At 41.3% G+C, this 70081-nt stretch overlaps 6 protein-coding genes and 1 long non-coding RNA gene across 20 annotated transcripts in view; 2 read left to right on the top strand and 5 right to left on the bottom strand.

The window, feature by feature from the left end:
- antxr1a (ANTXR cell adhesion molecule 1a) overlaps positions 1 to 10308 on the top strand; it is a 20301-nt gene extending 9993 nt beyond the window's left edge. The window contains exons 13-18 of one of the 2 annotated variants that reach the window (XM_019860736.1): positions 13 to 108; positions 794 to 835; positions 1794 to 1889; positions 1961 to 2128; positions 2865 to 2945; positions 9094 to 10308. In XM_019860736.1, the coding sequence (XP_019716295.1) occupies positions 13 to 108; positions 794 to 835; positions 1794 to 1889; positions 1961 to 2128; positions 2865 to 2945; positions 9094 to 9504 (894 nt within the window). In that variant the 3' untranslated portion in view covers positions 9505 to 10308. Of the gene's footprint in view, positions 1 to 12; positions 109 to 793; positions 836 to 1793; positions 1890 to 1960; positions 2129 to 2326; positions 2845 to 2864; positions 2946 to 9093 lie in introns of those variants that run through there. The other variant, XM_019860744.1, reaches the window with a different exon arrangement.
- Positions 20 to 7839, bottom strand: LOC109510548 (uncharacterized). The gene is made up of 3 exons (XR_002167146.1): positions 7533 to 7839; positions 185 to 277; positions 20 to 118 (listed from the first exon to the last, which is right to left on the bottom strand). It is a non-coding gene; the product is annotated as an uncharacterized LOC109510548 (long non-coding RNA).
- A 2811-nt stretch (positions 10309 to 13119) lies between the features above and the next one.
- gfpt1 (glutamine--fructose-6-phosphate transaminase 1) lies at positions 13120 to 29104 on the bottom strand. The gene is made up of 19 exons (XM_019860724.1): positions 29014 to 29104; positions 26404 to 26511; positions 25472 to 25579; positions 25235 to 25360; positions 24571 to 24629; positions 24349 to 24483; positions 24213 to 24274; positions 23431 to 23510; positions 23241 to 23346; positions 22956 to 23119; positions 21920 to 22015; positions 20727 to 20824; positions 20488 to 20608; positions 20114 to 20271; positions 18195 to 18309; positions 16658 to 16785; positions 16204 to 16371; positions 15555 to 15716; positions 13120 to 14554 (listed from the first exon to the last, which is right to left on the bottom strand). The coding sequence occupies exons 1-19, from the start codon at positions 29018 to 29020 to the stop codon at positions 14510 to 14512; spliced, it is 2046 nt and encodes a 681-aa protein (XP_019716283.1). The 5' UTR covers positions 29021 to 29104; the 3' UTR covers positions 13120 to 14509.
- A 300-nt stretch (positions 29105 to 29404) lies between these two features.
- nfu1 (NFU1 iron-sulfur cluster scaffold homolog (S. cerevisiae)) lies at positions 29405 to 33151 on the bottom strand. Its single transcript, XM_019860856.1, has 9 exons — positions 33053 to 33151; positions 32372 to 32416; positions 31816 to 31898; positions 31594 to 31729; positions 30856 to 30922; positions 30666 to 30783; positions 30514 to 30577; positions 30246 to 30420; positions 29405 to 29892 (listed from the first exon to the last, which is right to left on the bottom strand). Exons 1-9 carry the CDS (start codon positions 33109 to 33111, stop codon positions 29860 to 29862), a joined length of 780 nt encoding a protein of 259 aa, XP_019716415.1. The 5' UTR covers positions 33112 to 33151; the 3' UTR covers positions 29405 to 29859.
- Positions 33152 to 33180: 29 nt separating this feature from the next.
- On the top strand, positions 33181 to 35540 carry cunh9orf78 (chromosome unknown C9orf78 homolog). The gene is made up of 9 exons (XM_019860845.1): positions 33181 to 33357; positions 33511 to 33570; positions 33677 to 33728; positions 33853 to 33923; positions 34013 to 34090; positions 34235 to 34432; positions 34509 to 34645; positions 34725 to 34835; positions 34908 to 35540. Exons 1-9 carry the CDS (start codon positions 33281 to 33283, stop codon positions 35003 to 35005), a joined length of 882 nt encoding a protein of 293 aa, XP_019716404.1. The 5' UTR covers positions 33181 to 33280; the 3' UTR covers positions 35006 to 35540.
- Position 35541: 1 nt separating this feature from the next.
- Positions 35542 to 39511, bottom strand: med22 (mediator complex subunit 22). Of its 2 annotated transcripts, XM_019860881.1 has the most exons (4): positions 39053 to 39511; positions 38273 to 38353; positions 37832 to 38040; positions 35542 to 36102 (listed from the first exon to the last, which is right to left on the bottom strand). In XM_019860881.1, exons 1-4 carry the CDS (start codon positions 39173 to 39175, stop codon positions 35907 to 35909), a joined length of 609 nt encoding a protein of 202 aa, XP_019716440.1. In that variant the 5' UTR covers positions 39176 to 39511; the 3' UTR covers positions 35542 to 35906. The 2 variants fall into 2 exon arrangements, with proteins under 2 accessions (XP_019716440.1, XP_019716450.1); XM_019860891.1 differs by lacking the exon at positions 35542 to 36102 and having other exon boundaries at positions 36477 to 38040; positions 39053 to 39508.
- A 1329-nt stretch (positions 39512 to 40840) lies between these two features.
- aak1a (AP2 associated kinase 1a) lies at positions 40841 to 59279 on the bottom strand. 12 transcript variants are annotated; one of them, XM_019860612.1, is made up of 18 exons: positions 58447 to 59278; positions 55863 to 55981; positions 55269 to 55377; positions 54817 to 54959; positions 54607 to 54728; positions 54439 to 54520; positions 54213 to 54345; positions 53783 to 53886; positions 53442 to 53521; positions 53185 to 53357; positions 52859 to 53046; positions 52308 to 52496; positions 51696 to 51880; positions 51268 to 51461; positions 51098 to 51160; positions 48305 to 48472; positions 46631 to 46720; positions 40841 to 42804 (listed from the first exon to the last, which is right to left on the bottom strand). In XM_019860612.1, the coding sequence occupies exons 1-18, from the start codon at positions 58604 to 58606 to the stop codon at positions 42038 to 42040; spliced, it is 3069 nt and encodes a 1022-aa protein (XP_019716171.1). In that variant the 5' UTR covers positions 58607 to 59278; the 3' UTR covers positions 40841 to 42037. The 12 variants fall into 12 exon arrangements, with proteins under 12 accessions (XP_019716171.1, XP_019716164.1, XP_019716180.1 ...); XM_019860605.1 differs by having other exon boundaries at positions 52859 to 53049; positions 53188 to 53357; XM_019860621.1 differs by having other exon boundaries at positions 51274 to 51461; positions 52859 to 53049; positions 53188 to 53357.
- Between the last annotated feature and the right edge of the window lie 10802 nt (positions 59280 to 70081).

Genomic DNA, 70081 nt, shown 5'->3' with positions numbered 1-70081 from the left:
TATATGTCACAGTCTGATGGGACCATTTTGGCCATTACTCTGCTCATCCTGATGCTGCTGCTCATCTTGGCTCTCCTATGGTGGTTCTGGCCCCTCTGCTGCACTGTGGTGAGTCCACCTTCTCATATAAATTAAAATATAAGTCATCCCCTTTCGGACTGAAATCTTTTTACAACACGGCTACCTTTACGCTCTCTGTTCTTGTCTATTTCATGGCATTTCAAGTCCATGCGTGTCTGTTTGGGAAAATGATGCCGGGTTACCATGGAGAGTCATTCTTGCGCCAGGATTTGGAGAAGGATGGAGGAAAATCACAAATAAGAAAAATCAGGGTCACGCATTTAATTTGCTGTCTTTATTTAGTTTAGAATCAACCTGACAGCTCATCTGTAGATGGTAAAAATGACACAGAACCACACACGAGAGGCGCGTGCGGCCTGTGCCAGACAGACTAAACTGTACGTGCAATATGTGATCACATATGCTGGTAACGCTCCAGCCTTGCGGCAATCTCAAACAATGCACATCTGAAACTATGAGGAAAAGCATGACTATATTACACAGAGAGGATATTGCTCCACAAATAAATACTGAAATAAATGTCGCATTTTTGGGAGCTCAATTTTGCCCCCAAAAAATGTGGACGGCAGATTTCTAGGTCAGCGCATTGCTCATCTAAGTGGACGAAGCATTTCCTCAGCCATGGGCGGAGACAACCGTGTTTTCGACATGCTTTCGTGACTTTATCTGATGTGGACTGATCTTCTCTCTCCGCGTGTTTATTCCTTCTCAGATCATCCATGAGCCGCCGCCACCTATTGCGGAGGAGAGTTCGGTAGGAGCGCCACTCTTTCAGACTCGAATGATTCCCTGCCAGTGTTTAGTTTATTCTGACATCTTAAACCTCAATGACCAAGTGCTCTCATTCTCTCTTGCCTTGGAATGAGTCTTGAACAATCTCTCAAATGTGTTACGAGTTGACGCCCTCCAATATTAACAACGAAATTCAGACTTTTGCTATTTTCCATCTTTACCCATCCCAGTTTTGTGGCTGTTTTTAATTTATAGCCTCAAGTCAATCTTCCCCGCATTCTGTTTGGAAGTATAGCCGGCCAGTAATTCACTAGTATCCCATTGCGTTTGTTTACAGTAATTATACTGTTGAATCCTGAAACTGATCGCCTTTGCGTGCTTGTCAGGAGTTTGTCGACTTGACAAGATGAAAGATTATTAGTCAGATGGACAATATATTACAAGGATGAAACGTCATGACAATTTCCTTTTGGGCTTCTGTGTTATTTCCTTGGATGTGTCAACCACTACTGACAGACAGAGAAAACCGAAGAATGGAAGTAAGAGTGGAGAATGAAGAAATTCTTAAAAAACTATGTGTGGGTACGATGTAAGAGGATATTTGCAGGTTGTGTTCTGGTCGCTAGCCACAACATTAGGTACACCTGTACAATAGAATATCTGTTTCCAAGATTATGCCCTTAAAAAATTAATCTGGCATCATTTTTATTGACGTGTTGGAGATGTAGAAATGTAATTGTGGTTATTGTTTGCAGAGGTGTAGATTGTTATATTTGGACCCTTTTATGTCCAGTTTATCCAAAAAGGTCATCCAAATATTTTACTCAACACTTGGTTTGATGCATTGCATATCTACACGCCATCCAACTGTAACCATAGCAACAAAGACATTTTGATAGGCATCATTTCAGTACATGGAGCCAGTGAAGTGACTTATTCAAATCCCCGCATCATTGAGCTTCGTTGTCACAACCCAACAGGATGATGAAGACGATGATACGCCAAAGAAGAAATGGCCCACTGTAGATGCTTCCTACTATGGAGGACGGGGAGTCGGGGGAATCAAAAGGATGGAGGTGAGAACAGAGTGTCGAGTTACTCCACCTTCGGACTTGAAATCCACCTACAGCAAAGTGGTCTTTGTTAGGTTCGCTGGGGTGAGAAAGGCTCCACAGAAGAAGGAGCAAAGCTGGAGAAGGCCAAAAATGCCAAAGTGAAGATGCCTGAGCAGGAGTTTGTGCAGTCCCCCACGCGTGTTCTCAACAACGGCATGCAGAAACCGCTCGGACCGCACAAGTGGTACTCTCCCATACAGGTACATGAATGAATGCTCTGATAATTGCTGAGATAGAGAAACTTCAACCGGATTCAGAAGTTCTTGTACATTTCAGGCCAGGCAGATAAATGTCTGTTTCTGCATTATACATAAACGTATGCAATCTGATCTAATGAAATGTGACAAAAAATCTGAATATGATAAATTGCTGCCAGACCAAAGGCCAGTTGTGATCAGAGCCAGATGGACTCATATTTGCCAGTTCCCACTTATAAACGCCCTTGAAAGCAACCGTTTGCATGTTGGTGCGTCGATAATGCACACCTATTACAAAAGATCAATGTTAATCAGCTGCGGGCCATGTAAGTAGAAACATTGCTGAGATCTGTTTATGAATGTGACACGAAATATTTTGAAGTAACACGGCTGCTTTGACGCAGCTCGTCCAGCGCTGGCTTAGAGGAGTGACACTTCATTCCCATTGAAAGGAGATTGTTAATGGAAACCAGGCTCCTGTTGGACTGACCTCCAGGGAACAGGGCTGTGCGACTAGCATTTTTGTGAAGGGGGGGGGAAAAAATAACAACCTCAGCTGTATTGCCTCCCTTTATCATCAGTATAGCTGCTTTGTTTGAAACTACGAAGAGAAGATTCATAGATGGATGAAGACGGGGTCTTGATATATTCTATGTCGGGAAGAAGGGCAGAAACCAGGATATTGCACTGCAACATCTGTGTCATTAAGATTAGCATTTTAACTGCTTTGTTTCTATAGAACAAGCTGGATGCATTGTGGGCCCTTTTAAGGAAAGCCTACAACCGCGTGTCTGTTATGAGACCTCATCCAGGTGATAAGGTAAGATTACCACAAAGTGACAGATCACGTCAATCAGTGTGTGTGTGTGAGATTGCATGAAATTTGCTCAACAAGGAGACTCCTTTTGTACCGCTAATTGCAGAGAAAGTGCTGAAGCTGCGAGCGCTGTAGATCGCAGTGTTTCCCCAAATATTATTGAGCCATGTCACCCATTTTGCCTGAGAAAAATCTTACGGCACACCACCAAACCAAAATGTTGCCAAAATTACGCATACTGAATTGACGACAATCTTGTTTCAGTTTACTCACAAAATGACTTACTCAGTGTGAAATCTTGGCCTGTTTATTTGGACACAAAGTTAATATTCATATTTTTTTCTTTCTAGAAAACCCTAAAAACAGGCCCAAATACTGAATATATTATATTTAACACTAATTAATAATGCTAATTTTGTATGAGCTGTTCAACTGAGGATGTCGGCAATATTAGCACAGGTGGCCAGCATGCGGAGATGTTTCAGGGATATATATGACATCGGACATTATTTTAGCAAGATAAACAATGTGATCATTTACTGCATAGCAAACAGTTTTCTGGACCCCAAGGAACCACTGACCCCAATTTGAGAACCGTTGCGTAAAAAGAGCCCCACGGGTGAAGTGACTGTAAATTGGGAGTTAACCTTCGTCTGGCGTCTGGCTGGCTGCAGTGCGAATTCATGCAGGGAAGAGATGTCTGTTGAAGTCATCGCAGGAAAAAGCCAAATGTGATTTCCCGATGGCCAGCTGCGTAATCAAGGCGATAACGGTTCACTCGACTGTTGGCAGTCAACGTGCAGTGTCGAGGGATATGGGATTGGCACAACACAACAACATGAGCAACATTAAATTATGAAATCACATTTAACAACCTCTGTTGAGGTGAAATTGTGCCCCCCAGAAAAGTGAAATGAATGTACGGCTCGCCATACTAGCATTTGTTTTTGCTGACTACCACACCATTTGTACTCTCACATTGTTTTTTTTGTATTCTTTCAAAAATTTGTGCAGATTCCACTTGCCAAGACTTCATGTTTATGGTTGACAGTAACATGCAAGGTTATCTGCCCCGCACAACAGTTCATTGAGAAGCAATATTTGGCATTGTCCAGTGATGACTTGACCAGAAATCTTTTCACTACATCAATTGGTGCTGCAGCCAGAATTGAGATGGATGTAAATTCCTTACAGAGTTTCATTAAAAAAAAAAAAAAAAAATGCTTTCTCAAAATTTAGAGTAGATGGAAATCGGTTGTGTGTCGTTTCTTTTTTGCAAGATCTTGCTAATGGCAATCAAAATAGTACTTCCATTGGATAAGCTAGTAAGGTAATGTAATCGTTATATTCAGAGCGATAATTTTCACATTTGAGATCCAACTGTTGCTGTGCAGTTGTGTACCATTCAGTCAGGCTGTGCTATACCTGTACAAAGGTCTTTACATACACATACGAACGCTATGCATACCAGCCGCTTGTTTATTTTCACAAAACTGTGTCAGGTGGCACACAGCTGTGTTTATACTCAAGTCTGACCGGGAGTATGGAACAATGTGAGTCATTGCTTCGTCACAAGTGTTTCTCATTTAACACACAAAGACAGCAGAGGGAATGGCACGGCCAGCTTTCAGGGGTACATTTTTTTCTTTGTTGTTCATTGTAGTTACGGGCTGCATGGGTATACGCTTATATCCAAGTAGGAGTATGTCAAACAATTTTCTGAAAACGCATGCAGAGACATGGCCAAACTAAGTGCAAAACCTATTTGCAGATATAGGCATTCCATCCCCGGGACGGAACGGTCCATCCGTCAGTCTTGGATGGACGCCGATTTTTGGGAGGGAGGACGAGAAGTTTTTTTTTTTTTAAAGGACAAATTAATTTAATTGTCCCTAACTGGGTTAAGTATGTGGTGTCAGGAGGCAAAATAAGGCTAGAGTGTAGCCAAACACTGGATTTTCTTAACAGGCTATTGCATCTGAATAGAATTCTTATAGCAACGCTACCACCTATTGTAAGGTCAGAGAACATAAAGTGCCTACAGACACCCGTTTCACTAACAAGGGTGGAAATGGACTGGGACGGAAGCGCTTTCAATGGATGACGATTATTATATGAATAAGGATGGAGGGATGATGACAGAAAGGTACCCAGGTCGCAGACGGGGGACTGACTGACAAAATCGGCTAAAGTGCTCATCTCTGCCTATTTGAAAATATTACATGAAAACAACATCCTTGAAATGATCACATCCATGTGTGCAGATGTCGTTGAGCAAAGTCAACGTACGATGGCAATTCCTAGAAGAGGCCAAATTATGCAACCAACTCCAACATTCCACTTATCATAAAATCATTTGATTAATCTGTTATGTCGAAGATCTGTTGGTAACATTTTGTCCAAGTGCTTATGTGGAAGATTGTTGACTACTACATTGGGCAATCCTGTCATAATTTGATTTTGAACACTTTATTCAGAGAGCTTGAAAATTTGAGTGCCTGTAAGACATATGGGGCAGTACAGTGTGTTTCAAAGTAAGATCTTACACACACACACACACACACACACACACACACACACACACACACACACACACTCCTCAAATCCACTGACTGAGGTCATCAAGAAAAAAAAAATGCAAACAGGTGTTGAACATTAACTTATAGAGGTGTCAAGTTTTTTTCCCCAGCAAAGTTCCACTTTAATTGTATTTGTCATTTTTTTCCAAGTATAGATATTAAAAAAAACACCCACACCCACACAAGCCCTTGGATTTGATGTAAAAAAAAACACTCACACCCACACAAGCCCTTGGATTTGATTACTTCTATAAATTTGGAGTAAGTTGTTACTCTTTGCAGGATTTAGGGACCAAGACTTGCCGTGACGAGTGAACATTTGTAAGAAAAGACTCCACCCTCAAAATTGCTTCACTGCCTGTGTTAATAGTATAAACTTTAAATGTATGTTAAATGGTATACGGCAAACAACTCTTTGGGGGTCCATATCCATCGATAGCGCAGCTCCGATCAACCGTGAAAACTGGCTGTTTTTCATGCTAACGCAAGCCTCAATGCGCTAGCTTGTGGATTTGGTTCATCTTTCTGCGCTACGCTGGGCATTCCGGCATACCGAGGGTGCTTCCTTTGACATGTGCCAGAGTTTGGTGGCTAAGAGTAGACTAACCTTGACGCCTTCTGGAACCACATCTAACTATTAGATGATCTCTGCACTGAACCTGCCGCATGACACAAGCAAATCAATTAGCTGCGAATCAAAGTGGCTGTGTTCACGCCCGCAATGGCACAAAATGCCCTTTTTCGAATACGCCACTTTACAACCATTTGCACGGGTCTGTCCCCCAAAAAACAAAACAATCTGTTGATGCTTTCTAAAATAAGGTCTTGCTAAGTATGCTACTGTCTCATATGACATGTATGAAGTGTTTCAAATTGATCATTTCTGTTTGAAATATTTGTGGAATACCAAATTGTACAACCTCAGGAACTTTTGGTTGAATGAAACCAACAGCCAACTTCATGAGCTTAAGTGAGTCTCTCCTGTAAAGCGTTCTTCGGGGGCACTGAAAAAAAATAAAAAGAATAAAGCCTCCTTGAGGACTTGCAGTAAACAGGCTGCTCTGGTTGCAATTAGGATCCTCTCTTTTATAACTTGGCCTAAATGAATGCCGCGGTGGGACTAACAAGATCCATCCATGACAAATGCAATGTCAGGTTCCTGTAACACGACGTCTCCTACCGGGCCTGAAAAGATCAACTGTGTGTGTGTTTTTTGTATCGAGTTGTGTACATTTCATACTTTGTCTCTTCTCATGGGGAGAAGAAATTGCCCATTTGTTTCCAACTTCGCGTGCCACATTTTTTTTAGTTTGTTAGCACACTTAAAGACAGATTTGCCGTTGTTGTGTAAACAACACGAGTACCCAGAGAACACAGACCTCCACCAAGGCTTAAACATTCACATGGACGGAAAAAGTGGAGTTAGAATACTGGCTCGGATCGCCTTTAAACTTGATGCACTTTTCAACTATTGACCCTCCATACACATTCCATTTGAATTGAGATATGATTGTCACTGTCTCATCAATGTACGGAATGGTAATTTAGTGGAAATATCATTGGAAACGGTTCTTCCTATCAAATGAATCCTGGCTAAATCAAGAAGTGTTGGCAGGAAATTGTACACACTCAAGGAGACAAATAAACCAAGGTACTGTAATTGAAAGCAGGTTTCTGCTTCTCGTCAACACACCATTAAATGCAACACACACAAGATATATGTTGCCCTGAAGAGGAAAACCCATTCTATTCAGCCAACATGTAAGAAAAAAAAACAACAACAAAAAAAAAAAACACTTTAGAAACCAAAAGCAAACTCCTTATACGTATATCTTCACTAACGCTATCGGGTGTGATTTCACCCAGCCAAGACTTCACAGTATGATTAACCCTTTCATGCACCCTGTCACCTGATAACATAATAAGCCATCCACTGTCCCTGAAAGGGTTAAAATAAAAAGTGCACACGTAAAAATGAATTACAAACGAGGACGAGGACAATTTGTCCTACCTTTTGACTTCCAATGTGTCACGAATGGTGCGGTGGAGGACCCCAAAAGGCAGGCCGGGGGGAGGAGGGAGCAGGGTGAACTTGATAAACTGTATTAAAACACTGATAAAACTAAATTCAGAACAAACTCCTGAAAACAACAAGGATCCAAAGTAACAAACCAAAACCCATGGCAGACGCAAAAACAAAGTGAAAGCAATACAAAAAAAAATAAAAAATCCATAGCAGGGAAGGCACAAACACGAACAAAAGCAGTGACAGCAACAACAGAAAGGAACAACAGAAAGGAACAACAGAAACAATAACCCGATACTATAATAATAATACATTTTATTTGTAAGCGCCTTTCAAAACACCCAATGACTTTACAATCAGGAACAAGAACAATAAAACACAAGCGGTGGGGCCGGGAGTCCTTTTGACAGAAAACTGACTAATGACATGATGACGAACAGGTGTGCCGCTGTAGGAGGAGCCCGACAGAGCCACCTGTTGGTCCCAAACAAATCAACCGTGACACAATGACTTTTGATGATATCGTGAACGGATGAAGCCAAGCTAAAATCACTGTTACTTTCTCATAGCATCCGAATTAGTGATTTTAAATATGATATTTAAATGATATGCTAGCGCTTTATAAGCATTCACTTAAATGGAGGGAAAGATTTATATGCTGAGTTGATTTACAGTAAAAGATGAAAAGGTTTTTACTAGTGTTGTCAAGCAATTATTATTTTGTAAAAAAAAAAGAATCCATTTTCTGTGATTAATCGCTATTACAGTATTTGCATTTTTCGATCAAATGGTTAAACAAAAAGCTAATGTACATGACCTAGCTCATTTTCTCTGGATTTCTGCAGAAAATCGGCCTTTTCCATAAAACTTAGCAGTTTTCTAATGCTGATTGCCAACGAACGGAGAAAGATAGAAACAAACTTTTTTTTTCTGCTGAAAGAAGAGAGTCTCACCTTTCTTTTGACAGGTTGCATGTATATATAGCCATAGAACAGAAAATTCCGTGGGCCTTGCAAATCAGTCAAAATTCAGTAAAATATGAGGGATTGAGCGGGTTGCTCCAGTGAAAAGGGGTGGTATTCAATGAGTTAAAGTATTTGCATTTTTCGATCAAATGGTTAAACAAAAAGCTAATGTACATGACCTCGTTGGCCTTTCCTGCAGGGTGGTTTCTCGTGAGCATTTTGAAAGCGAAGCAGTCAATCGTGTTTGAATTGGACTACAGTCCTGCATTTTCCAGCGATATGAGAATCATTGAGCCTGCTCCAAGCTGAGCTTTGGACACGTGCGCAAACTCTTGCACTGATGCACTCCAAAACAATGACAGTCCCTTCCTTTTTGATCTTCACAAACATTAATAATATGCTGTGAAAACGAGTGCTCCAAGTAGTCAGTAGTCAAATAGAAGTACATATTCAACTCATTTACTCAAATAAAAAAAAAAAAAGAATTGAACTTTTCTGTTTTTATAGGCCTGTTGAATAGACACTAAAAGTCACTGAGCTGCACCGTAAAAAGTAACATCTGGTCCGCTTTGTCATTTCAGGGCCGATGCATGAACCTCATTCGAACAAAGTCGGCCACTCCTCGCTACCCCCACTATAACCCGCCGCCCATCTACACCCCTCCCAGCAGGAGTCCACCTGCACCACAGGGCACTCTCCCGCCAACCCCCTGCGGCCCACCGTCGTCGCCCCTGTTCTCCACTACCCTGCCCTTCGTGCCTTCGACGCCCTCCGACGCATCCCCCTCCCCTCCATCCACTCCTCCTTATTACACCCCGCCTCCCAAACGGGCCCTCCCTCCCACCTCCTTGCACACGCTCGCCGCGCCCGAGCTGCCGCTCACCCCGCCGCCGCCCCTCTCGCCCTCCGGCACCTTGCCCCCGCTACCTCAAGGCCCCGCCCCGGGACGAGCCCCGCCGCCGGCCCGCCCGCCGCCACGCCCCGGCCTGTAGCTGGGAAAGTGAGAATCCCAGCAAGAATTCGTGACCATGTTTGATTGTGTCTGCAGGAGAGCAAAGCCCAGCAGGCTGTGGCCCACCTGCCTTGTGCAGAGGACAACGAGGAGCTGCTTTCCGCTATTTGTCTACACTGACTTTTGGACACAACTAGCCCAACGGATGCTTGAATCACTGACATTGAATCATATTCATTCTCCCGCAGAGAGATTTAAGTGTCCACTCCCTGTCCAGCTGAGAGATGATAGACTCGCACATGGGAGCACGATCCTATAACGATAAAATGACTCCAACTGCATCATGGAGAATCCGACACAGCCTTGCGTTTTGATATCAATGAAACCTGAGCAGTTTCATCGATCCATTTTCAATAGCGTTTGTACTTCTTGGGGTCAAGGGTGAGTTGGAGTCTATGCCAGTAGACTTTGGCGGAGTGGCGGTCTTAGGTGGGCATTGGACTGCCTCGTATGCTGGACTGTTTGGCTCGTTTCATTGGAAGAAATAGAAAAGAAGAGAATTTGTATTTTTCTAAGGGGAGACAATCGCTGGGCACGAATAACCATTCACACTCACATTATGACACCTCTGCAAATATTAGAGTCAGTTGAAAAATTGTATGTCATAATCTTTGTACAGTTCTTATTCCTTGGTAAACCAGATTCCGTATTGTCGTTTACGCACTTGAAAATGGGCGCGTCCGACTAGAGCATGTCTGCGATTGGAGAACTTGTTTTATACTACTCGTACCGGTAACTTGTTTGTATGAAGCTGTTGTTTTAATAAAAGTGTTAAAACAATCACTCCTATTGTGCTAATAGATGAACTCCAGCATTGATAAATGACATCATGTTTACCAATGATGTGTGCGTCACGTGACTGTAAAACGGCTGTTCTGATGTAAACAGCTCACACTGTTATAGATCAGGGGGTTCTCAAACTTTGAGCCTAATAGTCCCTTTCGAAGACTACATTTCAGATTTTTTAAAAAATTTACAATAATGGTGCCAGAATGTTACAGTGGGTTGTCAATATAAATGTCCTGTAAGAATGAAAAATGACATGATGGACGGGTGTTTCTTTCAAAAGCAAAGTACAGTAAACCTTTTCATACGTTAAATTAATTTTGCATTTCTGGATGTTTTTTTTTTTCTTTTCTCGTAATTTTTGCAATGTCCATTCTTGATCCCAATCTTTTATTTTTTTATTTTTACCCTCTATGTTTTTACTTTCATATGGCTTCCATTCTAGTGAACTATTAATGGCTGTGACAAAACTCACTATTGATTACTGAGCTAGTTGCGTGCACAGTGACTCGGATCACTAGGTTCACACACTGTCACTCGGCAGGGCAGCAGTGGAGACTGTGAAGTGGGGGAGGAAAAAAAAAATCTAACTTCCATTATGGCTAAGCAGCTCCAGATGTTCACACGCTGCATTATGCACACATGTGCGTGAGCCATCACGGAAAATAACGGAGTCCGACTAATCTTCTGGAAATATGGACGGGTCTTAGGAAAGGCGAAATGGTGCTAATGACTCCTGGCGGGGTTTTGGGGGGGGGGGAGTGCGATGAAGAGCTAAGGCCACCTCTCACATGAAGAAAGTCACATGAGGCTTTGTGGGTGACTCCACGAGCGGCTGCAATGAATCGCTGCAGACATGTTTGTGGCAGGTCACCGAGTCCAAATATTTCATTACATTTCTTTTTTGTCTTTTATTTTGACTTAAGTGAAGAAGTTGAATCGGTGCTTACATTTAAGTACAATGCTATGCCCTCTTTAAACGACTGGGTCAAAAGCCGGTCCAAAAAGTACCATGCCAGTGGTGGGTTATTTATTTGAGGATTTTGACCCAACCTGTCGGATCAAGATTTTGATCCAAAGAGGGGTAGTAACTACCCATACTGATGAGTTAAAGCTGCCAAGAAATGTGTTACACCACGTTATCAGTATAGCTGTGATTAACCCCTTAATTCAATGCGCTCACGTTTTAAACCAAAACCTAATTTTCTAATCTAACTATATTTTGTTGTTGTTGTTGATTTTTTGTGTGTGTTAAAAAGAATATAACTTTTAATACCAACATTTACAAAGAAGCAGAGGCAACTTTCCCCCGTCGGGGTTGCCACAGTAAGTCAAAATTTGCATATGTTTGGCACAGTTTTTACACTGGATGCCCTTTCTGAAGCATCCCACCCATTTCCTAAAGGTGGGACATCCACCCTGACTGGGATTTGAACCCTGAGCCCCCTGTCCAAAGACAGCAGTGTCAGCCATCACCAATGTTTTCTCAGACTGTTACATTAAATTTCCTTCAATTCCAGTAGACAAAATTGTCCAAAATGGTGGTCCAAAATGGTGACCTTAACCCTTTCATGCACCGTGTAACCTGATAACGCCATAAACTGTCCACTGTAGTAACCGCTGTCCCTGAAAGGGTTAAACACATTAGCCCACCCAAATCCAAGTTTCAATTGCTCATAATCCACAGATACCCAGTGAGTGGATTAGGAAAAGTACCCAGCATTTTATTTATTTTTTTGGGTGTGGAGTAGTCTACTATTTCTGCTACCTGTAAGGAAGATGAACAACATGTAGGTTTTGGGCCAGAGTTGATCTAACGCGTCTGAGGTGTCGATGCTGTTTGAAATGTGGCGCTTGTGAAGACTACATCATATCAACCTCATCAGACCCCTTTCACTGACCTCATCGGTGACCTCTTTTGGGCCGCCTGAAAACATCTGCGGCCCTTATGAGTTTTCACCCCTTAAAACGGAGTTCCTCTTTGATGCTGACATATACGGCCTTCTGTAATGCACCGATACTCAATCAATGTTTCCCCGTACTGTATTTTTGGAGAAAAAAAAAACCACCCCCTTTTCAAAAAGATGTACTTTGTTTAACACTCACTGGAGTCTTGGCAGGCTCATAGTATACATGAGCTCATTGGGGATTAGGTCATCATTTGGCTCTATTGGTGTATTCAGCACCGAGATGAGTGACTTTGGCCTATTGTCCATGCTTATCCCCAAGTCCAGAAAGTTGTTACAGTCCACACAATATCCAACAAATAATAACAATCAATTGGCAACACAGTGAAGCTTGTTTAGCCCTCAGTGGTGGGGCAAACGCTTGTGCTGAAGGACATGTGATTTTTTTTTTCCATAAATGAGTTTAAATAAAAGTTTTGCGTATGTTATATAACTTATTTTATTAGTCTAATAATTTCTTTGTATTTTTCATGTTAATTCTAGCAAATGTAACTAATGATGTTCAATTAAAAAAAAAAACAAGAACATAATTGGTGTGGTATTAGTTCAAGCTAACTGTTTGTCTATTGTTGTGACTTAGATGAAGATCAGAAAACATTTTATGACCAGTTTATGCAGAAATCCAGGTCATTCCAAAGGCATCACATACGTTTTCTTGGAACCGCATATATGACTTTACGTATTTATCACAATTCGGGACAATTCTTTTTTTTTTTTGCAAAGGTAACGACAGTGGCACATACTGAAAATGTTTCATGTATTTAAAATGGCAATTTGTTACCTTCCTTTACTAGGCAAGAATTTAACTTGTTATTCACTACTCAAAGATGTGAACAAGCTTATCCATCCAAAAAGTCTTTATTGGAATAAATCTGTGAAGTATCCATTGCCGGTATTTCTTCTAAACACATGACCTCACAAAGACAACAAATGGACTTTTTTTTTTTTTTTTAATAACATCAGCTGGGAATCCCAGCCTGGGATGCGCAATAGTGTCCCACTAATATTGGCAACGTCGGTTACTTGAAAGAATAATTTTGCTCAGTAATAAGATGGGCTTCAAACCTGGCATACAATGTTCAGATTACATGCACAAATTAAGATTAAGGCTTGATTGCTGAAGCGAGATGAATGTCGAAAGCAAACGGAAGTAAAAATGGTAACAATAGCAGCTCCTGTTCCTTCACTAACGGGTATGAATTACAGCATTCTCTCTCCTTGTCAGCGTCTAATACCTCTACAGTGTGACATGATGCCATAGCAGTGACAGTGTGTGTGAGCCATCTAAGGCCTTGAAGCATCTTACATATGGCTACAAAAAAAAACAAAAAAACAAAAACAAAAAGAAATTCATCCTATCATATGCATATCAAATACACATTTTGGTTTCTAACTTCCCAAAGCGTGTTTGGTTTTACAGGACTTTTTTTTTCCCCCTCGACAAAAGACTAACGTTTACATTTCAAATCATAGGGTAAAAATACAAAACTCTTGATTTCTCATAAGAAAATGAAAAAAATATATATAAAATCACTCGCTACAAATGGTCCCAATATTGCATTAGCAGTAGTCAAGATGGAATGGTGTGGGCTGGCAGTAACTTCATCTCACTGATATCACTTCATCGTGTAGTACGAAATAAAGTACAGAATCAAGTCTTGTTCTTGTGCATGAACAAGAATCAATCAACAAAAAATTGTGACAATTGTGTAATTTATACATATATTAAAAAAAAAAAAAGAGTATAAATAAAGAACGTAACAAGACCATTTGACCATGAAGAAGAGGTGTGCACATAAATTCAACAGCATCGATGACTGTGCTCCGAAATAATTTCACATTTCAAATATTTGCTGCCAAATAGAAAGAAAGACACCAACTAAATTGCTAATGAAAGCACTTGGAAGAAAAAAAAAAGGCAAAATGTTCAAAGTTTCATTGGTCAGTAACGTCGCATCCAAGATGCTCTCAGTAAAACGAACTCATCTCACTGCTTTGCTGCATTAATCGGAACGAAGAAGCTCCTTCTCGATGCTATTAGCACACAAGAGTTGGAGCAAGGAGGATAACGCGAGTGCCAGCCCAGACCACCACCAGTCTACAACAACACTAAGAAGAGATACAGAGAGATGAAGCAGCCAGATATGAGTAAAATGGATAAAAGAGGACGAATGGAACCGGACATGTTGCTCTTCTTTCCCTTGCCGTAGGGCAGGTGACGAGTGGGCCCTTTCACTCCACCGTCACTGACTTGGCCAGGTTCCGTGGACAGTCCACCTAAGAGTACACAGCGCAGTCCAGTTTCATCTTAAGCATTTCACATTTTTAGTTTATAACTCTCATAAAGACAACTCAAGAGTTTTGAATTCACTAACTTTCATCTTTGTGATTCACATGCAGCAAGACTGGCTGTATCTATACTGTTAAAATCAGCAGTTCAATCGTTCTGTGATAAATACTGACTGCAATTCAACTTTCTGTCACTGTGCTGTAAGGTGGAGCCTTGGCTCTGAGGTCCATCTTTCTCCATGAAAACGTTTACCAAAAGATGCACTAAGTAACAAGTACACAGTAGTTATGTGCCAGGTGTGGTGCACATAAAAAGTCGACACCCCCCTGGTCAAATAATAGGTTTGAGTGACATGTATACATAAAAAAAAAATTAAAAAAAAAAAAAAGGGTCCAAGATAAATCATTTCAAAACTACTACCAACATTAATGGGACTTACAGTGCCATGAAAACGTATTTTCCATCTTCCTGATTTCTGTGTTCTTTGCATATTTATCACACACAAAGATTTCAATTCATCAAACCAATTTTTAATATCACACAGAGACAACCCAAAGAACTACTAAATGTGAATGTATTTTATTGAGGCAGCAAAGAAAAAAAACTAAAAAATCCAAACCTATTTGTCCCTACGTAAAAAAGTAATTGCCCCCTGGACCTAATAATGGGACCCAGCATTTACTAAACAGTCCCTGTTCAGGATAAAGCGGATCAGAAAATGGATGGATGAATGAACGGATGGACATTTATTCAAACTATTAGCCAGTCACTTGACCAACTTCTGAGTGTCGACTGTCATTAATATTGTCAAGATCTTGAATGTTTATAAATGTAAATCAGTGTTCCTTTGCTGGAGAGTCACCTGTACTTGTCCGATCGTGTCTGCGGTCCAAAGTGATATCAAAGAATGACACGGTTGTGGTCGGTGGCTGCGTCGAGGCGAAAACACTTTGCAGATGTTGGCGCGGGCGAGTCTAAAGCACTTACGTCAAAGCCTCGGAGCACGGCCAGATGGAAAGAGAGCAGCTGCAGGGGGATGACGCTCAGGATGCCCTGCAGGCAGTCAACGCAGTGAGGCACTTTGATGGTGCGGCACGAGTTGCTGATGCTCTCGTAATCGTCTCTGTCGCAGATCACGATTGGGCGGCCCTGTCAAAGCAGAAGGGGGGGGAAAAAAAAAACATCTCGTAAAACTGAATTAAAAATTGTTCCATCACTGTCACACCTCTGATAACATAATGTGCTCCAGTTGTCCAACAGAGATGTCGTCATGTTACAACAAGAGGTGAGATACAGGCCACAGAATTTTATTTATCCCATTTGTCCAAAAAGCAATATGAGGTGCATGTTTTCCATCCAAAAATCCCAAACAATGAAAAAAAACAAGAAAAGTGCTGAGAGTAAAGTGGACATCATGCATAGTTAGGGACATTGGCAAACTCTGATAAGTTCTGGTTTTGAAAAAAATTCAGCTTTTATGAAGTAGTTGTCCTGTACGGCAAACTCACTGCCAGTAAAGTACAAAGGATTGTTGACAAAAATGGGAGGGGCCTTAACCATTAAAGGACAGCATTACATTTTGTGTGTGTGTGTGTTTTTGGGAGGGGGATTCACCGATTGTTACAGTCTGTCCTACCTGGCGGGCAACGACTTGCTGCAGGGCGTTCTGACATTTGACGTACGTGTGGTCCTTCATGATGATCATGATGACTGGCATGAGATTGTCCACAAGCGCCAGAGGGCCGTGCTTCAACTCCCCAGCCAGGATGCCCTCAGAGTGCATGTATGTGATCTCCTTGATTTTCTGGGTAGGACATCACCAAAGTTCAAAACTTCCAACACTTACGTCATAGACTAAGAACTTCATTACTCCGAAAGGAATAAAATGCGCTGTTGGTCCTTTCGGCAAATACAAAAGCATATTTTGGCAGGAGCTGAAAGGAGTGACATTTTCCATGTACAGGTACTCCTCCAGAGACATTGGACACGTTACACATTGAAAGAGCTCATAAGTGAAGAGAAAAATAAAAACAAAACAAAAGAAAGGTAATGATATGAAGCCAGTCAGGAAAGGACGTTTGTTTTCTCACCAGGGCTCCTTCCAAGGAGGTAGCATAATGGTAACCTCTACCCATGATCAGTACGCTCTTCTGCTGGTACAACTCTGTCGCCAGCTTCTGGATCTCATCATCCAAACCAAGAACCTCCTTGATCAGGTCTGATACACATGGGAGGGACACAAATTTGGATTTGAAAACTTTAGAAACATGCTGTGCAAAAGGCACGTGTGAAGTGTCAGATCGGAATGTTGACAATGAGCGGCAGAGTGGCCAGGCAGTCTTATGCTGGTAACTTTACCGTTCAGGACACGCCATCATCTGCTTCGAATTCAAAAAGGCATGCGAGTGAAGACCCGCACCCTCCCTCTTTCTCTTCATGATCCTCATTGTCATTATTTAGAGTTGCAGAAAATGAATCAGACTTTAAGGCATTGCTTGAAATGTGGACAAAAAGTTGCCTGGCTGGTTCTATAAACTCGGCGGCCACAAAATTACGGACAGCTACACATTGTTTAAATGTTCCGACATAAACGCTGGATCAAAAAGTTAGAGGTATTCCTATAACACTGCGGTTGTACAAAGTCCGTTACAGTGGTTGTACAACCGCAGTGCATCCTACAGAGTACTGTGTCTAGTTTTCTCTTTCTCACGTTTATAAAATTAGGCTAGCAAAACCCCTCTCAGGAGATCATGATGCGGTGCGCTTCTACATATTGAAAAGCTTGTATCACTCGGTGGTCGGTCACATCTCAACATTTGAATATTCATGAAGGACATTTGGATCGGACTGATTGTGTAGATACATGGAACCTGAACTTTGAGGGCATATTTCAAACAGTTAACACTTATGAAATCAGTTCCAGAATTAATGATGGTCAACACCTAAACTGTTCAATTTCATTGAGCGAGACTTGGTAGTTTTCAAGATAATTGCTATTAACTCTTTCATTCCACAAGACGTACTTGTACGTCTTTTTAAAATTAGGCCCCGCCTACCAAGGACGTACTTGTACGTCGAAGTTTTTTTTTTTGCGTCATAGAGGAGGGTCTGATGCAATCTGTCAATGAGAATAAGCCGTTTGCATCGTAAATCATGTAAAAAAAGTGACCAGTAGGTGGCAGTGGTGCCTCACGTGATTGAAATGCATACTTTTACAAAAAGCTCTTTTTCTCCGTTTTTTGCCCAGGAATCGCCATTTCCATGAAACTTAGCCATTTTGTAATGCCGATTGCTGAAGAATGGAAAAAGATGGAAACAATTTTTTTTTTCTGCTGAAAGAAGAGTCCAAACTTTATTTTGGTAGGCTCCATGTTTATATAGCATTAGAACCAAATATTCTGTGGGCCTTGCAAGATCAGTCAAAATCCAGTAAAACGCTGGGATTGAGGGTGTTGCTCCAGTGAAAATTGTCAAATTTTACAAACAATAAAACTTGACTTTCATACGCACCTGTTGATGATAAGTTCTTGTTACGCTTATTAAATTTGGGATGAATCCGGTGAACCAAATGAAGTTTCCAGTGTGTTGTAATCAGGACATGTCAGCATAGCAGCACCTTTGACTTACCCGGAAGCACCTTCAAGCCCTGGATGATCTCACGGCGTCTTGGCTGCATGGAAATCCTGTCGGCGCACATCATCAGAGCAAACATGACCAGGGCCACAAACTGGCTTGTGTAGGCCTGCGCACATGAAAGAAAAAAAAAAGATGTAATAAAGTTTTGAGTGCAGCCTTTGGTTTCTACAGACGCATAAAACAAGCGGTTGGGACCAATGACATTCAGGAGCAAAGATCTCCGACTGTTTTGCGTGACATCGGTTTTGAAATCCCTAAAAAAATTACACCCAAAAAGGAATACGATCCCATTGAAAGCAACGTTTTTGAGACTATGATCTCTTTTCTGCCATTCTGATAATGAATTCTGTCTCCATCTAATAATGCACAACAGATGAGACATGCGAGGCGAGGTGAGTGCAGGCAAATGTGGAGCTCAGTCGAAACCGGCGCTCATCCTGGAACAAATGCTTGAAACGTGGGGATACGGAGCAGCGTGTCACAATAGTCTTCAGCACACTGACTGACGCCTGCTGTCATCAGCGATGTGCTGATTGTTCCTTCAACTCGCCGCATAAAGAGGCCTTCGGTGCCCATTTGAGAAAGACAATGTCCACCTGAAGCCAGTTCATAACATAAGACCCGCTCGCTGCCAATAAAATAATAGGAAAAGCCTTTGTTTTTTTGTTGTTGTTTTTTTTAAACTACTGTCCCTCAGACTTCTGACTGAATGTGCTGCCCAAAAATGTGATCAACTGGGGTACACAGTGTGATTCATGTGGAACAGAGTGAACTGTATCTAAGAATGATGACTATGCTTCTCTGCAGCTGACCTGACAAACTTCATTAGGTCTCAGCATTCAGCAATTAAAATCCATGACAAAAAACGTTTAAGATGCTCATTTTAAAATGTCGCATCTCATTTTTATGAATTGTGCATACAGCACATCACATTATAGTGTGCTAAATTGCAGCAGTGGGATGTGACACATGTTCTCCAGTAATTTGGGGAGCTAGGTTGCGCGGCACCGTTTGGGCCGGGTGTTCTGCCCAGGCAGCCAAGCAGTAAATGATGGCGTCTCTGAGGCGTGCTCGCAGGCTCTGGAGCAGCACCACCCACGTCCCAAGTGGGTGGTGCTTGTTTTCTTTGGGTACATGTTAAAGGTCAACTATGAAGTAATTTTAGAAAATCCCAAATGAAATATTTTTATCTCACAAGTAACTAAACAAAGCACATTGAATAAAGTGTGACAAAAAGAATTTCAATTTCTTAAATTCGACAAAGTACTGTAATCGTTTTCCCAACGTGAGATCCTGACGAGCGACAAACCCAGAAGTGTGATGTCATTTGAAGACAATAGCGGGACTTTCGACAGATAGAACAGCTTATTCATAGATGCCTTTAATAATAATAATAATAATAATAATAATTTAATTTGTGATTTAACCAATTATTAAAAAATAAGAATAAAAATATTTTTAAATGCATACAAAAGTCCTACTACATTTTATTTTATTTACAATACATCAATTAAAGTATTTAAAAAAAAACAAATACATAAGTACGTCTACATTTTAACTAACCAATTTTGAGAAAACATCAAAATTAATCTAAAAAATATTACATGACTTTTGATAATGTAAATGCGAGTATGTAGTGTCCACTGTAGTGGCTAACGTACTTGTATGACAGTTAATGTTGAAAGGTTTAAACCTTGTCTGTACAGTGTACATCTTTTAATCATTTAAAAAAAAATCCATTCTATTATTTTATTATTTCCTATGCAATAGATTGTTTGGAAATCTGAGGTGCACCATCCTGCAACAGGCTGTATTGTATGTAACTTTAGAGAGTAAATTTTGAAAGAAGCTTCATGGTCTTAAAAAAAAAAAAAAAAAAAAAAAAAAGTATCAAAGTTCTCCTGCCTCACCTTCGTGCTGGCCACACCGATCTCAGGTCCAGCATTGATGTGGACCCCACAGTCAGTCTCCCGGGAGATGGAGCTGCCCACTGTGTTAGTGATGCCCACAGTCAGAGCCCCTCTTTCCTTGCAGTAGCGCAGGGCCATCAGGCTGTCAGCAGTCTCCCCTGAGGGATGAAACATAGGGGGAAAACAAAGTCATCCTGACTGTTAGTTTGGTAGAAAATGATGCGTATAAGGCTGTAATTAAGCAAACCTCAAAGAAACCCCATGATGGAGATCACACAAAAGAAGATAAACAAATTACTAAGCAATACACAGACTGGCTCCCTGACACGGAAAGTGGTGAACAAACAAGGCCTGGGCACTAGATCAATCCTCACCTGACTGGCTAATAAAGAAGCAAACGTCATCTCGGAAGACGGGTGTGTTCCGGTCCAGGAAATCGCTGGCCAGCTCCACCATCACAGGCAGCTCTGTTAGCTCCTCCAGGACCTGACGGGTCTGCCGGAGCAACAAATTATGAAATCACCACCAGGCATCATTTCAGAACTAGTTGTGAGCAGGCCGAACCAACGTGTTGAACGGTGATAATTTACACCAAAATTGTCTGTCTACTCACCGCGACGCCAGCATGGTAGCTGGTGCCGCATGCAATAAGGATCAGGCGTCGACATCTCTGGATCTCTTTGATGTGGTCCTTCAGTCCACCCAAGGTCACTGGGAACAAACCAAACAACCAATCCATCATCCTGCCTAACCACTTTCCACATCATTAAAACGCAACCATGACAGTGCTGAGAGGAGTCAGCCACTCACGAAGTCATTCTTCATGTGTTATGTTTTCACATGGTTTCTAATCCCTTAGAGTCAACCCCTGCTGATTTGTGACTCGCAATTTTTTTCACTAAAAGAGAAAAATGCACCTATTTGGGCATTTACGCTTATTTTTGTGCTCTTGACATCATAAAATCCCACCCAAAAAGACTACTTTATATATTTAATTTCTGTGGAACCTACCTGCGCCTATTTGCATTTTTTTCCCCTAGAAAAAGCCCATCAATGTCACAAGATGTTTCCAAAGCCCTGTCTAATAGGAAAGTAGTAGATTGGTGTCAAGGACCTACGGCTGGAGAATTCATTGTAATGTAATCGTGACTTTAATTTTGGCTTCTCACAATCATAAAAACATTACAATCGAAGAAAACAATTAACGCACGGTTTGTTTTGGGAAGTGTGTCAATTGTGATTGTGAAAACACCCTGAATACACTGTGTTGCTTGTACAGCAAGCTTGTGGCAAATGTTATTGTGCTCTGCCTGAGCACACCTTAAGATGTTTCATGACGAACTGTAACGAACTGTGTTGAAGTGATAAGCTTGACTGAGAGTGGAGCTAAGTTTAGACTTACGAGTCAGTATTCGCCAAAAGCGCATCTACATGCGCCTCACCCCACCCCCAAATTCAACTATTTGTAAGATACTAGTTATCAAAAGTAACATGTTAAATGAATTTTAAAAATACATGAAAGTGTTTTGGAATCATAGTTTGTGGTATATTTATTGTTTAAAGTAGTATCATATACATAAACATTCTTGGGGTCGGGTGTCAAATACTTGCATTATTTTGCTATTCATATGAGGGCTCAGTCTCGTCCCTGCGACTAGCGAGTGTTCACCGTTGTCATTTCAAGTTATGTGCAGATATATGTTAATATCTATTTGTCAAATATGAGACTACAGTTGTTGGGATGAACAATGATCATCAATCCATCAGAACTCCAGTAAGATGCAGATCTGAGGCAAGCTATCTAACCTGTATTGTCATCAAAGTTGACTCTTCCTCTCATGGTGTTGACCACAGACTCAGGCTGCTCAAAGATTTCCTTTTGCATGAAGGAGCTGAAATTACCTGTGGTGCAAGGGTAAGATAAAGAAACATTCGTAAGACGGTTAAAAACTGCTGCTGAAAAACAATGATGGCCATTTACTCTAGAAGGTATGGTTGACAAACATGAAGCTCCAGCGCAGCAGTAAAAATATTGTTTCACAGTTCTTGCTTGAAAATTTAAGGGGTTACACTAAAACACATGCTTGATACATCGGGTAAAACAAACGTTTTCCATCAAGAAAAACAAAGGCGGGACAAGAGGGAGTTGATGTTGTTCCATCTCTAATAAACTGCAACAGTGAAATGTGTGTTTTTCAGTTTCCCCTGCAAGAAATTTGGGTCATGCGAATTAGGTTAGTCAGCAGATCGCTTCCAGAAGCGGCTGAGAAATGATTGGACCACAAAGGAATGTGCGAGTGAGCCAACAGCAGCTAATTTCTGCTCTCTGCTGGATAAAAGCGGTACAACCAGGGAATGGACACCAGCCTGGAGTGCAGATATGTCAACAGAATCGGTGATACATTAGACTTTGCTCAAAAATGCTAATCTGTCAATGGCACTTTTGTTCCCGATGTGCAAAAAACAAACAAAAAAAACAAAAAACAAAAACAAAACAAAAAAAAACATTAAATACACATTACCACTAAAAGTTTGTTGTAATTCATAATTCTATTTCCTGCTCAGACCAAAATTTAAATAAATTGTAGGATGCATGCTCCATACAGGGTACAGAAAATCTCAAAACAGAAGTTTCAATTACAGTACAGGCATCCTTGATGGCAGTATGGACCGCCTCATGGCCGATCACTCCATTCAGCATCATAATTATCATTTGACAGTATGCTATAACAGGTTTCAAAATGGCGTGTCGCGCATTGTACCAGCACCTACGATAGAAGTACTGTACAGAGAAAGGCAATACCTGATGCAGGACCAAACAATTTAGGGACCTTCAACTCACCTTTCATGATTTGCTCTAACTCCATCTGAAGGGTCTGGATAGCGCGGGCAGGGTAGTCCCCGGCACGGCGTTTTATCCTGTGGATGGACAGCCTTCCCTCGGTCACAGCGGCCACGTCATCATCCTCTAGGAAGATCACCCGATTTGTGTGCTCTATAACCGCACTGTGGTCACAAACACAAGAAACACTTTATTGATTTCTGTTCTGATGACACCACGGAAGCGTGGCAAGACGGTACTTTGGAGTTGAAAAGGATGGCTGCAAGGACACGGGAATGCGCTTACCTTGCATCAGAGGCAAAGTAATACTCAACAGCTTTCTCATCCACAGGGAACAGGCTGGTATCCTGGTCGACTCTGGGGAGGGAACTGCAGCTCTTCTCTTTGGCAGCTGAGAAAAAAATAAACGTAACTACTAGGTCTAAATCCAACTGAGAAATTCTAAGAGACAAACATGGCTTGAAATGGGACTAACATGAGCGGTAGACAACGGGAATATGGTCTGTTGAGAGCTTGTGGTCACTTCGCACGCCGATCAGCAGAGGACTTCCCCTCCTGTACATCAGGGAGAAAATTTGCTGGCGCGCAACGTGTAGATAACAAAGGTAAAAAGTAGCTTCAATTGTGGGGGGAACTAACATGAATTTCAAGACCAGAGTTTTCCAACCGGGGGTACATGAGCACATTGTAGGGTATACATGGAAACATTTAATAATTCATGGACCAGATCAATAACCTGTAGCAAAGCCGCTCCAAAAATCACAACAGCGGCGCGTCAACTCGAGTGTCTCATAAAAAGCTCAGATGAGTGATAAGGACAAAAGTAAAAATTTAGTGGGTGTGAATATTATTCTTGTTCAGTGTTTTGCTACTATATTTAGACTTTAAATGCCTGTTTAAAAGGGACTTACCGGTACTCAAAAGAGCTACAAATATTTTTTTTACATTGATTCTTTCTATTTAAATGTATATTTGTTTTCAAAGCAACATACATTTTTATGTTGCATTTGAGTTCTAAAAAACATTGAGAATTCATTGTTGAAACTAAGGAAATGAATTAAAAATGATTTCCCTTTGATAATCAGTTGTGCAACGTTCGACTTTTGGAGAATCATCAACACGGATGAGTGAGGGGGTACTCATGGTAAGACAAAAAGGTTTGGGGGGGTTCACAAACCAGAAAAGGTTGGCAAGCACTGTTCTAGAGTACCAGGTTTTAATACCAACATACAGTTTGAATAAATAGCGGGAGCTTACCTTGTGACAACTGCCTCGGCAGGATAATGAACACTCTTAAAGACCAGTGCAAAAGCACCTTCCTGAAAAGTACAGCGAGCCACATTTCATTTGATGATCAATAATCGTGTGTGTGTGTGCGTGCGTGTGTCCTTACCAGTTGCTGTGTTACCCTTTCCACCAGAGTGGCAAAAGTGATGTCATCATTCTCCCGGTTGTCGTACATGTACTTCACCAGCTTGGCAATGGACTCGGTGTCGGTCTCTGACTCGAACTCATAGCCTTTGCTCATCTGTGGGGTGGGAGTAAAGAGCACATTCCTGTCCGGGTCATATGTGAGGATAATAACGATGAATGAAGAAGAAAAAGTTGTGCTCACCAGGAACTTCCTCAGATCTTTATAGTTTGTGATAATGCCATTGTGAATAACAATGAACTCTGCAGAGCATAAAGAAAAACAATGAACCCCGAGTCATTGTGACCCAATGACTCACTCTACTTACTTTCTCTAAAATCATTCAAGTAGAGATCAATTGTATGACAATAACAATAAAAAGGACATATTGGATGGTACTATATACTAAATAAAAATATGGATACTGTTGCTTCCACCCAAAGATCTAAATATGTTGCTCTTTACAAAAAATGCATAATATTCCGAAAACCAGTCAGAACTTCATATGACCATCATTTTACTCATGCGCCCTAGGAAAATAAATTATAACTGCACAACCTTTTGTTGTGAACAAACTATGGCAAACGTGTACAATAATCATGCCGTATAATCATCAGCTTGATAACGCCTGTGAGGTGAATGGATTCGCCCAACAAATGAAAAGTGCTCATGAACATATTTTGAACACTATCCAAAAGAAATGGGTCTTTTGTGCAAATAAATTCGTCGATCTTTAGGGTTTAGCTGACCAAACACTGTAACAAAAACAAATGCATTCATATTTTTGTTCAGTGTAGAAATAGCCAAGATAAAAATAATAGGATCTGATGAATGAAATCACTATTTAGATGATGAGCAAATTACTCACCATTGGTCTTGTCTGATCTGTGCGGGTGACTATTGAGCGGGCTTGGTTCTCCATGGGTAGCCCAGCGGGTGTGAGCAATGCCGAGGTGAACATCCAACTCCACCTCCAGATCCAGGTCATGCTGTTCTATAAAAAACAAACAAAAAAAAAAAAACTACTCGAACACCCAAAATCAAAACAGTGGCCCATTCGGGAGAAGTTCTTTCATTGTCATGTGATAAACTACTTTCAGCTTACTGTGGATCTCCTCGTCAAGAGCCTTCACTTTTCCACGCTGCTTGATCAACTGGATGGACTTGGCATTGGTTTCCCACTCCTTTACGTTACCGCCATCAATGCCCACACCTGAAAATAAACAACAAAAAACACTTGATCATTTCACGCCACATTCATATTTACAAGTCAGACAATTAGAATAGCAAAGCTACCTGTCCAGACAGCTAGAGTGTCCACTGATATTCAATTTACAAAAGGGGAGGATTCATTATATACACAATAATTTATTTTTGATCGTCACCGTCGGAGAGGATTTTATTTTTAATAACAATCAGACGATTATTCACACTGGGGTAGAACTCCACTGCACAGCAGTGGCTGTTGTTTTCGCCAGAAGGGGCCACTATTATGAAAGAAAAAAATTGGGATGACAAAAGTTAAAGCTTAACTTCAGAGAACAATGAGACGCATATAACGACTTGCCTTTGGGAGATTAATTTTTTTATTTAAACAAAAGGCTGGTGTTAAACAAACCCAAAAAACAACAACAACAACAACAAAAACCACACCATACCGCACAGAAGGATGGTGTGTGTGTGTGTGTGTGTGTGTGTGGGGTAGTACCACACTTTGGTTCTTTTCAGAAGTGAGTTTTTAGTCAAGGTGGAGGGACTTGTCAACACTTCAGAGTTACATGCGATTGGCTTGTGACAAGTCGACGGCATACCCTGCCTCTTGCCCCAAGTCAGCTGGGATCACCACATCACATCAAACCCTAAGGACAACTGTGTGTTCATTTTCTATATCCACAACAACAATTGTGTTTTCATCGTGTGGTGTCTGCGAATAGCAGCAGCTATGTCATATCAAGGTAACTGTCCTCTGGGTCGACAGCGAAGAGATAGCCAAGAATAAACAAACGTTGCTGATAACCGTTTTCTCATCTGACTCACCGGCAGAGTCATAGCCTCGGTACTCCAGACGCCGCAGGCCTTTGAGGAGGATTTCAAGGATCTCACGGCGAGTCCTTGGTACATGGTAGTTAAGATAGGCGAAGATTCCTGCAGGGGGGGAGGATAGCGTTAACATTGATGACACTGATCAGTGATGTTAAGCAAGGCTAGGCGGTATCTTCCTTTAGTGCAGTTTCACAAAAGTGCCTCACCATTTGCAGGAAGTTCGAGGCATGTCCATATTTCTACACATCTATTTTTAGCATACTGTACATCTGATAAAGTCACCAACTATTGCCCTCCTTGTTCATCTGCCATTACATTTCTTAGAGGAACTGATAAAATGCAACAAATGTTGGATGGGTTGGACTATACAATCATAACATCACAACATTCTTCCACCAATATATTTGGCAGTAAAAATGAAAAGCATATCGCTTGCTGACGTGTTAGAGGGTACACGAACCAGTCTTGTGAGTGTTACTGTGCTTTGTAACCTGTTTTGGGACAAAGGCATGTGTCAAGAAGCACCGTGTGTGTACAGTCGGTATTGTGTGAGCTATAAGCAAACAAAATATGGAGGGAAACCCCCCACAAAAGAAGCAACAAAGCACAGAACCTCATGTGACAAACACAATCTACTCCATTTTGCGGACTAACGGTTTTTTAAATCGCAAAGGAAATCATGGAAAGTAAAAAGACTGTCAGCATAAAAATAATGTGCATCAACTGTAGAGACAATGTTTGAAATAACATTTTAATATGTCTGACTGTCAAAAAAAAATCTCATCATAAGGACGTTAAACATTGCAAGTTCCAATGTAGAGCTATCTGAAAATTATATTTACTTGTGCATTGCAATGAAACACAGACATACAATTTTTTTTTTTAACTTGAGGATCACTCTTTCAGCAAATATTTGACTTCACCAACATGCCCAGTGATAGTAATCGCTGTGTACACTTGGTCAAACAGCTAAGCACTTATGAAGCAGTCGCAGAGGACAGCCAAGTTTAACAGGGCTCTCATTCAGAAGCGAAGGTGCTGTGAGGGTTTTTCCTTTTTTTTAAGGAGCAGGAGATACACTCACGGGACACTTGCACTCTAATATGAACACACGTTTAAGTCATACAAAACAATACCAACAGACAACACAACTAACAAAAAAAAAACATTTCAAAATGGGGGTGGAAGAAGCGGAGCTAAACCAATTCAATGCCGTTATACAAAATGAAAGCAGCAATATAATTTAAAAAAAACTACCCCACACTTATTCCTCTCTGGAAAAACAACACTTCAAAGTGACTTTTCATTTCCCCTCTTCCTTTCAAATGTGTCAGCTGATGGGGCTCGTGTATGTCAATGTACCACTGTATGGTGATTTGTCGACATGTTGGAAATGTTTCAAAGGTGTTTTTTTTTTTTTTTCCAAGCCACAATATTTTGCAGAGGTCACCATGCCTTACCTGTACAACTGTAAATGAGAGAATTCTTGAGAGCTGGAGAAGGTGCACTGCTACTCATCAAACTATGTATTTTGACAGCTTGTTTTATGACGTTAAAAAATTATTGAACTTTTTCATTGCTCATTTTCAGGACAGTGTTTACATATATTTGATTTTTATTTTTTTACAGGAGGAAGCTGTTTTTCCATCGCTATAGGGAAAAAATTTCATTTCTCTCAATTTGTAAAAATGGATGCAAGTTAAAGCTCGGAGAGGGAATTACTGTAAAAAATGTTTCAAATCTTATTGGTATCAGGAGAATTGTAAGTTGCTTTTCCATATATAAGCAAAGGGGAAGTGTGAGTGAGTGAGTGAGTTCTGATATATGTTTATATTTTAAGGCCATATTGCCCAGCCCTTCGAGATCCTTGACGATGCGCTACTCAGTGTCGTTTCCGATTATAACCTAATAATTCACCTAATCGTAATGGTCAATTTGAGTCCGAGATTGTTGTGACACTGATGGGAAACATTTAAAACACCAGCGAACATTCATTGTGACAAGGAAAAAAGTACAACAATCTGTAACGATGACATTGGACACACCAAACTTCATTCCCCAAACTTAAACAGCCAGCTGAATGATTATTTCCACACTCCACACGACCTCACGTCTCTAGTTATCGGCATTTGCGCTTTCTTTGTTCAGTCGATCGGCAAAGTTGACTCGGGCTCATAAATGACTAAATGGCTGTATAATTACTTTAAATTAATGAGGGGCAGATTGAAAGTTAAAATTACAGTAGCTTCACTACGAACGGCGTCAATTAGCCAACGAACGTGATAGCTAGGTGGTACCACAGTATGTCGTGATTACGTCCTTACATCCACTAAATTATTTAGTTTTGACATTCAAATCTTGTAAACAAATGCTACATGGTGAATTCAAATCCAGCATTGTTGATTTAACATTTTAGGGACCACACAGCATTACGTTTCTGATTGAGTTAGCGCACTTGGTTAGCCACCTATGCCTAATTCAAACAGGCTCCGAGAAGAATAAGATTATTTATGTCAAATGGATTGTCGCGGTCATCCGACAGTTTCTGATAAACGCAGATTACCTATTAAATGGGTAAAATACATAAATACATCCAGTACTCACCACACATGACTTCTATTCGGCTGCCAGTTTCTGTCACTCAGGCAGCTTGAAACGCCTGTCAAATACCCTCCGCCTTTCAGATTTTTTTTTGGACAAATCAGAGTCGAAAGGCACCTTTTACGTCTTTTGTGATTGGCCAATGTGGTCTGTCAATCAGGCCGTGCCTTTCACGTTGGCTTTTGTGACGTGGCAAAACGGATGTGGATGCGTGTTCCGCCTCTACGTCAGCATCACTGCACAACAGGCCTTTTTTATTCCCTTTGCCAAATAAATCAATGCCCCCGTCTTCATAAACGAAACATTACAATCCGCAAAATAGTCACACCATATCTTAAAATGGAACGATTCTTCATTTCTCTCTTCACAAAATGTAGTACATACAGAAAGACAGAATGTTGATGGGTTACCTTTATTCATATAAATATTGTGCGTTTAAACAAGAAAGCCATTTGGAGTAGCAACGTGAGGACATGTTCATTACTGTATGATGATAAATGAAATGGCTATCGAGCTGAAAAATAGTTGTCCTATGTTGAAATACTTTTGAATATACTGTACTGTACACCAGGGGTGCCCAAATCCGGTCCTCAAGAGACCCTATCCAGCCTGTTTTAGATGTGTCGCTACACCAACACACCAGATTCAAGTGAGCAGGATCGTTATTAGGCTTTCCAGGACCAGACTTTGGCACCCCTGATGTACACAATCTGAATCATGTGATTTTAGGATTAACATAAGGGGTGATGAGTACTCCCACTGTGTGGTACTGTATACAGTACTAGCCACGTGATACTCCTTATTGGCCAGTGCAGTGAGGAATGTGCGCTTGTCCTCGCTGAATGTTAGTCAAACTTGAGCAGCCTCCTCCTCATCCTTCACCTGTGGGGGGGGAAAATGGTTTTTATTAATATTCTTTATATAATTCACTGCTGCATATATTTATGAACCACGAAGTCTTCTTTTTGTGTGAGGTAATTACTAATGTTAAATACAGGTACATAGCACATGCATTGCCTTGCAAAAATATTAGCCCCCCCGACTTGAATAAGAAAAAAGCACCACATCATCTGCTCCTCCAAACAATGCCCTTCCAGGTCTCAAAGTCCTTGCACACTGAATTCCCTCCCAACAGAATGAGAGATTCCACAGAGGGAGCACTATCCAGCATTCTCTCCTTGGAATCTAAGAAGGGTGGGTTCTCGGAACTGCGATGTTTTGGAATCAGTGCCAACCTGCTCTACTGATTCAACTTCAGGGACATAAAATTGTAGCATGTTTTGGATTCCATTCTTCAAAGTGACAATAGAGCTGGGACAACTGGTGCAGGATCCCTGTAACTTCAGTTTCACCACGCCATCCTCGAAGCCACGATACACAACATCTCCTCCGTCTTCCTGCACAGTGGGTCTAAGAAAAAGGTCGGAAAAAAGAAAAAAAAAATGCTATGATACCAAAGGACGGATGTCGATACCTTAAAAGCACCACAATAAAGACAGCTACCTGATTCGAGTGTCCAACAGTTCTTTGATCATTGCAACTACTTCGTCGTCGTCATCTGACGGTGCTGTTCAGAGAAAAAAAGTCGTCATGTACAAGTCCATCAAAAGAAGAGTCCATGATGCATATTGTCAGCCATAGTGGCTCAATTTCACCTGTGTCTTCACTTGGTTTAGCATCCTCATTGACGACAGGAAGCCCGGAGGTGAAAAAGTCCATAATGGCCGCAAACACATCAGGTTTCAAAACTTTCCATTCAATATTTTCATCAGCCTACATGAGGACAAAATATGTTACAGACTACTGGATTTCATTGTGTTTGTCATTCAAGTTGGTCTGCTGTACCCTGGTTATGGTGATAAAGTCAGGGCCCAGGAAGACACTCTTGACACCATCAATCCTGAATAGCTGTCTACAGACAGTACAGAACAATTTTTTTAGCTTAATTTTTTCATATCTTACAATGAAAGAAGTTAGTAAATGTTTACATGTACATACACAAAAAACAATTTCCAGTGGATCCTTAAAATAACATCTGATTTAATGCAAAATGAAACCCACGAAATTTGTTGATTTGTAGCCAAAGCGTCTGTGTAACAACACACAGTTAGGTGGCACGGTGAAGCTGGGCATGACTAAATATTACAACGGAATCTCTACATTCTGCTCCAATAGTAGTAGAATTTTGGAATTTGACCAGTGGATAACTTCTTTTACAATTTGTATGACAGTTACGAATGTTAAAATGTGCAATGTGCGCGCTACAGTAAGTCGCTGATTAGTTTTACTTAAATAGAAAAAGTCTTTGTTTCATTAACTTAAAAAACATACTTATAGGACAATTATAAATGTCTGTATGCGTAATGATTCCAACAGTTTAACCCTGGAAGGCATTATTTGTATTTCTGTTATTAATGTTAAAATTTTTTTTTTTTTAACAGAATCAGAGGTTGACCTGCTCCCCAAAACTGTCTGCATTCGATTGTAGAGGTCCAATTGTATATTGTGAATGTGGTCCTGTATCCTACTACATCATATGATATCAAAATATCTGTCTTAAATTGTCCTTGAGTAACTATATACCTGGCTAAGGGTGAGGTGTATGCTTCACGAGGGCTGGAAAAATCCATCGTTCCTGATTCTAGAACAATACGTCCGGGCATAAACTTGAGGCTGTTTGGGTTTGGCGTGTCCTGTGTCTGCACAAACATACTCCTCCCTGTGAAGACGCGTTGCACAATGAATAAAACACCGTCACTGTTGAAACAAAAGCAGCATAGACATCCATAAAGTCGAGATACAGACCAGGGAGAACCCATTGCTGAGGCCATCTGCTCTTGACTACTGTTTTGTGTGAAAGCCAGTGAAAACCAGCACTCTGGCATCCACTGCCAGCAACACAAAAGTAAATTGGTTACACAGTGTAAAATAACAGTAAATATAGCACATTATCTGCACTACACATAATCCAATGTCAGTCTGACAACACCCACTGTTAGGGTAAAAATAATGTGATACATTTCACTTGCAATGAGTAATAGTGATCATACTACTGTATGGTGTATGATTCGTTATATCCTTGTCAATGAATTTCGGATTTTATTCAGACGCATTACAATGTTCATTTGTTTTATTTCTCTGCACGCTCCACATAAAGTGTAAACTGGGCTACCAACATATCAAATGTTAACATCTTAAATCTGTTTTACAATGCGAGAGCAAAATCGCCACACATGCTTCCTGTTCTTATTGTGTGTGGTGTATTTGAGGTGACCCATCCAGCGCAGCACACCACACCACACATGTAACGGTATCTCCTCCCCAAAATCAAGTCGAGATCTGCTTTTGTGCAAAGACTGACCTGTGAGAGGCAGCATGGTGCCACAGGGTATCCAGCCTGCAGATACTGTATAAATAAAGAGAAAGAAATTGGTTTATTCGGAAAATAACTATTGAGAGTGGAGGCTGGCTTGACTGCAGTACTTCATTCCTATTGCAAACTATTCTGGTCTTTTTAATACACGTTACAAGCACAGAGGTGGGACGGGTTATTTGCCATGGCTTCATATTTATCACTACATCTGTCGAAAAAGACACATTTGAGGCAACAAATAACAATAAACAAAATAATAAATAAGACATTTACAAAAATATTTATCTTTACCAAACTCATCATGGTCATGATGAGTTTGTTAATAAACAAACAATAAACAAACTAATCATGACCACCACGTTCTTGCGTTCACGGACCAAAGTTATCAAAGTTCCCTCTCGATGTTTAAAAAAATTGTGCGCGTTTAGCCTTGCTAAATCTGACAATAAATAAAGTAGTGATTTCAACAGCAGCCTTATTACAACAGAGGGGGCCTCAAATTTAATGTGTCGGCAATGAAGCAGGTGACATCATATAACCAGCATGTCACACAGAAATTAGGTTACTAGCCAGCAGCTAACCTCAGGCACTCTACCAAGGCCGTTTGTGTTTTACAATAATTTCTAAAAACAACGAAAATGTCCAGTTTGACGGGAGTAAAGAACTTACGGACGCAAAAGTCTCGCGGCTCTAGCCAGCAAACTGCCGACCTGCAATGTAGTCGCCATGTTTGTTTTGATAACCGAAGAGACCGGAAATGGTTGACGAGTTGTTGTTGTGCGCGATTTAGAGTTGTCCCCATCATTCCGACTGGGAACCTATATTTTTTATTTTTCGGTATAACAATCGTCACGCTGCGAGTCCGAAGTGAGGGCAATTATAAAGTCGCATGTTAAAATGCCGTCTGGCAAAACCTTTAGAAGGAGAAGAAATTCTTCAGACGTGGAAGAGGATGAAACCACTCAGGAAGTCAGGTAACAGATTAAATATTACAAGAGGGGCGCAGAGCTAACGTCTTGCTAGCGGACAGAGCTAACTGCGTCCCAGACATCTACACAAAGTGAATTTATTTGTTTGACCCAATCAAACGTGTATTTAAATGTTCCTGTGGGTTTCCTTACGTTTAGATGTAAAGTAGAAGAGGCCAAAGAGCTACAGAGTTTGCGGCGACGACAGAAGGGAGTCAGGTAAAATCTACCTACCGTATTTTAATGACAACTAATGCAGCAAAAAATACAAATAAATGTTAAATATAGTTAACAAAAAAGCCAATAACTATGATTGTTTTCACAGCGTAACTGCCTTACTAGTTGGAGAAAAATTGCCACCTGAGGCTGAGATTGATGTGAGTACTGTACTCTCCTAAACCTCACGATGACTGTATTTAAATACTGTACCATGCACGTTTTGCTTTGTACGGTTGTATTTTTGCTGTGCAGTCCTGTGAATAATATCTATTCATTTTACAGAATGACCCGTTCAAGCTCAAAACTGGAGGGGTTGTGGACATGAAGAAAGTCAAGGATCGCAATCGAGACATGTAAATAACCCCAAATATCGGGTAATCGTGTTGTCTTTCATATTCAACACTTTGGCGTTGTCTTTAATGTATCAAGTTTGTCTTTATAGGACAGAGGACGATACAGACCTTAACTTGGGTACCTCCTTTTCAGCTGAGACAAACAGACGAGACGAAGATGCTGATATGTATGTATTAGTCATTTCTGATACTCTTACGGTCTTTAAGCAATTGCTGAGTAGAGTTACATATTCAGTTAATCCAAAGCGGGGGTTATTGTTTTGAAACAACAAAAAAGAATGACATGTACCTTGATAAATATGTCCCGTCAGGATGAAATACATTGAAACAGAACTGAGACGAAAGAAGGGCCTTGTAGAAGCAGAGGAACAAAAAGTCAAGGTGAAAAATGCAGAGGACCACCTGTACGAGCTGCCTGAGAACATCCGTGTCAACTCTGCCAAGAAGACAGAAGAAATGTTGTCCAATCAGATGCTGAGTGGAATCCCTGAAGTCGACCTTGGTATCGAGTATGTAGACTCTGAAAATTATGAACTAAAACATTTGAGGAAAAAAAACAACAACTAACATTTCATTTCTGTTCAGTGCAAAGATAAAGAACATCATCCAGACAGAGGAAGCCAAAGCTAAACTGCTTGCAGAACAAAGGAACAAGAAAAAAGACAATGGAACATCATTTGTGCCTACCAACATTGCTGTCAACTATGTCCAGCACAACCGCTGTAGGAATAAACATCATCTAACTAACTACATTTTAATGGTTAAATGTCTCCTTATCCTCCCAATTTCTCCATTGTGCAGTCTATCATGAGGATTCCAATGCAGCTCAGAGGCACCACCACAGACGAGAGAGAGAGGAACCCAAAGCAAGACCGCTGCGTGTGGGGGACACTGAGAAACCTGGGACAGAGAGTAAGTGTCCCGCCCCCACCGCGCTTTCAGCTATTTGCAACATATTTCTCATTAAACCTTATCACTCCACAGCATCAGAGCCACCTAACTTCCGCAAACGACCAAATAACGAAAAGGCTACTGATGACTACCATTATGAGAAGTTCAAGAAGATGAATCGACGATATTAATGTTTTGACGCCCGCCATCTGCTGAAAATGAAGCCTCCTACCCACCAAATGGCCAAATAAAACGGCTGCCAGTGTATTATGAGGAAAAGACAAGGTTGATGTCGAAAGACATGGAATTATTCAAACGAATGGGTGTTTACAAATTGAGGCAGACTCAAAATATCTATACTGCACCATGAATTAACCGAAGGTGTGTACTGTCTACCGGTATATTAAACAGATGGGAAAGGGAATGAAAAGCAAATGTCAACAGACTGAACAGTCACATACGTTCACGCAAAGTTCCTCGTCTTTGAGACAACTATTGTTACGTAATGGGTGACAAGATTTATTTCACTCCCCCCTTTTGTATGTAAGTTGTTTCTGACGAAAAATGGCTCTTGGTGATTACCACAAGGTAGTCGAGGAAACATCTTTTGAGGTTGACTCTTCTGACCTCCTGAAGCTGCTACCTTGACGATAAGCTTTATAAATAATGTACATATTTTAAATGCCATGACAGGCATTTCTTTGAATTAAAAACAACATAATCGCACTGCCGTTTGTTTTTTATTAGCATCATGCTGGAGAGTAGCAGAACATGTTACAAATGAATATTACTAGAAATGAAACAAGCCCGGTATAGCAAGTAAACAAAGGAAATTTGCAGATTTATTCTTTTGTTAGATGACGTCGGGAATGGAAAAACCCAAGATGGCTAGATTCTCACTTTCATGTCCAACTATTTGAATGTTGATACAGTAAAGAAATGAAGTGCCCTAACTGGAAAATATCTTTGTTGTGTGAACACATTCAGAGTAAACTCAGTGGAATGTATTTCATGACAACAATTTTATGAAGCCTATAGAAGCAAGGTTCCTTCCGCAGGTAAACAATTTGATGATTCAAAGTACCCCCATGTTCACGGTTTCTCGATGGAAGCGGCGCCTGCGTGTCCGTTGAGGTGGTGCTGTGAGTTGACGTCTTGCTGCAGGGGTCCCTCCGTCTCCTCTTGCTCCCCTTGGCTGGAGCTGCGGCTGCTACCCACGGAGGCCCAACTATCCCGCCGCCGGTACGCCTCACACAAGGGCAGGTCGACACTGTCCCACTGATTGTAGCTTTGAGATGGGGAAGGCCAGCGGGAGGCAAAGAATCAGCGCAGCAGAGGCACAGCGGAGCAGGAGAGGAGCAGACAAGAGTGCCAAGTAAGAACGAGCACATTCATACGCCCACGAAAGCTCAGTCAGTCACAAACAAGCGTGGAGATTAAGCAACAAGCGCCAGAAACTGGAATATTGACGAAGGCAACAGCCGCTGAAGAACTTGAAGCCAACGCTGATCAATGGTTGTCAAGATGATTAGTTGATGAGGGAGGGGGGAAAGCCGAGCAAATGCAGAAAGTGACGCAAGTCCACACCGAGTATGATGCCAAAAAGAACACGCACACTCATCTCTCATTGTTTTCTTGTTGAAAAACAAGACAAATTATTCTTTTTTTTCCTGTCTATTTATTAATCATTATGATCCTTGTGCACAACTGGCACATGTTCAACCATGTGAGATTGACACTTTTTTTAACAGCTTGAGTCACATGATGGAAACCAATATTTGGAGGAAAATACATTTACAAAACAAAATGTCTCTCCTACTTGTCACTTTAGATTTTCACCTTGAATGAACAACATACTGTTGATTCAACACACAGTCCAATCTAAAACAATTTGATGCAAGCGTCGCATAAGAATTAAAATAACAACCTAATATATACTGTATATATAACAATAATAACATGTCCAATGCCAGACACTTAGTTGAGTGCACCTATATAATTCTTCCTCAATGTAAAAACCGATACACAGTGTGAGCCATACACAAAGTAGTACACAGACTGGGGGAAGAAAAGGGATTTGAATGATGCTGAGTGTGGCGTTTGTGATCCAAAGAAACAGTAAGTATTGTATTTAGAGGAGCATATCTGAATGCTCACTTTGACGCTACAACCTCAGAAGACCACAATAATTTCACATAAAAACAGTCACATTTGCGTAAATCACAACAAACACGTCTGCTCACAATGCACGCTACACGAGAAAGCGTCACTTCCTCGTGGAAGGAAGCCCCCCATTTCCAATCAGCTGAAAATGACACGACCGGACCCTATTTCCAAGAACATGATCGGGACATCCCTACTTAATTTACTATGAATAATGTATCTTTGCTCATATAGTGTCAAGCAGTACAATTGAATGCGCTTCCACTGGATCGCAGAAGGTACAATAGCCTGGTGTTTCGACCTGTTTCCATTCATACAACAGAATGATAGATTTGTGTTCAGCCAAACAGGCCCAGATGACAGACCGAAGAAGTACATTTGTGAGAAACTGAGATAATTACTTGGGTATATATACTTTTGGCGACATGTCTCTTTGGTAGAGTACTGTGAGATTTTCCCTTCTGTAAAATATGTGCTTTGGCTCAAAGGTGGTTCAATGGTTCATCTACGCCAATCATCCTAGTCGGCAAACAGAAGGCGCCAAACATAGAAACATGCTTTTGTCTTATATTTGAAGAGCTGATTTTATCCTGCCGATATGCTGTTCATTATCTTCTTTAAGATCAACCATGCTCACTTCTAGAGCAGTAAAATGTGAGGCACGAGATTCTTATAGGGAGGGTCGCTATGTCACTAGACTTCGCAGTGTCTATCCACCACTCACACACAGCTACAAGTGGATGATGAGGATGATGACGATGGTGATGGCTTCTGGGGCTTAGTGGAGAATGGTGAGGGTGGGAGAGCAGGACAGTGGTGGGATGGGGGGGTGGCGAGTCGGAGTCTACTTGTACCTGGAGGAGTAATATTCTTCCTCAAGTTCGTACAGGTCGATGGCGATCTCGTCACGCAGGGAGGTCAGCTTCTTGTCACACTCTTCCTGCAGCGAGCGCAGCTGCTGGTTCTGCAGGCTGATGGCGTCGTTGACGGAGGGAAAGTCATTCAGGATGAGGAACTGCTTCAGATCCGACACCAGCTTCATCAATGACTCGCCCGCGCGAACCTGACGGACCCGCACACGTTTCAGCAGTGGTTAAGCACGTCTACCTCACAGTGTTCAGGTTCGGGGTTAGAATCTCTATTCCAGTCTTCCTCACTCGAGTCCTAAAGGCTTAACACTGGCTCCTAATCAGCTGTAGAAAAGATTTTAAAATTCTCCTACGGATCTACAAATCACTGAATGGTTTGGGTCCTGAATACATTAAAGAAATGCTGACTGATATCAACCCACTTACAATATTAGCTGCTCGTACATGCATCTCATAATGGTCTTGCTCTGCTTGAGTTGCTCGGGAAACCTGCGTCTCGTCTTCTATCTGAAGGAGAAGACAATGACAACATTTTAGAGCAGTGACTCCCAACTGGTTTGCCCGGGGGCCAAAAAGTGGGACGTGGACTGGAAATCAACATATATTACAGGAGGACCTCTGTCTGCGACGGTACCAAAATATTCTGCTTCGTGGTCACGAATGGCGCGCAGTGAACATAGAAATATTTAAAGTGCATTAGGAATAAACATTACTTTGACAGGCATATGGTACAGTATATCAGAAATGTATAGTCAGATTTTTCCATACAGTCTCACACACTTGGTAAGGGGTGCAGCAGGTGGTTCCACAATTATAGGTTGTTTTATATTAAAGCGACGCATAATGATAGGAAGAACACTTAAATAAATCTGTGCATTATACAGAACAAGTCATATTTCCTCGGTGTATCACTATCAGCTTCGTGTTAAACAGGCCCAAATTTCATATAAATTAGATAATATCGAGATCATCATGATTTAATCATTCAAATTCTTAGAGCGACTTTGGATTGGTGGTGTCCAAAATGAGTGCCTTGGTTAGGGGACACTGCAGGCGATGAACTAAGATACATTATTTGCAATATACAAATCCTTTGTGCACCATTAAAACGAAATTTAATAATTTCCGGTCGCCCAAGAGTACTTTGCACAGTGGTAGCTTGGACGATAAACTTGAAAAGCGGACCTGTACACAATACAAACGTACCTTGGCAGTTTTGATGATCTCGGTGAAGTTGTCCAGGATGGACCTGATGTCATCTTTCAGCCTCTTGTTGTAGTTTTGTAGCAGACTTTCTTTGCTCTGAGGAAGCGCTCTCTGGGTCGCCATTGTGCTCGAGCAAAGGCAATACAAGTTTTACCTACAATATTCCCAAGAACTTAAACGCATTTATCCATTGCGACGGAGAGTATTGTGCTGTACTAAACAAGAAGCGATGATTAGCAAAATGTTGCGTCACAAGCTAGCAAGACACGCACGTGAAACGGTGTTCCGAAACATCGAGCACATTTGTCTTTAAAAAGTCCTGCTGTATTTAAAAAAAAACTTGATGAAAAAAAAATCTCACATGCTATTTAAACCAGACCTTGTGAAATTAAGAAACGTGTGATCAAAACAACAAAGTCGGTGATGTCTTCTTCTACATGCGGGAACAACCAAGGTGTCAAGTGACTACCGCCACCTAGTGAGAACCTAGACGTAATAACAAATCATCCATGGTTCCATCCATCCATCGTCTAATCCGCTGGGCATGGGCGTGCTGGAGTCTATCCCAGCGGAGTTCGGGCAGCAGGCGGGGCACACACTGAACTTTTTTTTTATTTTTTTTTTTAAGCAAATAGAATGTTCATCAAACACCTGTTTGGAACATCCCAGTGATCCCACAGGTGAACAGGCACACTGAGATCAGATGGGTGCCATGATTGGCTATAAAAGGAGCTGCCTTGAATTGCTGTCATTCACAAGCAAATATGAACAACCATATGACGGTTTGGTGCACATTTGTGACCTTGAATAAACCCCAGCGAGACGGCAATATTCGCTACATTCGCAAATGTTCGCCACTCAGTGGGATAAGGGCTTTCAAATCTTAACTGGCACGAACATGGACAAAGATAAGACTATACGTAGTTTTACATTCTGTTTTGCTTGTAATTTGCACACTTTGCAAAGCCAGGTTCAAATGCTGTATATAGTTATATGTCTTCGGAATATCATCCATCCATTTTCAGTAGGCAGGGTACAGTACACCCTGAACTGGTTGCCAGCTAATCGCAGGGCACACAAAGACAAACAACCATTCGCACGCACAGCGTTCAATTAACCTACGGTGCATGTTTTCGGAATGTGGGAGGAAACCGGACTACCCGGAGAAAACCCAACCAGGCACAGAGAGAACATGCAAACGCCACACAGGAAGGCCAGGGCCTGGAATCAAACCCTGCACCTCTGCACTGTGAAGCGGACCTGCTAATCATGGGCAGAACAAAACATGTAAGCCAGAAGTTTTGAGAATTCTTTCTATGAGAAGAATTGAAGCAAGATGCCTGTAAAGCTGAGTCAGTTGAAATCCCCCCCCCCAACAGTTGTATTTTATAGAAGAATCGTATTCAAGAATCTGAATAGTCTTTTAGTATGCATACTTTGAATTGATTTTACATTAATTAATTTTACTCCGATAAATATTTGTTAAAAACAATAGAAGAAGAAAAATGCAATTAATTGTGATTAATTTTGGAAAATGGTGTGATTAACGAGATAAAACTTTTTGGTAGCTTGACAGCACAAATTTATATATACACATAGTGCAAATAGCAATCATGCTTTGGCGACCAGAAACAGCAAATCAGATTGCTCATATCTTTTGCTACATTTCAGTATGGGGCGATATTTACATGGTTCTGGGACTTGCTACATCCTGCACTGTCAGATTTCTCAAGTTTAGCTGAAATTCAGTATCCAAAATTTCACCATGAAAAAAATAACATTGTATAGTGTGATTTACATTCATTTAATTTGTTTTCTTGACAACAAAAGACAGGCTGTGTTGTATTTCAAGCTTTTTTTCGTCCTTACAGTATAAGTCAGCTGTTGAAACCTGCGCTTCAAACATGCGCCAAAATACACTTTCCAGTTGCGTTATATTCAAACAGAAATAAAAACAGAACATTTTAGATTACAACACATAAACATTTTCATTCTACTTTGGGTTCAATCGGTTTGGATGCTATTACAAAAAAGTGCCATGATGAAAACCAAAGTGCTCCGTGACTTGACAGAGCTCAGCAAGCAAACAGTTCTTAACGAATGTCTTTAATAGGCCACCGATCTTTATGAAGAGTTTACCAATCCCTGACCAATAAGTGCTCTTGATACAGTATTTCAATGACATAAGAACCACATTCATTGCATGTTACTATGTATCGAATAATGTCCAATGTTCGGGTAATAGTACATACCGTACAATGGAGTCTATTCCTAACATGTATACAAACAGTCCTTAACTATGCCACATGCAATGGACACTAACAGTGTGTTTCGTTTTCAGCAGAGACGAGTCAGTGACTTAAACTGCCTCAAAGAGACAAAAGATGTAAATATGATCAGCTTGAATTCAAAGAAAAAGACCAACGAGGCAATTGTGAGGTAGGCAAGAAAACATGCTTGACCACCCTTGCTGTCCTTTTGCAGAAGGCCGTACCAAAAAGACTGAACAGGAAAAGGAAGTCCAGGAATTCCAGTGGGAACTAATTTGAGATGATTAAAGCAACAACTCTGCTGATATCAATGGCCAAGTGCAAGAGACTTGCGTCATTTAAAGAATGAACGCTGATTGGAGGGACAAAAGGTATGTAAACATGTAACAAAACTGGACATTTTGGTTTTCAAAGGAGCAGCAGTGCCATACGGTCTCAAAACCCCAAATGACAATTGTGTACAGTACTTGCTGTTATTGTGCCAATGTGAACAATGTGCGTTTTTTTTTTTTTTAACAAACGCATTACAATAAGCATTTGATACCATGTGACAGTGCTGGTTAAGGTCTGCTGAGGTTTAGGCACAAAATGATTGGGTGGTTCAAGAAATGGTTGCAGTTTGCAGCCCTCGCATGCATGCATGCTTTTCTCTGCTCGTTTGTGAAATGGAAGAATCAAAGAGCCACCGTGTCCCCCACTAAGAGTCTTTGCATCATCACCCCAAAACTTTTGGGGCAGTCCTGCAGTCCAGCTGCAGCGCTGGCTTTTCCTGTGGGGCTTTGAGGTGAAAAGGCGCAGAGACAAAAGGGTCAATAGTGTGAACACAACTTTGATTGCTCACATGAAAAGAGCCCTCATTCTGCGGGACGACCGTTCCCTCAAAGTGGCGGGAATATTTCGCGAGCTCTTGCGGGCGGAACGGATGCGGTGCAATTTGTCCAAGTGTGCCTTGCTCAGGGACAAGAGCTGCCCCGTGAAGGTACGCAGGTAGTGCGGCCCCCTTTCTTTTCGCAAACGGAGCCTGGGAGAACACGTCCGGCTGCTGTTGGGCTGCCAACGGGCCGCTCGGGAATGGCGCGTTGGCGAACACGTCGCCCGCTCCTTGCTGGGTGAGGCAAAAAGGAGCTTTTGAGAAGACATCTGCGCTGGCTGGTTCGGGATCAAGTTGGGAATGATTCTGGGCAACGGTGGCGGATGATGCCACACAGGAAGCTGGTGTTGAGTGGAAGCTCGGCTGAGTTCCGTGTTCTTCGTCCTCCTCAGAGTCAAGCAGCAGTGGTCTGGAGCCGCTGAGGTCTTGGGCCGAAGTAGGACCTTCGGCGTCAGCCCCGAAATTCTGCTGCTGTTCTTGACCGGTTTCTTTTTCCTGGTCTTCATCACTGGAGTGAACACATATGTCGTTTGCTGCAGAGTCTCTAACAGTTTCGCTGCCGCACCCTTCTTCGCCAAGTACAGAGTAGCCGTTCCTGTCCAGCTGCACATCTGTATGGGTAAGCAGAAAAAACGTCATTGATTTTATATTGACAATCAAACTTAAGGTCATACATACATACATAGGATTAGCACTAAGTGAGGAAGCATCATGACACAATATCCACATTCTACAACATTCACCATCACAACATGGATCAGCCTTGTTTCCATAACTTGTTCTCCTTATTTCAAATGGTTGTGAGCAAGGGAGTCAGTGGAAACAAGGAGAGGGGGCCTTGGCAGCAGAGGGAGGCGTAACTAGACGAGCACAGAGCAACGCATGGGTGAGTCTTACCTCAGCAGCGTCGACAGCGGCTGTAAACTGGCGGCTCTCACCAAGGAATTAAAATGGAAAGGCTACCTGATCTGTTATTTATCTTCACCACGACTGAAACCACAAGATTGCACAAGTGCTCATTCTGCGTTCAATTTACGCAGCTGTCTTGGAATTGTGCGGAATAACAGTGACTCGCAGTGCCAAATACAATTCAGTGTCTGTTGTCTAAAGTGACGCATTGATTTTGACAGCCAACAAAGTTACTGGTCACTTTGCTTATAAACTTAGAGCTAACGCCCATTTAGAGGTAGTGTCCGTTTAATCTATCCAATCAAGTACGTGTCCGTTTAATCTATCCAATCAAGTAGAAGTTCTTGTAGGTCTTTAAAAAAAAAAAGAAAAAAAAAGTCGGATTGGAGACAACATTCATCCACTGTGATTAAGCAACAACTGTGACACAATAGAGAGAAAAGATGAAGGAAAATGTGGACATCTTGGCATTTATACACAAATCTTTCAATGTACATATATCACATTTTTACATTTGCTCTAGAGAACGAATGAGTCATCACATGTCAACATGTTCACTGAGATCAGAGATCTTTCCTTTTAGTATGACAAGGATATGATGGCTGTATTTTCTAACAAATGCACGTTTATGACAGAATATCACTTCATTATTCTACCACTTTGGCTTCCCTATTTGAACATTCCCAGCGACATATTTTTATGTCTTAAGAATCCAGACATTCAATCTCAGGTACGTAGTTTTATGTCTTTTACATTTTTTTAAAAATCATATGGTAGGGTAAAGGAGGGTCTGAAAATGGTTGCATTGTAAGCCAACGCCGACATAGACTACAAGGACAAAAGTTTTCAAATTCTTCAACTGTGAGGCATTTTGTATGCTCCCAACTTTGCAAGGGGTATGCCCTTTCCTGTTCCCGTATAACAGTACATAAAACAGGGTCCATCCATAAAGCCATGCTTGGATGAGTTTGGTGTGGGAGACTCAACTCCACCATAACACACTTTTTGGGTGAACGTGAACAGAGATTAAAAATAGCCCTGTGTCAGAGATTTTCTCGGACAAGGTTAAAGAAACGACTCGGCACACAGGAAAATTGTCTTCAATATCGACGGAAGCGGATCTCTGAGAGCGAACGACGGTTTAGTTGCTCCGTGATCACGCTCAGAGCCCTCCCTCCTCGAGTTCGAACCTTTATTGTGACATATGCAAAATACAAGAATAACACTGCCCCCGATATTTGCATACCGCACCCCTGGTCCGGCCCCTCGGTGGTGATTGGTTACCTGGGTGTGCGCTTTGAACCAGCGGCACTTTGGCGCCTTTCGGTCTGGTCTACACTGTATCAACATATCGCAGACTTTGCGGACGACAAATGTCGCCTGGGCGCGACGGGTGTCCTCAAATCGTCTTTTGTTGTTCAACCGCTGTTCCCAAATTACTCGTTCCCCCTTTGTGACCGGATCTGGCTCTCTCTCCTCTGATCGCCCACCCGCCTTGATGTGTTAATTGTGGTGTGGGCTGCAACAGCCCTCCGCCCAAATGGCCGGCACCTTCTGAACAGGAATTTGGGGGTGCGAATTACGCACCCAGACGCTTCAACGTGCACAGATCAAATGAAACTTTAAACATGATACAATTTCGCCCATAGATTCCTCTAACACCCTGCTAGAAAAAAAAAAACAGCATAGTTTTGTTGTGTTTTCACACTGGTCTTACTGATCAGTAAAACCACAACAAAACAGCCAAGATTCCAACAGCTCTGGGCAATCCGCTCTATGAACAGAGCCAAAACCGCCCAGCATTGCCGGGGACCCAACAGGAGCTGGGGATAGCTGGTGACCAGCTGGAGTCTTGCTGGCATCACCAGCTAACAGCATGTTGGTTTTGCGAACTGTATTTACTGACAATGGTTTACTGAAGTGTTTCTTAGCCTGCGTGGCAACAGCCGCTACACAATAATGCAAGTTTTGAATGCAGTGTTGTCTGAGGGACTATTTATGCATGCAGTTGTTCACAAAGTAGTGAATCTCACCCCATCCTTGCCTGCCAACAACTGAGCCTTTCAGGGATGTTCCTTTAATACCCAATCATGGCACCCCCTTGTATCCCTCTAACCTGTGGCATGTTCCAAACAGGTGTTTTTTGAGAAGTCCGAAACGTTTCCTTTTTTTTTTTGCCGCTGTCATTTGGGAATGTGCTGCGGGTATCAAATTCAAAATGTGGGAGTATTTAAAAAATAAATAATACTTATCAGTTTGAACATTAAATACCTCTTTGTCGCATATTCAATTGAACATAGGTTAAAAAAAAGATTTGTAAATCATTGTATTGGTTTTATTTCATATAATGTCCCAACTTTACTGGAACTGGGGTTCACATGTACTATATTTGATGTTTACAAACCAGTGTATGAAAGCACCAGCGCAACAATCCACAGCCATCTGAGAAACCTGCCTGGACAGATTTTGTCACCCCTAATAAGTCAGTGCAGGTGCATGTTTTTCCAGGTCAGAGCCTAAAAGTATGTTGTGTGAGTTTTGAGAGAAAGTGCCTAAAACTCTCAATCTCAGTCTTTTGGTCAAGAGTGGTTCCAAATAAAGCTTCAAAACACGCAGCACACACACACGCACGCACACAAGGGGAAAGCAAAGCAGCCGTCGTCGAGCAGTCCATCGTGAAATGAAAGAAGACCACCATGGCTGCATGTTAAATGAGCAATTATGGGGGAAAAGCGTGAGGAAGGCCATGGTGTAGCCAATGTTAGCGGCTACACCATGATATGCTTGAGCATTGATGGGAATGTTAGCAGAGCTTTATGAAAACAGCCTATCAGTGCCGACGGGGAACAAGTCTATGCCAAGTCCTCTCTTTCATTTCAGAAGATGCTACATTTTTCACATCTCTCTAACCCGCCTCCCCTGTCCAACGTCAGGGTTACACACTGCCCCCCCCTTGACCTCTCCCAACCCTCTAGAGGTCGATGAGCTGATCCACCAGTAGAAGGGAGCGAGTCAAGTTGGGAAGGCTGGACTCTGAACTGCCACTGTTGTTGCGTGAGTGACCACCTGAAACATGTCAGAGAAAGAAAGAGAGACAAGACACAGAAATGTACATGGAAGAGCCGAGGGAGATGGGGGAGCCAAAGAATAAGTCATATGAAAGGAAATTGTGTGAATCAAAGAAATAAAAAAGGGACGAGTGGATGAGGAGGATCAGAGCAGAGGGGTGCATGAACAGGGGCAGGAAAAGAGAAAAAAAGCAGAGAGTGAGCCGGGTTAATCTTAATATGGCTGCATCAGCACAGGGGAGAGTCAGGGAGCACCGATCTAACATGGGAGGACTTTCAATAGAATAACCACAGAAGCCAAACCCTTGCAGGGTGGAGTCTCACATATTCCAATGTGAGAGCTTGACTTACAACTTCTCACATCACAAGTCACAGAGGGCTACGTTGAGGGAGAAGGGCTCAGAATCTGTCCTGCTGACAACCGATACGGGCGCTCATCTCAGGATTCTGTTCTTCTTACCTTGGTTTGAGGTTTTGGAGATGAGCACAGGAATAGGGTCAAACTCGTCACTATTCCCTTTCTCTCCTTGCGACATGAGGAAAGAAGAGTCTGCAGTGGAAGGAAGGAAGAGGAAGTGAAGGAAAGGCAGATCTGAGGGGAAAGCAGTTAATCCAGCCATAGCACAAGGCAGCGATTAAAGGAGGGGTAGAGAAATAGCAATATAAATCCAGTAATCCCTCGCTAATTTGCATTTAAATGTTTTGCGGCTTCGGTGCTTCATGGGCTTTTCTAAAATAATCTTCTTCTTCTTCTCCTTTCGGCTTGTCCCTTTTCAGGGGTTGCCACAGCGAGTCATTAATTTCCATCTTTCCCTGTTCTCTGCATCCTCTACTCTGACTCCAACTACCTGCATGTCTTCCCTCACGGCATCCATGAATCTCCTCTTTGGCCTTCCTCTCTGTCTCCTACCTGGTAGCTCCATCTCTAACATTTTCCTACCAATGTATCCCCTGTCCCTCCTCTGTACATGTCCAAACCATCTCAGTCTGGCCTCTCTCACTTTTTCTCCAAACTTTCCTGTCTGAGTTGTCCCTCTGATGACCTCATTTCTGATGCTGTCCATCCTTGTCACTCCTAAGGAGAATCTCTTCTAAAATAATGTATTCATTAAAAAAATACTAAGAATAATCAGGTGCCTCACCCAGCACCTTCGTTGTTCTGTCTTGTCACGTTGTTGACTGTCTTGCCTCCTGTATCTTAATGTTCTCAATTTTTTTTTTTGTTTATTCGATAACTTTTTTTGATTAGTTAAACTGCGTTCCAGCCCCTTGCCGCAGGAAAGGCAATGCGTCCTGGGTGTGTGGGAGCATGTAAGCTCGCTCGTCCCTTCACGGAGATGGCTCCATCAACAGGCACACATTGCTTCAACGGCAGCGGCGCGGGGCTGGAGCGCATTTAACTAATCAAAAAAAAGTACCTTGCGGTTTTTCACCTTTGGCAGGGGGATCTGGTCCCCATTAACCGGGAACAACAAGAGATTACTATATGGAATTTCAGGGTCACTTTGGGTTTTTCTTTCACAAGCATGAGAGAGAGACACTGTTATTAATCTGTGTGTCATTTGGTCTTTCAATTGGCAATTAAAAATAATTACAAATCAAAAACTGACTTGATTATTTAGTTCTTTTTAAATAATATTCAACCAAAAACATACTGTGAAAAACATTTTAAACCATTTTAATACTTAACTCATTCAGTACCAGCCAATTCTAGATCAAGTCTGGAAAGATGTTTAAAAACGTCTTTGGGAGTGAATGAATTAATTATTGTGTTTACGTAACCTGTACTTACATTTGTAAAGACATGTTAAAACTGGACGGACAAAGATTAGTGAAAGCGTATCTTTTGTGTCCTACGTAATACATGAAGCTAATTACAGTAACGCATACAGGATGTTTTCCTTATGGACTGTGGTCATGGTTCTGACTGACTGTGGTGGGTAACAAGGTTAACTTAGCTTTACTAATGCTTGTAACTAATGCCTGTTTTTTTGCTTTTTGGAGTTAGACTGAAAAACATAAAATAATCCGTCTCGCTTCGATTGTCGAAGGAAAAAGTGGAGCAACAACAGTAAAACATTATGCACTGACACAAAGGTGGCCAAGCAGTGCTTACAACAGTGGAAGGGCTTACCAGCAGCTGTCTGAGCAGGCTGCAGCTCCTCCAGGCAGGCTGCGGAGCAGGAGCCAAGAGGAGCAGAGGGCCGATAGGAAGAAGTAGCAGAAACATTCTGGTTTCCGTGAGGAGAAGTATGAGATAGAAGATGGCAGCCCAGCAGAGAGTCTTTCCCATTTAAAGAGTCTGAGTCACAAGAAGAATGCAAACTCATAATGAGAAGGAGTCAAAGTAAAAGAGTGGGCTGAAAGTTGAAGCAGCAGAACGCATTGGACATGGTTGACAACGTAATTTTGAACGCATTCGTCAATGTTTCAAAGTTTCGCCGGTTCTCAAAGCATTACTTTCCTTAGACAACAGATTGCTGTGGCCTTTTCACTCCATTCAACGTAATACTTCGCTACTTAAGCAACACAGATGAACTCCTTTGAATACCCGTGTAACAGTCAATGTTCGAATGTGAGCTGACGTGGACAAAAATGCGGGTGTCGTCTTAATATTACAGTGGCTAACGAATATGACTGTTAAGAATGACGTTTAAGAAACATTATTTAGTCAATAAATGTTTTATAAAGGCAACAATTGGATCGTGAAACAGGTGAACTCAACTTCCATTTTCCAATTCCTGTGGGCGGCCCGCTGGAACAAACTGAACGAAGAGGTAATACTGCATTACGTTGGCACTTCCAATCCAAGAAACACAATTGTTTCCATAACAAGAAAGAAGTGAAATATAACGATATTTTATGCTGCCGACACCCCTATACTTTGCCCTGCAACGCTAACCTGGCATGTTGGCAGTGGTGAGCTGAACCTACACACAACACTATCTTTGCTACACAAACCTAAGAAAGCAAGACAGGAGAATCATTTCCTTTGCTAAGGCATCTTCCTGAGGTTAGTACTACATAACTGAAAACTGAGAGAAAGGCAAGAAAAAAAAAGATGCAAAGTGGAAACTATTTTTCAGTAAGGCGGGGAAGAAAAATAAAGATGGCACCGGTATCACCATTTGTGTTCAAAGGGTCAGCGAGTGTTGAAAGGCCAGGGGTACAGATGACATGTTTCGTGAGACTTCTGTCCATGATCAATCAAGTTGTCTATGTCAATGATTCCCAACCAGTGTGCTGAGGGAATAAATATATCCATTGTCGCTTATTTGGACGAAAGATTATTATTTCAAACGCTCGCACGCACGCTCACAGAACAGTTTAAGCATAAACAAAGTATAGACGTTCAAGCAGTGTTAGGGCTTCAAGCGGTGTTCAATCCAACCAAAAAACAGAGTTGGTTGTATATCACTATAATACATGCGTTCTGTATTTATGAATGGCTTCATTAGCCCTATCTAATGTGTTAGCAAGATAGGTCTGGTGAATACAGCAACACACTACAGGTTAGAGCAAGACTTTTGCCAACAGTATGAGACCAACCGGGCAAAGACAAACTTGGAAACTCATCAGTAAGCGTTCAGCTGAACAAACAACACTGAGCAGAGAGGGGCCCCGCCGAACCCAAAACCTCATTTTAGTCAGCTGAGCAGACAACATCACAGTTTCTCATAGCAGTCCATACTTACGGGAAATCACAATGGGAAAAATTTGTGCTGGGGGGGAGGGATTCTTACAGGAGGAATGTGTTGGCTCAGAAAATGGCACAGCAGATGTGACCCTTTAGCCCCTTCTCTAAAGGAAAGACCATTGTTGAAAAGCTAATGCTAACATCAGAAAGTGACAATATGGTTGACCAAATATAAAACAGGACGAAACACGTTGGCCACATCACTAAGTACACTTGCACACATCTGATGAGATCCACAGGTCGTTGCAAAGATAATAAATATAATAAAGCTAAAGTTAAAGCTTTTGAGTTTATTTAACAATAGACACTTTTATTATTGTACTTTTCGAGTGGTAGAGAATCACATTGTATCATACAGAGCAAGGCTGCAATTGATAAAATAATTTCATTACCTCGATGCAGGTGTTACTAATGCCTAGTGAATATATTGTAATGTGCAGATTGGAGTTCATCAATGCCAAAAAATTGGATCTGGATTATGTTTCGTGTCAATTGTTTGACAAAGGTGGAAGAACAAATTGCATCATCCAACTCACGTGCCTCTCACAGTTACACAGGTGTCAAAGTCCATTCCACGAGGGCCGATGCCGTGCATGTTTTCCATGTCTCCCTGCTGCAACACACCCAATTCAAATGATCGGAATCATTATCAGGCTCCTCTCGAGCTTGGTGATGAGCTGATCATTTGGATCAGGTGTGTTGCAGCAGGGAGAGATGGAAAACATGCAGGACCGGCCCTCAAAGACTGGACTTTGACACCTGTGGTTTAGGAGGTAAAATGCACCCTTGTTATGCAATAGTGTCAAATTCACCCAAACATACATTTTGGGGCATTTGTTTCGATAGAAGTAAAGGACATAAAAGACTGAGTGACTGCCCGACTGGGCTCAGAGGTTTGAGAACACAGTTCATCAGTAAGGAAATCCAATTAACAAAGAAGTGTTTGTCTTTGCTGTACCGAGTGACCATAAAAGCACAGATCTGCAATTGAGATGCGAGCTCGCTGCAGGCCGAGACTCTATTCATGGTAACTGACAAGGAGCCACTGTGCGGCTACTAACATATGTCAACAAAGGTAGGCTTCTGAAAGGAGCAGTCGCAACTCTGATGCCGGCAAGCTTCCTTCAATCAAGAACAAGAAATGATTCTGTGCCGTGGACATTACAAGATCTTCCATTTCAAGATAAAGAGGCAAATGCATGAAAAAACAAGAGTCCAACAAACTCTTACCTGCAAATGAATTGAGCCCGTGAATGAGAGTGTCACCTCTGGACTTCTCCCCTGGTGCAGCAGCTGTGTTAAAGAAAGAAAGAAAAGAAAAAAAAAGATATCTTGGTATTTAACAACTCTCTCACACTTGTCTGTGTTTTACTCGACAGTACATAGAATAGTGCACATACTTTCACCTAGTTTTGCAAAGTCTTTGTTAAGCAGCTCCTCAGCAGTTAGCGTAGAGAAGTTATCGTCGCCAAAGGGGTTCCAACTGGGCTGAGTTTTGGGTGTAACATTGGCAGACCTGGTGTCCACATCAGCTGGGTGATATACAGTCTGCTGGGACGAGCATGGAGAGCCAGAAGGAGTCGTGCTGGCTGACCTACAGATCAGGAAAAAAGCGGTTAGAATTTCCCATGTGTGTTACAACTCTGGCTTGATTTCATCGTGTATGTAAACAAAATGTGTGAACAGTGTTTCTTCAGCAAGATTCTGTCTGATGTAAAAGGTTTGCTTTTGCTCCATCGTGGTCGTGTCAAGTGAAAGGCCTATCTATTGCGGTGCCATGAAAGGACAGTCACTCCTCACATCACTGAGGGGAGCTCATTCTGCTCACTTGGACTTGTTGAGGCTGGCCTCAGCTGCGGCTGTCTGCAGTAGCTGGGTGGACTTGCTGATGGGGACCCCAAAGATGGCACTGTGAGTGACGTCGCTCAGGATGCGTCTATGACCACTTTTGGCTGCCATTTTCGGGGACGATGGGGGTGTTAGGGAGCCGACTTTGTGCCCTCTTCCAGTTGCCTGTGTGTGTGTGGGGGGGGGACAATAAGGGATGTGAGCATGAAAAATATCTACAGGATGTTTAACAATTGGGTGTTTTAAAAAAAAAAAAAAAAAAAAAAAAAAAAAAAAAACAACCAACAATTCCCACACTTAAATAATCAAGGATGAGTGGTTGAAGAGGAATCAGAAAAATCAGGAAAAAAGATCATATGTCTGTCTTGACACCTCCTGCCAATGAAATGAAAGCCAAACAATAGATGATGCGTAGACAAACCATGAAAGAAGTCCCGAGAGGGTTCACGTTAGACATGATGCACCTGAAGTTTGTCCATTTTCAAGGTCAATCAGAGTAAGTGCACTGATTTTAGACAGGGAGAGCAATAAAGGAAGAAGGGGCGATTAAATGCCATGTCAGCAGCAGACGGCACTATGAGCAGGAAGTTACCACATCTGGATCAGCATCTGGCCCAATGACGGAGCACTCAGGGATGGGGGTCAGATGGAGAACTGGGCTTTCCTGGACCTCATGCTGCTGCTGCCGGTGCAGTGTGAGAGCGAGGAAATATGGCTTAGCTGTGTACTGCAGCAGCGTGGGTGTCACAGTGGCAGTATGCTGGACTTGGTGGTCAAAGCTCTGTGCCAGATGATTCCACACAGGACTACGACCACATTTTGGTCATATGTGTCCATCAATTTATTTGTATTCATAGAATACTTTAGATATTTATGCCTGCGGGGATATTGACAGGCATGCGGCAGAGGCCGAGATGGTCAGTTGTACTTTTCGAGAAACTGTGTGAATGTGTCGTTGGTTTTCATGCCTTATTAGATACTGCAGATTATTGCTTGAAAATGAGTGGAAACATGAACCGCTGTTCAAGAGTGAATAATTACAAGTCACACTGACAGTGACGGACTTTTAAACGCCAAACCTTTTAGTCGTACAATACAGCCTTGACTGCATTTCCTTTCTTGCTCTCCTGCTGTGATGCCTACCTGCTGGGCATTCTGTAGGTGTACGAAAGCAGAAGGCTGCTGCTGTTTCATGAGGAGCTGCTGAGGTCGCGGTGTGACCTGAGGCTGAATGGTGGTGGTTTGCATTGGTCGCACTGAAGCCTGTGCTGCAGCAGGAGCCTGCTGGGAAGTCTGGAGGGCACCTGGAGCTGGGACATTAATACCTACACCTAGAAGAAAGAAACAAAAGAATTTTCCTATTAACCACAGATCACTGTGTTTAGTCCCATGTTAAAGTTGACTTATCAGGAAATAAAAACAAGCCAGGGTTTTAACTGTGACATGTAGAGGGATTAAAGAGCTGGTAGCTATGGCCTGGGGTGCTGCAGCAGCAGCAGCAGCAACATTGGGCCTCTTGCGTGGGGTCAGACCTGCTTGTATGGGAAGGATGCCTGATATAGGCTGTGGTTGAGTCTGGCCAGCTTTAGGCCTTTGTCGAGGCGCTATTGAGGTTTCGGTGGTAGGAATGGGGTCTGTGATCCTGAAGCATGGAAGGAGAAATGTGCGTTGTAATGTTTACATTCATTTTTACAAAAAACATCAAGAGTTTTAGCTTATTTCTCACCTGGCTTTGGTTTGACTTTTTTTGACCACTGCTTCACTGGCTTTGATAGGCTCGGGTAGTTTTGCAGGAATGGATGAATTCTGGATGGATAAAATGAAATTAAATGATAAAATTTGTGTCTAATCAGTGCACTAAAAAAAAAAAGAATAAAATACCATACAGTAGATCCAGTCAAAACTAGATAACAATCAAGTATTTTTATAGGGCCTTTAGGTACCCCACATAAAATATGAAGAAATATACAACACTCAGCAGTTTTTAGTTGTCTGGGAATTAGAATGTGCTGACATAAAGGAAACGGTCATCCAAGACATAATTTATTTCCATCACTCTGAACTTACATGTAAATTTGGAACAGGACACTCTCGTCCATTCAGTTTGAAGGCAAAGTAAGATACTTGATAGATGTCTGGCCTCTTGTCGGGGTCGGGTTCCAGTATATATCCTGAAAAATCCACACGGGGGATCTTCAGTTTTCAGTAATGTAAATACTCCACCTCACACTTGTATAGAAACTGCACACATGCACATTTTTAAGGAACGGGACTGTCAGTTTGACCTGAATATGTATCATTTGGATACCCCGTGGAGTTTTCAGCCCTTGCAGATGGCTATCGCATTAACTAAGTAAATGTATCATGCATGAACTAAGTACATGGAAAAATAAAGGCAATGTACTGTGTGATACAGACATAATTTAAACATTGTGAAACTGTAACTGCAAATGGTATACAAAATAACTAGAAAATGAAGACGACAACTGCTGCTTACTGATGAGACAGTGCATATCGTGGGAGTAGCGTGAATTGTCTGGAATGGTGAAACTGCCATCACAGATAGCAACTTGGCTCTCCCCAAAAGGAAGCGTGAAGTAGCATAGTTTATAGAGAAGACATCCCATAGCCTGCACCCGCAATTGCAAAAAAAAACACAAGTTAATGTGGCTTAGTTGTTGACACCTGTAAACTAATATTATCCTGTGATCCAAACACCTCACCCATATATCTGCCTTTGTTGTGATGACTTTACCAGCATAGAGGTTGACCATCTCTGGCGCACGATATGATAAAGTAGTGTACCTGGTGTAAAGACATACACATAATTTCTCAAGACATCTATTCAATTGCCGACAAGTTTGTAAAGGGAGAGGGCAAAGAAAACCAACTTTTTAATTTCCTCCTCGATGACAGGTACACCCTCTGTCTGTGGGTTTTGGAAGTGGTTTGTAGCACTCCCAAAGTCACACAGCACATAATGTCCATGGTCATGCAGAAGAATATTTTCCACCTAGACAGGAAGAACAAAATCAATAATTCACTGCAGTGCTATTACACAAAAATGTCAGGTAAGTTAACTTTTGCAACTCATAACTTGCCTTGAGGTCTCGATGAATGATTGGAGTCTTGGACTGGTGAAGACGAGCAACAGCCTCACACGTGTCACAAAAGATCTGCAACACCTCTGCCTCTGTGAAGCCTGTCTGTAAGCGCTGGTTCATCAGGTTGACCACCTGTCCGCCTACCAAAAAAAAAAAAGTCATTTGCTGAAATACTGTATAGGCTAGTGCCAAGATAACACGATACCAGAGGCTGAGGTTGCATCTTCTTATGAAACCCAAATGTTCAATTCTGTATTTTCTAGGCATTTCAGGCTAAAACCAGGGCTTGAAATGATGACTTAATTTCTTTGAATTCATCGGCCACAAATAGAGCAAACTATCTTTTATTGTGAGGTTTTTCCAACATTTGGCGGTGAAAACAAATCAAATGAAATATTTTTATATACCGGTAACATCAAAAGGAAAGAGCTGACGGTCGACAAATTTACCTCGACAGAAGTCCATAAGAATTAGGACCTCCCACACATCGCCAGCTCCAACTGCAGCTATGCTGGAATCCAGGAAGCCAACTATGTTTTTGTGCCCTACGAGGTCCCGCTATATCAATAAACAAGGACAGGGAAACAGTGGGAAAACAGTTACCGTTACAACGTTAAGACATTTTGAGAAATACATCCATGGTTGTATGTCTTATCTGTAAAAATTCTGGAAAATTAGTCGCGCACACACTACAATTCTCATTCATGACAAACAGTGTGTAAGAACTGCTTATTTCTTTAATGAACATTTAGACTGTAATGAATTCGGTTTTAAAGACAAAGTGCCAATTTAATGCTTGCAAGAATATACAAAACACAGTAACAATGATTACGCTACCCCCCCGCACCCGCCACAGCCTGTAGTTTATACGTATCATTTTATTGATCTCCAAAGTGCTCTGGTCTAAACAGGGATGATGTACATTTCGTCATTTTATTGAGCATATAAAAAGTGTAATAGGTGAGAACACAGTTTGACTGCGACTTCTCGGAGAGCCAAAAGAAAAATGCAATGTTAAATTTCTGCTCACTTTTTCCACTCACCATAATCTGTATCTCCATTTTGCAGATTTGAAGATCATGCTCATTGTTAACATACATCCGCTTTAGAGCACACCGCTGACCCTGATTTGTTCGCACCAAAAAAACAATGGCAAAACCTCCTGCAAAGAGATGGAACGATGCGAGATCAAACACTGTACTATTCACCACAAAAGGGTAGATCACAGCACATCTAATCGTAAACGTGATGCTATGACTGCTCACAAGTGCCTAGAACGATTATAGTACTTACATGGACCAGCGCAACCGATGAAAATAAATCAGTTGAGTATATAGGGAGGGAGTCAGCCGGGACACAAATTCAACAAATCGATTGAAATTTGTAAATCTGGGTGCTGTTCTGTTTGTCACTGTGATGTTTTGTCACAGAATATTTTATTAACTGACTCAGCATTTGAAATATCTGCAATATCAGGATGCTTGTTTATGTTATTACCTTCAAAAAGATCTCTCGAAACTTGAATAACCATAGTCATAAAACGGGGGAGGGGGGGGGGGTTGCACTGATATGAGCGTGGTTTTTGCAGTGACACAATGCAAAACAATATGTTGCGACACAGTTTGCAAAAGGTATGATAACAAATTGCCTGTTCAGAATTAATTACTGAAGCAAAATGGAGTGTGTTTTTTTCTAATATTGGGACAGTGCTGATAAGTGATCATTTTTGGTCACTAAAATATTATACCGTTTCATCCCTCCTCATCTCTTTTTCTACCGTCTCCAAAAATGTGGTACATCTGTGATTTTATTTGGAAAAGAATTACTGATAATTCTATAACAATCTACATGAGACCCTAGAACCATACCTTGCGTGTGTGTTCCCTGAGAGTTGAGATATCTTACGACATGCTGTCTAATCTAAGATGACTGTAAGAAATTAGAAGGATTAGCAAGCTTCTTGAGGACCATTTCACTGCAGTCTACTCTGTTAGGAGACAGTGCCAAAAGAATAACTAAGTACAGCTACAAATAGCCACTGCCCAATGACATAACCAACTGTCAGGATTATTCTCCACCCGCCCGCTTGTGCTTACACAAAAAAACAAAATGCTCACGAAATGCAAAGGCACCCTTTGGGCATAGCCATGAAAAGCACAATATTTGGTTCCACTTGTCAACGCCGTAATAAATGAGGCTTTAGAATGTTCCACATCTTTACAACTACTTTACTGCAGGGTTACACAGTGATAATGAAACAAGATACAAGTGGCATTGTCCTGTCGATTGAAGACAGATGAGCTTGGGGGCTCCAGTGTTTTCTTTATAGAGTTCGCGCGTTAGTGAATGATTTTGCTTCACAGATGAGCGAGTAAATCATTGGAGCCTTGTGTTATGCACACCATCACAAGATGTTCAATGCACATGGTCTGTGTGACCGAACAGAGACAATTTGTATTTAAGAAAAACGCAGACTGCAACTATTTCAAAGTGTCGAGCAAGCAAGTCTGCGAGATTTTTGCATGCATACTGCTAAAATAGTCTATAAAGATCAAGGCAGCACACGAAAACTATGTGCATAAGCAGGCCATTTTGCAGATGTCAGTGTCAAATTCCAATAAATAAATTAAAACAGAAAAGTGATCTGTTTAAACAAGTTCCAAAAAGTAGACCAACTGTGATTTCACTATCCTCCGTTTTTTCATTAATTTCATCAAAGTCAATTCTAGCAACTGCGCAGTTTTCATGACATTAGTTTCTCTCTCTGTATTGTTGTTTGTGGCCAGATGACCAGACCATTCATGAAGTGGCCACAGAGCTGGAGTCCTGCCAGAAAGCTGATAAATAAATCAGTCTTTGTAAATCTATTATTCAGTAACAGGCCCTCTTGGCTAAAACAACAAGGCTGACTTTCATTTGGGTGATGGAAAACACAAATTCTGTTTAACCGTTTAGTTAAACATAATAAAAGTATCTTCAGAAATGAATGGCGTAATCAGCACTAAGAGTCAATATTACTGGAACTATTTGGACCGCCTGCGGCAAAACTTAAAGCGTGATTGTGCAAGCAGGAAAACGTGGAGCCCAATGTTTATGCTTACAATTACCAATGACTCAGCACGTCACTGACTTTATACATTTTTTTCCAAGCTACTCCCAGCCTTGAGGTAATATGTGCAACCAGGAAATTCAGTGACGTATGAACTTTTATCGAATTTTGAGGACTAAAAGAACACTTATGTACAGTATATGCAAATGGTAATGAAAACAGATTATCCTTGCACAAACAACGGTTTATAAATCACACAGAATTCATACATCATTAAGGACACAAAATATGTTGCAAAAAGCGTGATTAGAAGTCAGTCCAATACATTTTTCATTACCTGGAATGAATTATCACGTTCTTACACCCCCCCCACCCCGAAAAAAAGGATGAATGAATAAAGTATATCACGAATTAAACATTTCACGAAGAACATGCACTGCTGTGGGACGCAAGGGATTAGAAACTTAATCCTGCTTTCTCCCAGTTTGGCAATTAAATCAAAAACCTGGGGGTGCTAAATGCTTGCAACGTGATTTAACTGAACGAAACTGAAACGAGGCGAAAGCACGTCCATTCACCTTCAGCCACGATCTCTTCGATGGTCACTTGATGTCGTCCAAGGGTAAAAACCCGGCCGATGAAGCTGCCTCCGCTGCTGGAACCGGCGCCCCCTCCGCCGGCTCCCGGACCAGGCCCCGAGCTCACGAGCTCCCGGCGTGAGTCGAAGAATTTCTTCATTCCCAGCAGGTGTTATCCAAATCGACAATTCCGATATCCAAGTGTATAAAACACAAAAGAAAGTCTGTCGTGAATTAGGAACAATCGGTCCCCGACCGAGGTGGTGGCTGATGAGGTAGCTGTCTTTGACTGAATGACAGCAGCTAGCTTAACGCTCGCTGACAAACTGGACTTCAAAGTATTCCGAAAAAGACAAAGCAGGTTGTCCGGGCTAACGCTTTGTCCGAAAAGGGCAGGACCAGAACGTGTCTTAACTAACGTTTTGGCGTCAAGAAGGGAAACACTGGTCTACTCTAAACTCCAAAAAGCGACTGCTGATTTGACTGTACTAACAGTCTATTAGCCCGGAGCGGTCGTTAGCGCACCTATGCAGCTAAGCTAACCAGCTAGGTGCGATGACAGCTGCATGCACAGGCAGCAGGTAGCTCTGCACTACCCAAAGCGGCTTATCACACATGCCCGCATACGCTTCTAAATCTAAGATATTACATCACGCTAAATGAATTCACTTCCCTTCTTTCAGTGTCTCCAACAAATATCGTATCTTGGGCTGTCTGTGCTATATAAATCCAGTGATCTTGATCAAATAACCAATTAACAAAGCTAACGGGGATTACAGAAGAGGGTTTGCTGGAAGACTCGCCGTCATTTCTCTCCCTGTGATTGGTCAACGTCAGCGATGATTTCAGACCCTTTTGTTCCAGCCCCGCCCCCAACAGGAACTACCGTAAAACCATTCATTTCAATACAAAACCACAGGTCTTTGAGATTCATTACAAAGTTTGAAAAATTATATGCAACAGTCTTTAAATTGAATTCACAATGCATATTCTTCTTATGTTATTTCCTCTAAGTGAAAACGTACTGAAAAATGGGATTAGAAAATGGATGAATGGATGGATGGATGTCTTCATTCTAAGATGAAAGTGCAAAGCACTCCATTTCGAATGAAAGAGCAAAAGGACATTTAGGTGTAAACGGTGGCTCAGAAGTGAGTCTGCCTTGACCATCTATCTACAAGGGCAATACAATATAATGTCTCAGTTATTAATTACTCTACAGAGAATTTTATTTCAGTATGTAATGAAGAAGGATGCAAAGATGGTCATGTGATATCAATAAAACAAAATTTCAGGATTCCAATGACTATCTTAACAAATTGCATAATTCTAATTAGAATAGAACCCCGACCACGCCTTGCGTTATAGTCCTGTGGCCTCCGAAATAGCAGATGTGTCGATGATGATATTACAGTATTGCACGTTTACGCACTGCATTTCACTCAGTCGCGATGTGTAATGTGAAGATTATTCCTCTAGAGGTCCCCATTTACCCGCTAAAGCCAATTTCAAAAGTTTCATCCATCCATCCATCCATTCTCTGTTTTTTTATTCATATTTTTGTTAACACGCAGAATATGTTTTACATGAGCGTATGAGTAACCTCTTTTCATCAACGAATGACTTGCTGGTTGTATTCAAATGCTTAGTTTAGAAGTGTTTTACATTTCTAACAGTAACTACAAGACACTTAAATGCACGGTGAGATAATTTTCTCTCTTACATTTCGAACAGTAACTACAAGACATTTAAATGCACGGTGAGATAATTTTCTCTCTTACATTTCGAACAGTAACTACAAGACATTTAAATGCACGGTGAGATAATTTTCTCTCTTACATTTCTAACAGTAACTACAAGACATTTAAATGCACGGTAAGATAACTTTCTGCAGACTCATCTAATTTCTTTCTGTTTTAGGAAGGTTTGAAACAACATTATATATTCACAACTTTTGGTGGAACAGCTAATACCTTCACAGTGATGTATGCACTCAATTTTAAACGCGTTCTGACAATTTTGCTCAAATATTTGTGCCATTAAGATACAGTGCTGCTAGTGCTCTAGTGACAAATGACTATACAATACTTTCATACGTACTATAATCTAGAATGTACTGTCTCTCTGTTGAAACATTAACAAAAGGTAAACACATGGTTCTCATTTTGTGTGGTCCCCTGGGAAGAAAATTATCCATAATTTTACATGTACAGGCAGCAGATGATGTGGGAAGTCAGGCAGGGTCAAGAAAGTCACTATTATGAATGCATTGTAGTTTCTATGAACCGAGTGGAGTCACAGTCTGGTTATCGGCAAAGTTCAATCCAGGGCTCACTGTGACTTTGATACTAAACAATATTTGTGAGTCTGTGTGGTATTAAACTCACATAAATTAAACGCCCACAGACATTTCGCACACCCTTCCTATGGGAAAATGCATTTGTCTTTTTTCCCGTTTGCTCACACAATCATAAAATTGTCAAGTTTTGACTTACTGTACTTTTAGACATGCCATTATGTCTGCCGTCTTCTTTGTTTGTAAATAATCCTTTCAGTGATTCATGTTCTTCTAAATAGAACTGACAATTAACAATGGCAATTCTCGACTGAACTTGTGTTATGTTTTTAGTTTGTCTTTTTCAATGAGACAAAATGAAGATGAATAGCAAAAGCTTTCCCTCTACTTCACGGCAACAACCATGATATTGTTTTCCGTATTCCTCACTCTTTTAATACAGTCCTTATTTGGTAAAGTACTGCATTCTGCACATACACCTTCCCCATGAAGATACTTTTACAGAGACATTCAGCTTTCCATTTGAGATATGCAATAAAAGCCATCATGATACCGGTTACATGTGGGCACATACTGTACAACAACTTCTGATGGGGGTCAGTGAACTTTGACTTGGGGGTCATAAAAATAATTCCCACTGAATTAGACAGACAGACAGACAGACAGATACCTTATTCATCCCATGAGAGATCTTGGAACGACAATGTCATAACATTAAAAACAATACACTCTACCTACCGTTCAAACATTCACACTCACACCTAGAGACAGTTTAGAGCACACTTATCAAACTCAAGGCCCGGGGGCCAGATCCGGCCCGCCAGGTAATTTTAGGTGGCCCGCAAAAGCAAATCGTGTGTGTCAACTTGCTAAAATCTGTACTAAAATGTCAAACTGTCATGTGTAATAAATAACATTGAGATGTTCTTATAATTTTGCTACCCAGTTTACACTCACTTGAACAATAATTGAACAAACTATTTTAATTGACTTGACTGATTTTACAAGTAATAAATTTGTGGTTTCACTATCATCGACCCTCCGAGGGATGTAACTCCAAATTGGCCCGTGACTAAAATGAGTTTGACACCCCTGGTTTGGAGTGTTCAGTTTACCTACCATGCATGTTTTCGGAATATGGGAGGAAACCTAAGTACCCAGAGAAAACCCACACAGGCACGGGGAGAACATGCAAACTCCACAAAGAAAGGCTGGAGCCGGAATCGAACCCTGCCCCTCTGCACTATGAGGCGGACGTTCTAACCAGCCGGCCGCCATACCGCCATCTTTCAGATATTTATACCTTAAGTTCCAAGATCTTAAAATGGTAACAGGCGATCGTCCACCATCACCAATGTATCTTCACCGGTTTGGGGCTAATTCAAAGCTCCAATATGATTATGGGGTTACTGTATCACATAAATCTGACATCTCTGCAAGTGTGCAGAATTTCATATCTCTTTTAACACTCTTTTCTCATCAAAAAGTATACAAGGGAAATGTCTGTGGCTTGGAATCACATACTGTAAGTTGGTTTAAATTGCCAATGTATTGATAAATAATAATAATAATAATAATAATACATTACATTTATAAGCGCCTTTCAAAACACTCAAGGACACTTTACAATCAAAACAAGAACAATAAAACCACAGATAAAATGATAAATAATAAAAGGAGAGATGAATTTAAACTGAATGGCTGTTTTTGCACCATATAAATGGCTACCATATCATTGGCGATGTTCAATGCAATTGACAGTGTTAAGTACCTTCCACCAGGCTCCTTTGTTGTCATATTAACATGCTTCCAATTTTACTGTTTGTTTCTCAGAAGGAGTTAAACTTATTATATTTAATTTTTAAATAGTTGTTAGAGCGGTCCCACTGTTTCCAGGGCCATTTTTAGCCAAGATCACAGATTGATACGTGAGTGGCTCGGAGCTGTTGCAGTGACGGCTCTGCCTGTTGGTTTGGTATGTAAAAATCTTTGAAACACTTTTTGGACCTTTCTGATCCTTTCTTCCACGCGACTGACCTTGTGCGCCCTCTCCCCTCATTGCAAACAAGAGCGCACAAAATTGAGAGCAGATTTCCCTTTTGGATCTGAATTTGGCTGTCATACGTGCAAGCTTCTTGTAAGGCTTCATCACTTGCCAGTTGCCAACAAAAGTTAATTTTCTCTTTATTTCACTCCTGGTGTCTGTCCTCAATATATCACATAATCTGAAGATCTTAGTGTTAAGGTGATGAAAAATAATAAAAGCAATAAAAGATAAGCCTGTCTTCATGAAACTTTGTGGAGAGGTGAAGACCAGGGCCAAGTATGAACCTATTAGAATTTTTGGCAGATCTTCACCATCTGCCTAGTTAGCCAATCATGATTTGGACAAAATATCACACAGACCCTGAAACATGAGATCTGCACTCCGCTTATGACTTTCCGTGTAATTGTGTGCCTGTGCGTTCACATGCTACATTCTAGCAACAAACATGTGCGTGTGCGGTATTAGGCTGTACCACCTTTCACAGGTGAGCTATTATAGGCAGCTAACAGGTCTGCATCAGATGACGCAACTTGTAGAATACCCTCTCATCGTTCACCATCAAGGGATTTTGATATGGTGACAAATAGTTCAGTTGCCTGCCAGGGTGGCAATAATTTATGGCAATTAGGCTATGGCAACCAGTAATCAATGTTCTTGGAGAGCTGGAAAGAAACCGAAAGTGAAACCAAACTGATGTCAGGGCTTCTAAATTCTTCCGCACCAAACTCATCAAAGCATTACTGACCTGAGCAAAAAAGAGCAAGAAAGATCGTGTGTTTTTGACCTCACAACCAGAACTATAAACATCTCATTTCTGCCTGCATATGGTAATATGAAGAGATGTTTTCAAACATGCAATGAATTCGTTTGAATTATTCCCAGAAAAAGATGTTTACCCAGAATAGTTATGGCATTTTTTCCCCACCAATTTCATCCTGTTAAAACACGTCATTGGCTCGGTCGGAGCAAGTTCAACAAAGATAAGAGTCAGTACACAACAGAATGGCATGGCAAGATTTCTTTCAAAGCATTTATCTGGCTTTTGGGGGGGGTGCTTTTCATGTAAAGATTTGGAATATGAAGAAATGCAAAAAGTTATGAACAGCATGGGCAGTTACTTTTTCTAAGTAGAAAGTAGCGCTGACATATTTTTCTTTCTTTTTTTGGAAGCAAATGAATGTAACATGTGCAACACATTTTCACGTCTTTTGCACAGCAGATCATCACACGACATTTCTGACATTCTACTTGAGAATTCAGACATTGATGAGTTCAAGTACACCTTGAGTTTTTTTAGTACCGACCTAAATTATGATTATGATGACAGGAAAAATAGCATCGTTTTCATTAACTTCATGATGTGCTCATCAGACCTTGCTATTCACACTTTGAGAACCTGGCTATAATGCCATTTCAAAGGAGGCAAACACAAGAACTGTCTGGCCTCCAAAAAGGGCTGCCTTTTATATAAACTATTCATATGAACCATTCATTGCACAATCTTCTAAATGAGTTATGAATCTTTTAAAAAGCAATAACATGAGAGTTCCTTTCAGACCTTTTTTTTTAAATTTGGATAAACTCTTGATTTCATCTCCCTCTTTGTGTTCACTCTTTTTTTCATTAATTGTGATGGTTGCTGCCTTTTTATCTTTTACACCTGATATTTGTATAGATTAGGCCTCTGCAAATTTTTCTGGCCGCATCTTTTATTTTGATTTTGAAGTTTGAGCTAGCTCTAAAATAACAATTTCTCCAAATGTCTTTCAAGCTAAAATAAGAAAGCAAATGACAACGTGACCTGGTGGTCCAGTGGTTAGCGCATCGACCTCACAGTGCAGAGGTATCGGGTTTGATTCCAGCTCCGGCCTTCCTGTGTGGAGTTTGTTCTCTCCATGCCTGCGTGGGTTTTCTCCGGGTTCACCGGTTTCCTCCCACATTCCAAAAACATGCGTGGCAGGCTGATTGAACACTCAAAATTGTCCTGGTGTGAGTGTGAGCGCGGATCGTTGTTCGTCTCTATGTGCTCTGCAATTGGCTGGCCATCGGTTCAGGGTGTCTCCCGCCTACTGCCCGAAGACAGCTGGGATAGGCTCCAGCACGCCCCGCCACCCTTGTGAGGATAAAGCGGTTCAGAAAATGGATGGACGGATGGATGACAAAGTGATGATACATTTCTATTGCTTGATACTGTATTTGCAGCAAACACACATTGTGATCATCCAGCCATTCATTGAAACATTGACCAGTGAGTCATCTGTGAGGCAAAAATATGAATACGTCTAACACCATCCTGATCACACTACCATTAATAATAATCCTTTTAACAGTTGATTAATCCTTAATCTCCCACCACAAAGCCTTATTCATTACCTTACGGTGGACGGTTTAGTTTTTTGAGGTATGTTTTTGTGGATGTAGTTGGAATTTTGTAGCCTTAGGGCTAAAGTTGACTTTGGCATCCAATGTTCCCAGGCAGGTTTTCTGGCTATTCTCCTAAGAAAGACAGATAACAATGTGCTTAAAATTAATTTTACATTCACACCATAACAATCTTCAGTGAAAAATCTTTTTTTCATTTATTCATTCATTCATTTTCTTCTGCTTGTCTTTTTTCGGGTCATAGATTATGCTGGAGTCTATCCCAAGCTGCATCCTGTCAATCATATAACATTCTGCTGCAGACAACCATTCACAGTCATCACACCTGATGAAAAAGTGTTCTTAAACCAACATGCATGTTTTTGGGATGTAGCCCGAGAAATCCATCACAGTAGTGGCACAGTCAGATACAATTTGATGGAGAAGCATTAATATGTTTTTAGAGCAGCATGAATGCAACAATGTAGCCGCTCCAGCAGTATTATTTAGTTATGACCTCGCTGCATTTGCATGCTGAACACTTAAACACACATCCATGTTGTCCAAAACTTGTATTTTGAGATCTGTTTCAAGATGACATGGTGTCTCTTCCAGCAAGACATACACAGCTCTTAGACTTTGGAGTCAGCCAATCCTCCTTTAAGCATCTCCAGTTGGTCCAGAATGCTGCTGCTCGCCTCTTGACTGGCACTCGTAAGAAGAGGGAGCACATAACTCCTACTCTGGCATCCCTTCACTGGCTCCCTACACATTTTAGAGTTATTTTTAAGATCCTATTATTTGTTTTCAAATCTTTAAATGGCACCGTCCCACCTTTACCTCTCGGAGCTCTTCTGCCCGAACACACCTGCCCAGCACCTCAGGTCTGCGGACCAGACATTATTAGAAGTACCGAGAACTAAGCGGAGGCTCAGAGAGGATCGAGCCTTTTCCGTTGCTGGTCCCTCTCTTTGGAATGACCTTCCACTGAACATTTGGAAAGCTCCATCGCTGCCCATCTTTAAAACTCGTCTCAAAACTCATTTGTATTCTTTGGCATTTGACTCGCCATGACTCAGACTTGATCTTAGTTTTACTGTTTGGTGCTTTCTACTGTCTTCGTTTTTAATTTTTAAAAAAATTGTTGTATATATGATATTTGCTCCATGTACAACACTTTGTATTCAGCGATGCTTGTTTTAAAGTGCTCTATAAATACAGTTGAGTTGAGTTGAGCTCCATTTTAGAAGTGCTATTCAAAGGAGTCACTCGCATATTCTGCATAAAACACCATCTGTAACACGGTGTGCTTCAAATGTTCATCCATTTAGTGAGGAGAAAAGGCTCCGTTTGGGACATTTTGTAGTAACTCAGCTACAGTGTCACAACAACTAAATTATGACATGTCAGAAATTGATCCATTTGCCCTAGGAATCTTGGGAGCTGCCAATCAATATGTGCTGCGGACACCAAAATCAGGCTTAAAATGGTCTTGAGTTGCACAGAGTGTGTCTGGATTATTCGTTTTCATTATGTTTTGGGAATTTGCCTCAGCTTGGACTTGACTCCTTAGGAAATTGGCATTCAGCATGAAAATCCTATCGCTTATCATTCCATTATCAATGGTACTTTCCCAGTCTGGAACTACAAATTGACCCAATTAAATTGTTGACTGTGTGATTTACTCTAGTGTGACACTTCGTGCAACGCAGTTGAGTGCTGACATCAGCGCCGATACAGTTTTCTCATTCTGCCATTTTCCAATGTAATCAGGACTGCCTAATGCAGGGGTGTCAAACTCATTTCACATGGTGGGCCACATACGGCCTCGGTAGATGTCAAGTGGGCCGGACCATTAAAATGATACAATACTTTGCTATAAATAACCAAAACAATATGTCTTTCCTTTGTTTTGGTATAAAGAAGCACAAGAACATTAGGAAAATGTTGAAATTTAATGAACATATCTTTTACAAAACATTTCATGAAGCACCTTACATTTCCTTCGACAAATGTGCAATTTACTTTTATCATTCACATATATGCATTGCAACTGATCCCACTGATTGTACAAACTTTAACAAGTAATTGGTATTGAAAAATATAGTAATGCACTTTAAGATTAAACAAGATTCATAAAGAAAGCAAGTTTTAAAGCATTTACACGTGCATATAAAATCTAAATGTAATCCCTGCCTACACCTTACAAACTAAGCAGAGTGCTATTAAATGTGTAAATGTGAGAGTGCTATTGATAGTGTCTGCTGTCATGGGTCTGTCTCAGTGACAGACTGAGGCTGCTGTTGTCTTCTTCTCTGATCAAAACAGTGTCCCCTTGTGGATACTCAATGAATTGCACCTGATTAAAAATATTAATTCTGTGTCTTTAATGCATTTTTTTCACTTTTACATTATCCTGCGGGCCTGATTGAACCTACTTGCGGACCGGTTCCGGCCCGCGGGCCGTATGTTTGACACCCCTGCTTTACATAATTATCTCGCGGGCCGGATTAAACTCCTTTGCGGGCCGGATCCGGCCCGCGGGCCGTATGTTTGACACCCCTGGCCTAATGTGTCCGGTAATAATGCCAATTGCAATAAGAGAAAGGAACCGCTTTTTGGTGCCACAGTGGATGTGTGCCAGTATGTCATTGCTGATAACAATTTCATGGTGAGATCAGATCCATTAATGTGACGTAAGCTCCAATACTTGCTGTCAGCCTCTCTCCAGAGGCTTGCTCAAACCTTGTTTTATGGCCATAAGGTCAAAGGTCATTACAGTATGTCATGAATGACATTAACTCATGTAATGCACATCTTTGATTGCTATTTATCTAATTTCGTCTCGGAGATCCCGTTTACATTTCAGATGAAAGGTTGCAGCGATAAAATGGTCAGATCATACATCAGTTCTCACAGCGAGCAAAGAAATAGGCCACTGCGGTTGAAGAATCAAAATGGAACTTGAGAAAATAAACAAAGATTACACATGTACATTTTGCTACAGTCTCATAAGATTGTCATAAATTGTAATCATTAATAGTTCCCATCATTCCAATGACTTTAGATTGATTACACACATTATCTTCGGCCATCGTGGTTTCATTCATCCAAACAAGATGATTACATAAACCAATTTGAAGACCTAAAATGTGTCGATTAAGTTATATGCTCGATGTGCATACATTCAGTCAATCAATAAAATGTTGACTATATTTCAACCATGATAGTCTTTCATGGCCGTTGTTTTGCCAATGCTGCATTAACACTGTCGTACAAATACTAATAATGATAATAATCCATCCATTTTCTAATCCATTTATCCTCACAAAGGTCGCAGGCGTGCTGGAGCCTCTCCCAGATGTCTTCGGGCAGTAGGTGGGGGACACCCCCTGAACTGGTTGCCAGCCAATCGCTTGGCACACATAGACAAGCAACCATCCACGCTCACACTCACACATAGGGAAAATTTGCAGTCTTCCATTAATCTGCCATGCATGTTTTTGGAACGTGGGAGCAAACCGGAGTACCCACGCAGGCCCGGGGAGAACCTGCAAACTCCACACGGGAAGACCGGAACCGGAATTGAACCCTGCACCACTGCATTGTGAGGCTGATACACTAACCAGTTCGCCACCGGGTTGCCCAACACTACTACTACTACTACTACTACTACTACTACTACTACTACTAATAATAATATACAGTTCATATTGATAAGTTAAATTCTTTGATGACATCCAACATAAAATGAAACAGTTTTGTCCACTGAGTTGTATCTCTTGGCCTCCAAGAGTTGTAAAGTCATCCTGAAGTTACTGGAGTGACCCCTCCCCGCTCTCCTCCACACACACACACACACACACACACACACACACACACACACACACACACAAAATGTTGCTGCTTGAACCAGTTTCAGCTGTTTTTCCTTTTTTTCCCTTTAATTATATTTCGGTAGCATGTTGAAAGCAGGTAGTGTTCACTCCATCATGTTGTCAAATTTGACAGACAGCTAGTGGGCCGTCTTACCATTATTATTGTGATTAAATGGTTATTTTTGTAATAGTGTTATTACTGTGATATGCACCCCAGTTCAAATGCCAGGTTTTTGTGATACCCCCCAAAAAATGAGACCAAGAAAAATTCTTTGAAATTTTTTTCCACCATTAATTTGAATGTGCATATAACCTCTAACTTATATACAAAAACACACGCTCTGTCAAAGTAGCCTGTAGATGACCCACACACATGTCACTGGCGAACATCAGCATGTTGATTTCACATTTGAAGTGCGACCCATTTTCCCAATTGATCTTAATGCATTTCCCATGTCTCAGGAAACTCTGCAGTCCGGCACTTTCCGAAATCCATTTCCTTAGAATTCAGCCTCTTCAGTGGCTGTGCGCGGATTCCCAGGTTACACATGGTGGGTGTGTCTGAGGCATGGACTTATATATGAATGGACTTGCCTCGCGGCTGAAGCCAGAGGGCAGCCATCATATGTTGCTGACAACCTTTGTTATTTTTTTCGCTGAAAACACTGTTTTCAGTGTGTGCTTTACGCTAAAATCCCTGTATGGAGTAATGAGACGCTCAAAGAATGAACTTCACTGTTTGCATTGATCATTCAGAGTACATGATCTCGTGTATCGTGAATTGTGACTTACGTTTTTGCTGCAGACAAACAATAACATGAAAACGCCACAGTGAAATCAATGTATTCAAGTTAGCTGGGCTTTGCATTTGTCCCAGTGAAGGCCAGCATGAGGGCCTGAGAACAAGGCTGGAATGTCAGTGTGTCACTTTACAAGCAAATACAAACTTGAGTTAAAAAAAAAAAAAAAGTTGAAAATAAATCTGTGAGGAATTCCAAATAAATACTATATGTTAGGTTTACAGTGGAAGTTCTATTTTGGTGATCAGGATTA

This window comes from Hippocampus comes, unplaced genomic scaffold, assembly GCF_001891065.2.
Source record: "Hippocampus comes isolate QL1 unplaced genomic scaffold, H_comes_QL1_v1.1 scaffold147, whole genome shotgun sequence".
In the NCBI taxonomy this organism is placed as follows: Eukaryota; Metazoa; Chordata; class Actinopteri; order Syngnathiformes; family Syngnathidae; genus Hippocampus; species Hippocampus comes.
The sequence above is the reverse complement of the archived record's forward strand: the minus strand, read 5'-3'. Positions and strand labels throughout refer to the sequence as shown.

Bases quoted from the DNA above. Each gene is read 5' to 3' on its own strand.
- aak1a (XM_019860612.1), bottom strand. From the start codon at position 58,606: ATGAAGAAATTCTTCGACTCACGCCGGGAGCTCGTGAGCTCGGGGCCT. The intron at 54,521-54,606 runs GTTGGTTTTCTT...TCTTTACACCAG, and splicing joins ATCGAGGAGGAAATTAAAAA to GTACACTACTTTATCATATC. The intron at 46,721-48,304 runs GTAAGCCCTTCC...CTTCCACTGCAG, and splicing joins GCCTGCTCAGACAGCTGCTG to ACTCTTCTTTCCTCATGTCG.
- nfu1 (XM_019860856.1), bottom strand. From the start codon at position 33,111: ATGGCGACTACATTGCAGGTCGGCAGTTTGCTGGCTAGAGCCGCGAGA. The intron at 30,784-30,855 runs GTACAGCAGACC...GTCCTCATGTAG, and splicing joins ACTTTATCACCATAACCAGG to GCTGATGAAAATATTGAATG. The intron at 29,893-30,245 runs GTTGGCACTGAT...CCCCCCCCACAG, and splicing joins AAGTTGAATCAGTAGAGCAG to GTGAAGGATGAGGAGGAGGC.
- gfpt1 (XM_019860724.1), bottom strand. The intron at 22,016-22,955 runs GTGAGTTGAAGG...CTTGCACCACAG, and splicing joins GTTAGAGCAAATCATGAAAG to GTAATTTCAGCTCCTTCATG. The intron at 20,609-20,726 runs GTGAGTAGACAG...TTGCTCCGGCAG, and splicing joins GCTACCATGCTGGCGTCGCG to ACCCGTCAGGTCCTGGAGGA.
- med22 (XM_019860881.1), bottom strand. From the start codon at position 39,175: ATGGCGACCCAGAGAGCGCTTCCTCAGAGCAAAGAAAGTCTGCTACAA. The intron at 38,354-39,052 runs GTACGTTTGTAT...CTTCTCCTTCAG, and splicing joins AGATCATCAAAACTGCCAAG to ATAGAAGACGAGACGCAGGT. The intron at 38,041-38,272 runs GTAAGTGGGTTG...CGGGTCCGTCAG, and splicing joins ATGTACGAGCAGCTAATATT to GTTCGCGCGGGCGAGTCATT.
- cunh9orf78 (XM_019860845.1), top strand. From the start codon at position 33,281: ATGCCGTCTGGCAAAACCTTTAGAAGGAGAAGAAATTCTTCAGACGTG. The intron at 33,924-34,012 runs GTAAATAACCCC...TTGTCTTTATAG, and splicing joins AAGGATCGCAATCGAGACAT to GACAGAGGACGATACAGACC. The intron at 34,646-34,724 runs GTAGGAATAAAC...TCCATTGTGCAG, and splicing joins CTATGTCCAGCACAACCGCT to TCTATCATGAGGATTCCAAT.